This window comes from Dunckerocampus dactyliophorus, chromosome 16 (genome assembly GCF_027744805.1).
Source record: "Dunckerocampus dactyliophorus isolate RoL2022-P2 chromosome 16, RoL_Ddac_1.1, whole genome shotgun sequence".
In the NCBI taxonomy this organism is placed as follows: domain Eukaryota; kingdom Metazoa; phylum Chordata; class Actinopteri; order Syngnathiformes; family Syngnathidae; genus Dunckerocampus; species Dunckerocampus dactyliophorus.
The window spans coordinates 2568843-2631707 of record NC_072834.1 but is presented as its reverse complement, the minus strand read 5'-3'; the positions used below and the strand labels follow the sequence as shown (position 1 = coordinate 2631707).

Genomic DNA, 62865 nt, shown 5'->3' with positions numbered 1-62865 from the left:
CTCGTTCCACAGATGGCCCCTGCGCCACACTTTGGATACCAGAGCGTGTTTTGCCAGGAAGGCGAGTGCGTCCAAGCTCTGCCTTCTTGGCGATGTTGGTCAGGGGGCTGGATTGCATTATGGAGGGTTTTTTTTGTCTTGTTTTGTTTTTTTTATAGCTTTCAGATGTGCGTTGCACATTGCTACGGAGGCGGGGCTCACTCCCGCACGCCTGCTCGGCAGACACTTCACCTTTGTTGGTGGCGTGTAATTAATTACCGACTAAATGCAAGAAACACTTTTATATGTGACCATGTCATGTCTATGTATGAGATGGGTTATGAAACGAAACCGGTGATTGCGGGTGCTTGAAAGCTGGTGCCTAGCCAAACACAATCGATATTTGGTATCGAAAACAGTGACTGTGCACATGTACTGTATGTTTATATACGTTACAAACTAGTAACGTGAGTGCTTAGTAATCACAAACAATAATCATGAATGTGGTTACCCGTTACTGGAGAACGACAACGCTGTTAGCAGTGCCGTTATTTTTAACACCAGCGCTCCCTGCACTTTGTACATGTTCCTGTAAGCAGACAGGGTACATAGTCGTGTCCCGTCAACGCCGTTTGAGCTCATGGCGGCAGTCATCAGAGAACCAGGATGTGTCAAGAAGCCAATCAAGAGTCGGGACAATTGTTGCCTTAATCTGACTTAATCCTCGGCTGACAGACGATCCAAAGAGCTCAGACGTGTTTGCCGAAGATCACAGCGCATTGCGAACGTGCGCCAATACTCCAATACGGTCGATAAAATGCTGAATGTTACAGTTGTGTACTTGTACTTGTAACACTGGCCTGCGATCCTCGTGGACGTGTTGCATTGTGACCACTTCGAGTCAATGAACGTGTGGCTGTGATTCAAGTATTATCTGCCCACACAACTTGAATATATTTCCAAACAAACAGAGCGCATTTAAGACGTCTCACTAAATGTCATTCATGCCATTACGTGAAAAATTGAAAATGACTTTCTAAATATGAAACAACACCCTAGTAGTCACTTTTACACTCCTACTAGTCTTTGTTTACGTCACGTTTCTCAGGCGACGAGATCACTGCAGGGACATAACAGACGGCGAAAGAGCTAACTACTTAGCCTCTTCAATTTACTTACTCTAAACTTAAGAAAATGTTTCAAACGGAGTTGGGAAGAAGGACAAAAAAGGCAAAAACCACTTCCACAAGGAATGAGAGGAGAACCTCATGTCGGCTGGGCTCTGCTGGCTCAGTAGCCAGTCTCCATGCAGCGTGAAAGGTATCTAACATCACGTCTTACATCATTGATGCCTCGTGACCAGAACTTGTCTTTTGATATTTTTTGACTAATAAAAGGCCACAGCCAACCACGAAACAGCAACATTTATTACTTTTAGAAAAAACGTGATACAATGAGGACGAGGTACGGCCGTAAATAATCAGTAATTTTCATACACCACGGTTGAAGACTCGTGAGGGGGTCACAGCTGAAGGCCAACAGCTCCTGAGGTGGAGGACGTGTGGCGAAAAGGTGCTGAGAATGAGGTTAAAGAACAAACCATCCTCAAAAGCAAAAAAAAAAGTGAAGTGGGGGGAAAAGTGTAAAAAAACTAACGCTTTTTGGCCTTTGTGAGCGTCACACAATACACCGGTGCGTTCTTTCACCTTTTCATTGCCTGACTTTGATGTTCATCAAGTCAACAAGCGCAGTAAAGTCTGTTTCAATGCAGCAGTGCCAAAATCATTTTTATTTGATTACTTTTATTGGCCTATCGCAGGGGCCCACAAACTTTTTTCATTGAGGGACGCGTACATAAAAATTACAGTTGGTACACTTTGCACATTAAAAAATGCAAGTAGCAATCCAGCGTAGGCGACCCGAAGAAAACATCCACATCTTGGCAACACTGCTAGATTACAGTAGATGGCGTCTTGCGGATGGTGGCCTGGTGGGCTCACATGCATCAGGCTTAAGCCAAGTCTGGACGGTAGGAGTCCACACAGACGACTGTCGAAGTTTTACACGCTGACCTCAGGTTAAACTTGCGGCTCCTTCCTTTGTTTGAAGAACTTGAGCAATTAGAGGAAATCCAAAGGTTACTGGTGGTTCAGACTTGATAAGCATCTTGAAACGGAGAAGTTGACAGAGGAGAAAGGTTACTGGGAGTTTAAAGAGAGTGCACTCAGTCACGGGGAAGATTAAATACAAAAAAAAAAGAGGGAAGTCACTGCTGTTTTTCAGACAAGACGACGTTTGTTTGCTGACTGGATTTCATTTTCAAAGCATGAAGCTTGAACTTGTCTTCTCAAGGCCTCATGAAAGCTCGCTTTGTCGAGTGCAGCTGATTGGCCACTAAACAACAACACATGTATTTACTTTTTTTTTTTTTACAATTAGAGTTTGCTCTGGGGTCGAAATGACGTTTTATGAGGCACATCCATGGTACATCTGGTGACCTCCATGTGTCCTCCTTTTGTCTTTCCTGCCTTTGTTAACAATCAGCATTGGTGGGCAGCAGACAACACTCACTTGAATCAAAACAGTCTGTGGTGCTCAATGCAGATGTCCTTTTAGATAATAATCACTAAGTTTCACTACAGTGTACAGTAGTTCATTTATAATTGTTAAGTTGCACCACCATGTGTGCAAATAGTTGATTTCTAATCATCTTTACTGCAACACCAAGTTTCACTAATGTGCAATACAGTAATCCCTTGTTTATCGTGGTTAGTTTGTTCCAGACCCGACCGTGATGAGTGAATTTCCGTGATTCCTTATTTATAAATGGAATATTTTCACAGTTCGAGCAAAGAAAACCTGTTTACTACCTTCTAAATACAAGTTTTTTACGTTAGAGCCCTCGAGACATGAAATAACACACCTGTGGTCACCTTTACGCTCATATTTCCCAATATGGTAGACAAAATCAGAGAAAAATAAGCCATTTATGACATAGAAATACAGATAAAACACATGCTTGTGTGTTGCAGTACGTGTTGCGCATGTGAGGGGGTGCAGGAAGTGACGTCGGGGGTTCAGAGTTGAGTTTCAGCTTGGCTTTGGTTCCGGCCATAACAGTAACCCGTATTATGAATAGGGGTGCTCCCCATCAGGTTTTTATGCTGCGGAGCCAGAGATCTTTCATTGGGGTGGCATTACTCGCATGGGGTGGCAATGAGTTGGGGTGGCTGGAGAGTAACAAGGGGTGGCCACACCGTAGCTCCGCCACTGCTTTTGGAGCGTCTTTTAGAGCAATTAATAGCTGAGCAGTGTGCCAAGGACTTTTCAATGTATAGTTTCTGGATTTTGCTCCCCATCATGGCAGCCAAACCCGCGCAGGGCATAATACGGAAGTGGATGCCTATCGGCACTCGTGTCTTAACTCTAGACTCATGCCGCTACAGAGATATTCCATTATTAACAGATTTATGTGCTGAACCACGCTTCGGAATATAAGTCAAAGTCAACATTGGGAGAAAACTTGACCGGAACCGACCAAAGTAATCAAAACTTACCTACCGCTTGCAAGACGCTCTTTTATGGACAGCTCATGTTCTGCACCACAGAGCTGCGTTTGTCAAAATTGTCCCGCAGCCGTGGCGGTCACCATTCAAAAATCCTGTTGCTCCGGTGATCCAAGTCTGGCGCTTGTCTCAGCCAACATTTAACTTTACGGACACCGATGACCAGTGTAGAAGATTTCATTCACTATTTGAATGCGTCGTCTTAATGCCTTGTACAGTATTTGTTCATTTAACCAGTTTTATGATTGAACATGCTTAGTTTATGCAAAAAAGATTAAATGTGCCTTTAAAAAAAACAAACTAAGACCATATTCAACCAGGAAATTTATGAATTTTTGAAAAACTGCTACTAAATTCCAATCGTGGATGACTGTAGTTCATTTAAAATCTTTATTGCTCTTCAAGTGTTGCATAATTTGATTTGAATGCCTGTTCTTACGGCAAAAAAACGTCTCGCTTACGTAAAGCGAATAGTTCTTTGTCAAGGCGCCAACATCTGAGAGGCAACGTAGAAAAAGAGGAAGACATTCAACTAGGTCATGCATTTTACAACTTTATTTCAGAGATATCAGTGCAAATGAACACCAAAAAATGAAAACATATAAAATGAAATTATGCTTCTGGTCTTCACATGAAAAACAAAAACAAAAAAACATCTTTTAAATATTTGCTGCTACAAATTCTTAGATGCACAATGCAGATCTATGATTGTACGTCAATTTCCCACTATAGCCCTTTCACAGAGCTTTTGTTAACCAGTAACAGAAAAAATATTCAATGCACGTTTATATTCTTCACACATTTCCATCAACTGGTTCAACAGTCTGTGGTTATTTAAGGACCATTCAGATTCTCAAAGAACCTCTCGGTGTGATTTAAAAAAAAAAAACCTTTTTTTTTTAAGACTTAACATTTCCCCTGCATCATCACCAAGAGGGATACAAAGGTAGTTCCCATGCGTCTGCATGCAACAGGCAGCAGTGAGGAGAGTCGGACATTAGTACACAACACAGTGCAGGATAGATTATCATTTACCACATAGACACATGCAAAGAACAAACCATCCAAGCAAAAAAAAGGATATATCATCCTCTGCCTTTGTATGTACACGTGTACGCATAGAATTCATATTTACATATCAGGGCATTAAAAACTAGGGTCATATCTTTGCTTAAACATTACAAAATAGTCATCTTTCATACTGAAAGTACTATTTACACAAATACATTTAACCATTGTGAAAATGTATTCATAATATGCAGATGTAGTAAAAGATCACAATACTCGTTGGATAAAGCAGCAAGTGAAGTTTGAAATGAAAATACAGTACAATCCATGTTTTCGGAACAAAGATGTACCCGCGCTCTTCTCGTCATTATCATGCACTTCTTTTTTTCCGTTTTTTTTTTTAAATGAATCAAGAGACAGCCACAAACGTTTTCATAAACCACAACAGTTAAGAAATTGGGGAGGGAGGGGAAAAAATCACCAGCTGTCAAAATTGCCAACAGATAACACTGACATTTTTACCACATGCCATTGAATTATGGTGGGAAGGACAAGGAGGGGCTCGGCTTCTCCTTCGTATAAAATCAAGAGACAACGCCAATGTGCTTGATATTCAAACTTTGTGTGCACAAATGTAAGTGGTGCGCGTTCCCACTGGGGGGGTGGTAAGCTTAGTTTGACAGACTTTGCAGACCTTTTAACCGTCGCTCCAGAAAGCTCCTTCCAAAACAGCCCAAAGCACCACACGCGCACTCGATAGGAACTGCACGATCCGCAAACAACACCTCCCTGAATTTGCACTGTTCCACGTAGAAATTAAAGCAAAACTAAAAGATTGTGTCTCACTCCACTGCCGTTATTTTACACTTCAAAGCGTGAGAAAACAACAAGAACGTTCAAGGCCTTCCTTTTCAGTCGATTCAGGATGTATAGACACTTGTGACTACCCGACAATGACTTTTTAAAAGTTGATGGCACTGTTAGTTAACATGTTCTGATGGTGAAAATAAAATAATACATGTCCACTGAACAGAGTGTTACCATTTTTGGAGTCATCAATAATAAATGTCACTTGAAATGTTCTGTTTAAATGTTTTATGCTTGGCAACAATGAGGACGTTCCGAGTTTGATGCATTTAACCAATAGAAAGCCTCAGATAACAGTTGCGGTGAAAGATCAATTATACAGGGCATGCTTTATATATAATATAAAGCCGATGCTGATGCGTATCAGCCAGTGGATTCAACTGGACATGTAGCAAAGACACACCTGATTTGCAGTAATGACAGAAGACAGAAATCAAAGTGTGCATTCAAATGACATTTGTTTGCGTCTACTCATGACTCAACCTCTGGTTCTCCTGGCTGTGCTTGTCATGGCGGTCTGTTGGCGATTGTGGTGTGGAGCTCAGACTTTGTTCATAGGCATGCATGTCACTGACTGGCTCTTCTTTAACGTGGACTACAGTCTGAGTTCCTTCCGCCTGGTCCTTCACCTCCTTTCTGAGCTGCACGCTGCCCTTCTGCAGCATGTAATAAAGGATGGGATTGGAACGTGACAGGCGAGGAGAGTCCGGGTTTGAGTCGCAGCCCTCATCGTTCCCTTGACTACTCCATCGAACGGGACTCTCCGGCTCCTGTTTGACGAGATGAGGCGGGTCCCTTTTGTGTGGTGCTTGCCAGGGTGTTGGGTGATGACCTCGGGGGCTGTCGCTTGCAGGAGGGGCAGACAGTGTTCTGACATTACTTGGAAGCCCTGAGTTGAGCGAACCGTGGGGGTGCCAGCTGGGCAGGTGAAGGAAGTTGTGGTTATGGGCAGGTTGACTGAGGAGGCTGCCGTTAGCTCTGCCGTTGGCCTGCACGATGGAAGGTCCCCCACGGTGCTCCTGGGACAACTCCTTCAGGCAGTTGTCAGAGAGCAGCAACTGCTTGAGCACATTGAATCCCCGACTCTCTCGGGGAAAGGTTTCTCTTGGGGGGCTCCTGGTAGGAAGCTCCTCTTCCTTCAGATGCCTCTGCTTTTCAGGCTCATCCTGGGCGCCAGAAGAGGCAAACATGTTTGTGTTGCCCCTTTCTAAGGCTCTTGGAGAGCTGGTATTGTTCAAACCATCAGTCTGATCAGAGCACAGATGTCTTTTCTTCGGACTGGGGCTGGGATACTCTTTCTTTTCCTCTTTTACCTGCCTAGGTTGTGACTCTGTCTGCACAACAGCACTGCTGTAGTAGGTGGCAGTTTGCTGTTTAAGCAACTGGCTGAGTAGACCATATTTTGCAATAACTTCCACCGGTCGATGTTTTGCTTTTAAGTCTGACTGATCATCTGGCGGAGGGGTTTGTTTCTCAAAGCTGCTCTGTCTTTTTCTGCTAATCAAGATCTCAGACACGGCAGAGGACGGTGCCACCTCCTCCCTGAGCTCTGTTTTCACCCTTACATTAACAGTTGGCACGTCAGAGCTGTCACAGATGTTAGAGACGTTGGGGCTGCTGTCATTACTACCCCCTTCCAACTCTGCACTCCTGCCAATCCCAACAGGCCTGTCCTTGCGGTGGACTGAAGCAGTATTTGAGCCCGCCCCTAGTAGGAGCTGCAGCACGGTGCGTCTCTCCAAAAGGTTTTCTATCTGTGAAGAGGGAGGAAATGTTTCGTGCCGGTTTAAAGGTGTCCCGCTTCCTGCAGGTCCATCAGAAAGTGGGACGGGTGTGGTCCTGTTGACTGGAGCATTGAGTCTTTCTAATGAGGATAAGGGCCTGCCAGTATCAAGGTCCTGACCCAACCCTTTGCTGGATGGGATTGGTGGAGAGGATGAAGCAATCCCAGACTGAGCCAGATTTTGTAACAGTTTACTGGCACTGAAGGCTGGCTCTTTACCCTTCTCAGCGGGGAAGGCTTTAGACTTGCACAAATCCAATGGGCTGGACTGGACCTGAGGAGAGGGAGGGTACGGGGACAATGCACCACTTGGTACACGACTGAGCGCGAACGGTGGCTGTGCCGGGGCTACAGGCTTTTCTATTGGGCTTTTTGTCCTGGACTCCTCCCAGGGCACAAGTCCTTTAGGTTGACTTTGAGACATAGTGGCCATCGTTATATCAAGTGGCAATTCCTTATCTATCATCTTGTTACCCAAATCATTATTTCTGCGCTCAAGAAGAAGCTGCATTAATGTGACCTTAGACTTGGATTTTAGGTCTGCGTTAATTTCATGCTCTTTGCTCTTCACCATGTTTGTTCCTGACGGCTCGGGCTTCCACTTTTTAAGTAAAGATTCTGTTAGTTTTTCCAAGGAGGACGTAGATACAGACGAGGAGGAAGATGAAGAAGTAGCATTGGAGGCAGAAGAGACAACAGTGGACGGTGGTGAAAAGGCCGTATTAGTTGGTGGAGCATGAGTACAATGAGGAGCGAATGTCGTTGCATTTGAGGAAATATTTGTGGTGAAGGAAGAGTGCGATGAGGACGAAAATGAGGCAGAGGAAGAAGGAGGGGTGGAAGAATTTTGGCCTTTGTCTTGTCTGTTGGCCCGGTTTCTCATTGAGAGGTCCATGGGAGAGCAGCTTGAGTAGGAACTCTCTGCGTCACTGCTGTCCTTGGTCAGGGTCTTGTCATGAGTGGAGCATTCACTGTCTGATGTAACTGAGGAGGAACCGCTTGGTGGCAGCACGCCGTAGCTGTCCTCCAGATGTCCATTTTTTGTCAGTTGTTTCTGGTTGTTGTGATTGTTGAGTAGCAGCAACAGCAAACTACTGCATGTTTGTGGGGGGCGAGTTGGACGGGAGTCAAAGCCTCGTTTTTCCCTAGGGGGTTGGCCGTGAATGTGGCTTAGAGTGCGTGGGGGAGTGGGTGATGAGTTTTGGGTGTGCTCACACAGCAAAGGGGGGCTCTGTGGACTAGACATGGCTGTTCGAGGGAGTGTTGCTGTTAGTGGGTTTGTATTTGTCATTACGTTTTGGGCTGTTACAGAGCTTAGTGTCTCTGAAGTTCCCGGCAGAGTCCCCCCAGGCATTTTCTCGAGGCCATGTTGCTGGTTTGCCATGGCAGCTAGTCTCTCACTGGCAGACCTTCCTGAGAGCTGAGCTTTGAGTGCATGCTCTCGTGAGTATTGCTGGAGGTGAGCTTCACTGGACAACAGGAGGGCAAGCTGACTGCAGGCAACACTCGGCTTGGGTGAAGGGGCGGGGCTGGAACGTATTTTCACCATGTTGGCAACAGCCTTCAAGCGCTCTGCACAGGACACTGATTCAGAAGCTGTAGTTGCAGAGGGGGGTGTGGCGCTGTGTGCTGCCCGGGGTGATTCCGGCGGTCTGTCGTGACTGTTTCCACGACGACTGTAAGGGGTTTTGCTGTGATTTTGAAGTTTGCTTGTTCTCATTAAGCCCTTCAAGCGGCTTGAGGCTGTCCCATACACAGGAAGCGGCTCTTTGTCTGCCGGTGGCGCACTGGATGGAGAGGAGCACTCACTTGGTGGCTTGTTAGTGTGCTGGGACATTGCCACATTCTGAAGCCGCGAGCTGAACGACTGAAGCAGGGAAGCCAAAAGGGTACTCTCCCCACCATGAGGAGAACCCTCTCGTGACCCATTTTGTAGGCCTCCCCCTTGGCCATTAAGCTCCACTGGTGGTGAACTCAAACGCTGGTTCCCTGGATCATTCCAGGCCCCTGAGCGCAGGAGCCGGGCCTTCTTCAAGTGCTGTGAAGCACCTATGGCTGGTCCATTGCTTCCAGCCTTGGGAGCTGTTGGGCCAAGTGTAGGTAGTTGAAAGGGTGCACCTGTCTTGTCACCCTGATCCTGGTTGCTGTGGGCAGCCTCAGACCTCCTGCTTGCCGTGGCCCCAGGCCCGGCCACCACTGGATGCATCAGTAAACCTTCCAGATAAGTTAAAACAGCTGAATCCTTGTGTGTTTCAGGGCCAGGCTCCTCCCCATGAGTCATGTTCAATACTAGGATCCCCTCGTATGGCTCAGCAGTGCTACAGAGAAACAACTGTCCACTCGGTCATCTGGTTGACAGTGGCATGCACTTCCGAAAAAACAAAAAAAGTGATCCCTGACTGTGGTGGACACAGTCAACACGGCGGTGAAACCCCAACCATGGTTAGAGGGAATCCAGGTAATATTGCAAGTCTTCAAACACCATGAATGTTGGAGTCAGAGGGATATCCTTATAAAGATGTGTACAAATTCCATGACTGTGGATGTTTCGTCAGTGGCAAATCTCAGCTTTGCACATCTTCCATGGGGGACCTGTAGGGGAGGGAGAGGGGATTGGGTGGAGAAAGAGAAAAGAGCATACTGTGTTAGAAGCAGGGATTTGCACACCACTACATCACATTCATTTCACCACCTTGTCTGCCATTGCTGTTACTTAGCAACATTTCAGATTGACTGCACACGGGTCCTTCTCCTCTCTCCCCTTGCAGTCACCGAACAGACGACAAATGTAGACTAGGCCTGATTGGATCCAAATTGAAAATTCAAGCCCACTACTCTGAAAACATTCAGGTCTTGAGACATAGTGATTTATTTCATAAAAAGAAGGGCCTTGTGAGAGCTGTGAATAATTTCTTATGCAGCCTGTCATTTCAGTGGATTATCCCCCTCACCACCCTCTGCTCCTTATGCACTTGAGCAGCATCTCACACGATGCAATCCTCAAGTCTACACAAAGCAGAAACCATCCACCCACTCACCCACAAGCGTTACGCGTAAGACACATGCATGAATGTGTACAAGGACATGCAGTATGTACATACAGTTGACATGACAGTTATCTGGCCAACTGTACTGTATGCAGTATCTGCACATTTTCAAGACGTCTAAATGGAAAAAGTATAACAATATCATAGCAAAAGAAGATAAACTGTTGTAAATAGGTGTTTACCAACTTTAGATGCACACATTTGGTGAACATCAGGGTGCATTAATCTAAACGCGCAAACTGCTTAGATAAACAGAGTCTTGTGTTTTGCACCTGTGCACTGGAGCAAGCACCTACAAACATTTCAAAAACAAAGCAATAAAAAAGGCAAACAGCACCAACAAACGCAGCCATCATTAAACAGACATTTGCCCATATTGTCACTATTGTCGGAGGATGGATGATTGGCTGATGTTTTTTTAATGCCACGAGATTGATCCCCATTACGTTTGAGATAAAACAAACGACCAACTTTCCCAATGCTAACGGTGAGTTATTATGTCTTATTATTGCTTATCATGTCTTCTATATTAGGTAATACGAGTGGCTACAGGAGGTGTTATTTAATGTCTACAGGGCTCTAATAATGTTCTAATAATGTTCAAAACCGTTTTTAGTTTTCTATGTGAAAATATTCAATTTATTAATATTGAAGTAGTTCTTGAAATAGTTCTTAATAAGGCAGAGGTCACCAACCTTTTTGAGCCCAACATCCCTGGTCTCAGCCACGGACCAAGGCGCTCCACCCCACTGTGACATTTTATATACAGTCACTCGTTTATCGATTGGTTAATTGGTTCCAGACCCGACAGATGTAAGTCAACTTCTGCCAAGTAGGATTCGATATTAATAAAAATTATATTTGCATAGCTTTAGAAAATCTGTAAATACGGGTTTTAACATTATTTGAGCCCTGTGGACATGAAGTAACACCCCAATAGTCACTTATTTACACTCCTATTATTTTTTGTTTCCATCACATTGCGCAGGCTATGGAATCACTGCAGGGACATAAAAGATGGCTCCGCTAACTAATTGGCCTCTCCAATTTACTTATTTTGAACTTTAAGTGTGTCAAACAAAGTGGGGAAGAAGGACAAAGAAGCCAAAAAAATTACCACTTCCACACGGAATGAGAGAACCTTTTTTTCATTTGATCTCAGACATGGACAAATGTAATACCTCCATTTAAAAAATTCCTGACATTCCAAACAATTTCAGACTTTCCTAGGCTGTGAAAATTCTGCAAACCTTCCAACTATCGCTTTTGCGGACAAAAGGTGTTTCACATCATCAAACAGTAAAACAACATAATGTGACGCTACCTATTTTAAAAAGGCACAGCACAAAACCAAGACCAGCGGCGTCTACTCGACAACCAAGTACTTGTGTGTTTGTGAATTGTTTTGTGTGCGTACTTAAGGTTGGAGGTTGGTGGTGTTTTAAGGATCAGGTGTGTCTGCCATGCCACTGTCAGGAACCAGTGACACGGGGGGTGAACACACGCCAGCTACCATGGCTATGTCAGTGATGCTGCCCTGAGAGACCTTCAGACAGAACCCTGTCAGCGTGGTTTCCATGGATACACCTCTGACAGTCATGGCCGCCTCCCATAAAGGTTAATTAATACACAGTTTCCACCTCATCTCAGCTGCTGTCTGTGTCCTTTCCCGATGCAGTCCTCACCTCTGGTGTCCGCTGAGTGGACCAACATAGAACGTCATACAACAGGACAGCAGTCCTTGATTATGACTGAAGGTCATCTCAATCCATGAAGTCACCAGTCTAAATACCTACCGGAGAGTACTAGTAAGGGCCAAAAACAACAAGGCGGTGAACTTTTAATCAGGGTCAAATCCACCCCCGCAGCCAAAGGTTGTCATGACAGTAAGGTCAAGAAGGTTGTCCTTTTAAGTCCACCTTGAAAATGAGCTAGGATTAGAACCGGGATTTAAGGTGATCAGTCCATAATTAAGTCGGAGTAGCAATAAGGAAACAATCTTGTAAGCTATTTTTAGAACTGTCAAAAAAGGTACACTTGGTTTAAAAACAGTGTGTATCGATGTATAAATAACGTAACTTAAGACTTAGCCATCGGCATCAATTACCGTTAAAGGCCATCTTTAAGCTGCTGACCTAAATCTGATGACAACAAAAGCCAACCTGGTCACACTGGGCCATCTGACGTCTGCTGTCATGCTGCTTAGATGCTCGGGATTAGGGATATTTTCCCACTAGTGAGCTTACCACAATTTTAATAGAATGCCCGGCGACGCCACCACTTGATCCCAACAGTAAACCTGTACACAAGTTTATTTTCAATTCAGCATGGAGAGTCATTTAAACGCCACAATCCATGCCTTGTTTCAACAGGGGGAAATGCTACTCTTCCCTTTGCTGGAGATTAACCTTGGGAATTCCTGTTAACGTCGTCTATATTTTTGTCCTAAGAAAACTTCAAAAGCAAGAAGACTGGCGAGGGACACAGGGACACGGCACAAGCTTCTGCATCCACTCTCTCGCAAAATGTATAAATAACTCTAAACAGAGTAGGGGCCTTCGGGAGAGACATGTAATGACAGAGCCAGAGTCAGCAAGGACCAGAAAAATATGCTCTTTAGTGACAAAGCTCAGTTAACAAACACACGACCTTAATATATATAGTATATATAGGGAGCGCTGTCCTCTATACACGAAAGCATATTGCCTAATCATTTCCTCTCTCATATGATGTGTGTATTAGTATTACATCATCTCCCCTGGTGTATACTTTGAAAATGACCTTACACACCTGTTAACATGTCCACCATCCAAAAAGCCTGGCCTCCATCTCCATCGCCGCATCAACAAACTACTTTGGTTTCGGCGGTGATTAGCCATTTTTCTTGGCAATGTCAGCCAATGGCAGGCGAGGCAGCATTCTAAAAGTCATTTTACCCGCACAGTCTCCCACATACACGCGAAAGGACGAGCACTGTAACGGGGGCGGATGACTCGTCATCTATTTTTCCTGTCTGTCTATCGTCTCTCATATGGACAAGTGGAAACAATAAAGGCCACCGCACCCTTAGACATTCAATTCTCAAGAGACTGACATGAAGATATGCCAAGGCAGATGGCACGGATTACAGAGCTAAGAATGTGACCTTCGATCCCCCACCCCCAGATGACCTTCCTGCACCATAGACTGACATATTCATGAACATACTTGCCTGTGCAGTCTTTTTTAATGTCAAGCTCCTAAACGACCTTCATCATCTCAAGTCTTTAAAGTCAAGGTCATTTATGTCACCAAGGCTTTTTTTTGCACTTCATACAACAGCTGGTGTTCATACAAAGCTCTGGGCATTAATACGAAGTGACAATGCCCGAGCAGTGTGTACTTACGTCTGACACCGGCCTGGCAGATGTGTACTCCCAGTTTTTAAAGGGAGTCAAGGTTAAAGTCGTTTAAAAAAGGAGAGGCGATCCCTGAACACCATTATATCACATCATTTGCAGCCAATTTCTGCTGCGCAGACAACAAGGGTAGCTCACTTACACATGCAGTGTCACCGCTGTTTGTAAATTCAATATGATGCATTAGATGATACATCAGGCAAAACATAAGATGCTTGACCACATGCAGTTCTGACAAGACCCCTTAATTAGCTCAGGGGTGTCCAAGCATTATGGAAAAATGAAAGGATGCAAGGGCCACTTTGCTATTTTGTTACAGTGGTGCCTTGGTTAACATCTCTAAACTGTTCCAGAAGGTCTGACTCAAACCAAAACCGACTCTAACCAGAGAAAATTTGCCCTTAGAAAATAATGTCATTCCAATGAATCGTTTGAGACGCCCAAAATTTTTTATCACAAAACATTTTATAGACAATTAGTTGCAATTATGCAAAAATAATTACAAATGACAAATGAACGGACAGCTGAACATTAACATCACTTTTAACCCCCACCCCCGCCCTCCACCCCCACACACAAAACCATCAATTAACAAAATATTATGAGTTTATTCTAGTCAAATTCTGACTTTTTTTCTCGTTAGAAATGTGATGATAAAACGATTATCGATGCATCTTTTTTTGTGATCAATAGTTCGTCAGTTTTTTCATATATCATTTCTTTGTACTCACTGTGTACTACTAAAACGAGCATATTTGTAAAGTAACATGAAACAGATTATCTTTTAATAATTGGAAGGTCACATCTACCAACATATTTCGCGTTGCACAGAACCAGCAGGAAAAGTAAAGTTCACCAGCAGCAGCATGTAAAAAATTAACAAACTTCAGCATATTGTGAGTAACCAACATAACAAAAATCTGCCATTATTCACAAATAAATAATAGACCTCTGAATTCAACTAAAATCCTGAGCACAGAATCTCTGACAAAATAATATTTTTGCTGTATCGCAAGGTCAAAAACAGCTTTCATACAAAACAGATTTCTGCACCAGCGGCTCTCATACAAGAATAATGCTTGCAGACGTCAGTATATTATGAATGACCAAAAAAATCTAGGCTGCCCTTATTCACAGTTGCAGTGTCAGTGAAATAACATTGCGATGGGACGTATCTGGGTTCCAATGTGCGCAACAAAGCACGAAAGCCCTGCTTCTCAACAATGGAGTACGCCCGTCAAAGTTGTGATTGACTTTGTGATTCGCCTTGCCTTTTCCGAGTTGGGTGGAAAATTAGTTATCACCTGCTCTATGGTTCTCTGGTTGGCAGCAACTTCAGCTGGCTGTTTTTCCTCCTGGTTCGGGTGGAAACGTGCTATGTGGTCGTGTTGTCAAAATATTTGAAGCTTGTACGACAAAGCTTGCATATTGTCTGGCTCTTTGTCCAGCTCATTTTTACCTTCCACTGCGTGAAAGCCAAAGTGCTTCCAGACGCTGGCTTTAAATCCAGCGGGTGCAGGTCGGTGTATACGCTCAGGCATTTTGGTAGCGTCTTAGGTGCACCACCATAAACCATAACCATAACCAACCACCATATAAATAATTATTCCAAAAACGACAACTTCATTTGTTAATGTTTGTTTTTATGCCGTTACGACTTTACAAAAACAACGTCTTATTTCTGTAATACTAAATTACAGCTTTTACCGCTGCTACACACGTCCATCCTTTTCGTCTGATGCGCTGTTGTTAGGGGTGTCGTGAGACGCTCTGTTCACAAAACGCGTGATTGGGTCTACGAGAAGAGACGAGATTTTAACCTTACTTTTGAAAAAGTACAATGAAAAAATAAATGGCAATATATTGCAATCTACTAATTTCTAAGTTACACTCTTCTGTTCTGTATGTGTAAGCTACTGGCCCTGCCTCCACCCACCGAGACAGAGACTGTATGACTGACAAAAGGGCTCACTCCGTTAATGCCATTTTTTTAGATGGTAAATGTTCTTTCACTTGTATAGCGCTTTTCCACTTTTGGAAGACGACCACTCTACCACCTGAGCCATGCCGCCGCTCTATTGACCAAACGCACCAAGGTGCTGAAACCAATGCACAGAGTGAATCCTCTTTCTGCCTGTTTGGAGTCAGGAGACGAGAAAAACATACACGCATGCACGTGGCAATATATTGAGGCCGGCAAAATTATCAAGTTAATTTGAATTTAGGGTGGATGAATTTATTATCATCCCAGGCCTAGTGCCCACGAGACATGTTTTTTCTGAACGTGTTTTTTTGAACATGTTTTTTTTAAACTCGCAGGATCCACGGGATCCGCGAGTTTAAAACGCGGTTGGGGATACAAAAAAATTCAGTTTGTTAGCTTAGCCATAACTTCACTCCAAATGGCTCAATGACAGCTTACATTTACTTTGGGTATGACTTTTTTTTTAAAGACATTTTCATCAAAAAAAACTTCAAATGCTAGGCTAAGGCGTTAATGATAGCCAACACACTGCTTCCTAATATAAAGACTCAAAATGATCCAAAAGTCAAACCCACAGCACACGAGCTCACCTGCGACTACATTTGTGTGTGCGGTAAGGACGTGTCATGTAATTAATGTCATTTCTCCTCCTGTAAGTAACCCACAGCAGCCACCTTACAGAATAGAAACAATCACAATGACTAAAAAGTAAGACAAAAGCCATGAAAATTGTAGTAAAACAGTAGAATAGAAGTGATGGGACAAGTAAACGGTCGTAACACAAACGATCAGTGTGAGCACAGGCTATCAGCGGCCATTAGGAGGAGGGGAAACCGAACATAAGTCCATCACGGTATGATTGGTCTAGTGTCAGTACAACCGGAGAGGTTCCAGGCCCAGCTGACTGGATGCAGTCAGTGCCATGATATCACCACACACCAAATACTTTTTCTACCTACCTACACCTACCTACCATGTCCATTTTACAGGGATGTGCTTCCACAAATATTTGTATTCATAGTAAATATTTGTGTGCCATTTGGAAGACCCACCCAAGAGCCATTTCCTGAGTGGCTGCGAATTAGTGCATCAATTAAACACACACTCATTTCTTCTTAATGAGCCGTGTCTACCATCAATCTCTAGCCGATTCCTTCCTATTGGGCTCCAAGATAATGTTCTGCTTACATCGTCTACCCAAAATGGTGCTCATTTCCCTTCAGAAGCAACACACATTTTCCATTTGTAAACACCAGAGCTGGAAATGGGAACAGCCGCTTGCCCCATAGCCAGCACGCCAAAAGGCAGAGTGAGGCATTTTGATGTGGACTGCAGCAATGATGTCTGAGGGAAATGGGCCACTTTGCAATCGAGATCAAATGTCCCACTGCCAGGCTGCCCTGAAAGCTAGATAAAACCAGTTAAAATCATTGGCCTTTAATGAATCATTTTCATAATATCCTTGGCATCAGCCCTTAAGAGGCCTTTTTCAGTGAGTCAGCAAGATGTCCGTCTTTATGAGGACTGCATTTTTCTCCCTTTTTTGCTGGGATTAATTTGTGATGTGCTGGAGTGGTATGCGGTGCAACAGAGGTTTAAAGATAAGAACATATGTTGGCTAGGAGTTTGCCTTTTACAATGCTTTGATTGAACTGATTCTGTGTAAGGATGGAGAAGAAATGATGTAGCCTTCAGCCTACAGTTTGTTAGTAAACGTACACTCGTGTGAAAGACTGCAAATGTAGTTAAAGGTACGGTATTAGAATAATCAATTCATTCAATTGGATATATTTAACCCAATCATGCATGGAACAATTACGTGTAACCTTTAATGATTTAAACTCTCAAGCAGCTGGCCAAGGAGAGCTGAAACCATGCCAATGAACCGGAGACTTCAGTCAGATTAGCGCTGTGTCTGATCCCGATGCCTGACCCAGTACTCACACAGCAGTAGCTTTTGAAACCAAGAAAAAAGAAAACTGGCCCATATTCCTGACACTGGAACAGAATCTAAATTATTAACCAAGTGCAACTCCATGTTTCTGTGGAAGTTTGCAGCTTGGTAAGAAAAAAAAAGCGTGACATACATCTGTGAGCATTCTGGATTAATTAACTATGTTGTGTGCGTTTGGTTGAAAAATGAGGCAGTTTCACAATGAAAAATACTGACATTATCGTGGCCGACAAAATGAATAGATATGAGTTAACACTGATGAAGCAAACAAAGTCCAGTCTCTAACCCGCTGGTGCACATCTTGGAGGGAACCCAACAGTTTTAGATAGGGGTCTCCCGATCCGATAGATGTAAGATATTGGTCCGGTATCAGCAAAAAAATTGGATTATAACAGACCCGCATAGAAAATCTCCGATATAAGCATTCCAATACAAGCAGCCCATTCCAGACTCTGCTCCAGCAGCACCCGGATAGAGCCCATTTCATCACAACAGTGGGTGCTAACGTGCTAACAAAGTGGCAAGGAGCAGCAGTGATGTCGGCCGTGTGGCGGTATTTTCCGTTAAACTTGTCATGCACAAGTTTCCCATGGTGGCACAGAACCGGGAGAAGTTTAATATGACCAACCTAATCACGCGTTTGAAGCAGCATGATGAAAACAAACCTTTGGGTCCTTCAAACAACCAAGACTGTTCGAAACACTTGGCAAGTTAAAGAAACTCCCACCTGACGGCAAAAAGGTAATTAGCTATAACAGAAACCAGACCTATTATTGTGCTCAATAATGGTTAATATTTCTAAGATCCTTTTCTAACATTCCACACTACAAAAATAAGTAATGTATGATTCGTGCTGATATTGGAATTGGCTGACACTCAAGGTTGCCATATCGGTATCGTGTGGCAAGTGAAAAGGTTTCGTTTCGGTTTCGGACACCCCTACTTAAGTTACGTTTATGATAAATGCCGTACTTGAGTCAGTTGAGCTTACATTTTTTTTTTGCTTTGCCAGTTATTAAGCTTACACACCAACAAGTAATTAAGAGTTGATTGGAACATTAGTGTGTGGGGGGAAAAAAATCTATGGCTACTGGAACCCTTTTTAAATCCCTATATAAAAAGTAGTTATTACTAATGTACTAATACACAGCATCAAAGTTTATTTCAATACGTTTTTTCGGTATCCATTCTGAGTTCTAGCAGCAGGTTATCAGTGGAGAGGGTGGCTGACAGCAGCTCCTGTTTGAATGTTCACTGCGTATGTGCTCTGCTTGTTAAAACAGTGATTCAAGTGCATCGTGAGTCTCTCCTTAATCACAAACAATGGTTATACAGTAGTATTTTACACTGGTCACTAGGTGTCGGTAATGTTACATTGAGACAATATCCACCAGGAAGGACACGGTCATGCTAACGTGTGAGTGTCTTATTTATGGCTAAGATGGCTTCTTTTCTCTGTCTACTATAATGGGTAATACAAGTGTAAAGGTTACTACAGGGGTGTTATTTCATGTCTACAATTCTCTTATAATGGTAAAAAAAAAAAAAAACTTATTTGGAAGGTCATAATAAGTTTTTATATGCTGTAACTATGAAAATATTCCATCATTCCAAATCTTCCAATTTTGAATCCTACTTTGCAGAAATTCAGTTATTGCGATACAGTCTGGAACCAATTACCTGTATTCTCATTTAGCTATATCACAACAATAAGATGCACTAATATTGAAAAACAAGTCATATGTAGTATTCAGCAGGGACACTGGACTTGAAACAGTACTGCCGATTCGGCATCCACTTCCATAGCATGCCCCGCACAGGTTTGGCCGCCGTGGTGGTGAGCAGAATCCAGAAACATTGCAATGTAAACACGTCCTCGGCACACTGCTCAGCCACTAATTGTGTTCAGTAAATAACGTAGAATTTCCGGGAAGTAGCATTCAATGTGAATACAGGTAATATTTTTGTAGTTAGAGCAAAGAAAACCTGTTTAAGATTTTCTAAATACGGGTTTTATTATTATTAGAGCCCTGTAGACATAAATAACACCCTAATAATCACCTTTACCTACTATTCTTTGTATACATCACATTCAGCAGGCTACAGGATCACTGCAGGGACAAAAGAGACGTTAGCCTCTCCAATTTCCTTATAAGAAAGTCTTTCAAATGAAGTGGAGAAGGAGGACAAAGACGACAAAAAATTACCACTTCCACAAAGAATGAGAGGAGAACTTTTTTTTTTTTAATTTAATCACAGCCATGGCAGGTCCAATAACGGGGGGATTAATTTGGAGGGGAAAACTTGCAGTTTGTAGCTTGGATTTGAAATATATCTTTTGTGACACCAGTACTGGAACTTTTCTGAACTTCTGTATTTTTAATCACAAAAAGCCCTCGTTAACAGACTGCTGGCATGCTAACAAAATGGAGACTGGAACCAGAAGTCAGCTCTGTTGCCCATCTATGATGTCATTAGCAGTTGACTGTGTAGTTGTTGAGCACTTTTTTTGTTTTTTTGTTTTTTTTACAAGTTGTCAATATTAATTTTTCTAGCACACTGTATTCATTTCACTCGGTTTGCAAACCTTTATTTGAAATGTTAGTCACAATGATATTTTGCGAGATGGCCAGTTTACCTTACCAAATGCCTACTCTCACGTTGTGTTTCTTTTTAATACATTGAGATACATTTTGTGTTGAGCTGTTAAAAAAAAACCCAGAATGTTCAATAAACAAAAAATTGCATAAAGCAAACATATTATCCAGTCTCATGTTGATAGGTGTATTAAAAAAACTTTAAAATGATCTTTCACACTGTCGATCTGCGATTAATTACAAGTTAACTACGGAATGAATCGTGATTAAATATTCTAAATCGATTGACGGCCTCAATACCTATATTGGATAGTAAGGAGCCGTTTGTTCAAAAGCATTAGAATTCCGCATTACAAGCCAGGGGAAAAACTTCCATATTTACAAAACTCATCCAGTCAATAATGATTTTGGAAAGAATCCAGTCAGTCTTGATTTGTTTTCTTGGTCCTAAGCCAAGCTGAATTGACCCTCCTAAAAAAATCCAAGGACTGCAATTGAGTGTCTTTTCTGTATTATCAATCACTGACCATTAAATTGGACAAAACGAGAGACAAGGCCAGCTCCCAACTGCAAACGAAGTATTACCATTATTTTGTGTACTGAAGGCGATTACTTGAGTAACGAAAAAAAAAATGCGCTCAAAGAAGCCACACTAAGCCCAATGCTAACATTCCTGTTGGTTGGGCGGCGAACGAAGACACACATCATGCTCCTGTACCTTGTCATCCTTAGCTGTGGAGGCTGATACAGGTAAAGTGCAGTAATCAATTTGCTCGACTGGCAGGAGTGCTCCTTTAGAATACTAATCAGCCCCCGCTGCCTTGTTCTGGCTATGTATTCAACGCAGCCCCCACCACCTTTCTCCTTCCCCATTCACCTTTCTCATGACTTGACACCCCCCCCCCCAATGCCCCAGACCTGACCAAATGCTAAAGGAGGGCGGGCTGTCTTCTGCACAGATAACTGCTGCCACTAATCAGGCCTACGTGCAGCGGAGCATAGGATTAAAAGAGCTTGCACAGCTTGACTCGGGCACTGAATGGTGTTCCACACATATACGCAACCACAGCGGGTCACAAATTAAAAAAAACATACAGGAAAGCCAGCAGTCTTGTCCTAGAATCACGCACAGGGCACAGTATGAGCAACACACAATACAACCCCCCCAACAAGCAGACAACACGACAAGGTCAAGTTTAAAACCTGATGTTATTTGAGCATTCTGGGGTTTTAAAAGAACACGCACAGGAAGATTACATCTAAATTTACAGCGCTAGTCAAAATGCGCCTCTGTGGGAGCCACATATATCTATCTATCTGGTGGGACACGTCACATGGGAGCTGCAGTAGAGTGCGTGTCACAAGCAAGGAAAAAAAAATCCCTGGATTGACAGGGCCTTTACAGCATATCAAACACACGGCAACGTTGCCTCGAGGCGGTAACATTGTATTCCCAGTACAACAGTGCTCACTTACATATAACAGGTAAACCAATAGGAATATGAAACTGATGTTAGCGTTGCACTCAAAAAAAAAAAAGAAAAAATTGCTATTTCGATTCTCACAATTTTCTAGACGACAACCATTTTCTTGCTTTTATTTAACGAGCAGCCGACACTTCCTTTTCCCTCTCCCATTGACCCAGCAAGCCTCGTCAGCCAGGGGAAGTTGGCACCACTGCCCTGGTTCTGCCCGCTGTTTGCAACTTGTTTGTTTATGGGACCTTGGCACATTGGTTTGGTTTGGTTTGGTTTAGTTTATTGTATTCATTGTAGAAATAAACAGCAAAAATGGAAAATACAAAAAAAAGGCATAATGTACCGAGAACAAGCTTTCTTGTTCGGGGAAAAAAAAACTTGTCTCATGGGCACTAGGCCTGGGATAAAAAATTAATCACACAATAACTGAAAAAAACTTGACAATTTTGCCAGCCTCAAAATACAAACAGATCCTTATTAGAGCGCTCTAGATATAAAATAACACCCCTACATGTACAGTCACCTTTACTTGTATGTACTTTATTTATCCCACAGCGGGGAAATTTACTTGTTACAGCAGCAAGACAAGTAACACTTACACTTTACACTTGTATTACCCAATATAGAAGACATAACACAAAGACATATTTAGACATGAATAAGACATTAACACAGACAACTTTGGAGCATTTGGAGAGTTCTTTGTTGTTTTTTTTCTGTATTGTTGCATCAATGTATTGCAAAGGCGGCTTTAAATGGCTTTACATTCAATTACCCAATATAGTAGACACAATAAGAGTAAATAAGCCATTTAAGACGTAAATACAAGTCATGTTTGTGTGTGTCACAGTAAATATGTTTCCCCACGGGACCTAAATGGCGGGTGGGCAGAGGTCAGGAAGCGACGTCGGAGGTTCAGAGTTGAGTTTTAGCTCGTCAAGGGTTATGGCCCCAATAGTAGGCCACGTTATTGTTACTATTGTGCCTGTTGTGAGGTCATTTCAACCTGCAATAAATGCCTGTTGTGGAATGGAGTATACTCCATTCACAACTTGAACGCTTCTTCTGCCTTAAATTTGTATTTAGTTCATTTTGCAATTTTTATGCTTGAAAAAGCTTAATTTTAAAACATGTACCAAGGGACAACTAATGTATTAATTTATTTTGAAAAACTGCCAGAATGAAGCTGCGAAATTCAAACCTCCAAGTGGTGAGTGACAACTGTCATGACCTATTATGAAAATTAGACAATGACAGGCATCTAGACCCCGCCCCCTCCACCTTGCAACCCACCTCTGCAACTAGATTGCAGTCCTGTGTGAAACGCTGTAGTCTAACAACAACAATCATTTAAGAAGAGATTTCTTTGAAGCGTAAGCACACGACGGACGTGGTGTTGTACGTGCTTCAGAGCATCGTGATCTCACTTCCAGGCAAGAAAACCACGACTGACATTTTTTCAGACGGGTGCATCCCACGAGCCTGAGGAAGCACGGTGTGGGACATTTCATTATGTACATAACGACTGCCATTAATCGCTCCTAACAAGAGGACACAACCTCACCTTGACAGTATCACAGAAGGTGGGGGCATGGAAATTGAAATTCACCCCACTAAAGGATCTACCGCCTCCTTTTGACCGACCATGTCGGGGCTCAGGGGGGGTGTATGTATGGAGGCCAGCCAGAAGTAATATAGAAGCTGCTTATACACATAAAAAAGTAAAAAAGAAGGGCAGGGAAGAGGGAAGGGTAGAAGTACATTTATAAATAAAAGGGGGGGGGGGGGGGAATGCCGCAGTGGCGTTTGCCAGCAGGGGCTCATGCCCTTGACATACTGACATGGGCAGAGGGAGGGAGAGGCGGATCCTGTCATGTGACACTTGTCATTTGTCTGATCACCCACCTAGCCCAGCCACCTGGCAACCCCCCTCTCCGCCCATCCCTTAATATTGTCCCCCACCTTTGTGCGACTGTCCTCTGCTGACCTGACGCCGCTTAGACCCCCGCCCCCTCCCCCCACCTGTGAGCACAGCTCCCGCCCCCACACGCTCCACCCCTCTGCAGTCCCCCCACCCGTTGTGCTCTGTCAGCCCTCCCATTTGACGCCCCCCCCACCCCCCCACCCCTCCAGCGGCTGTGCAGCAAGGTCAGGCAGGTCACTGTGTCCTCATCTGTAATCCGCTGCCATTCGTCAGCAGCCCAGGCTGGAGGAGAGAGAGGAGGCAGGCGCTCCGACGAGGGGAGAATGCCCAATTAGGCAGCTGTCACACACACACAAACACACACACACACACACACACACACACACACACACACACACACACAGCAGAGCTTTAGAGGAAGTGAGTGAGGGTGGAAGGCTGCAAGAACCGAGCGTCCAGAAAGGGGGGGGTGGCCACTTTCATCTGTGTGTGTTTTGCAGTGAATGTGTTGAGGGGTCAGCTATAGTTTAACGCACAGTTTATCGTTTTAACATGTAGCTAACATACACACGTCGTACATCTAATATTCACTGTATCGATGGGCAGATGCGTTATCATGCGCTCACAAGTCAGCTGGGGCCCGTGCGTGTGTAACGGATGCCAGCCTAGCTTAGCTGTGCGATTGTACGTTAAATAAGCCTCACTCCCCGACTCTTAGGAGCCGTGCTGGTCAGTGGGTTGGGAGCCTGGGCTTCCTCTCAGTCACTGGGGATGTGTGCTACACATACGAGGGGTGTTAGAAGATTTACAATGCCATCTACTGTAACATAAAGCTATACACACGGTCCCATTATAAGGTGTTTGTGAGCGACGACAAGCAGGGAGCTCCAAGTCTTAAAAACAAGTGTTGTTTTTGTGTTGTTATTCATTCAGAACCTTTCAGGTTATTTTGCAAACAAACAGATTAAACGCCGACAAAAAGATAAGCATTGTGCTGAACTTGGTGGAGGCAATAAAGAAATAAAAAAGACAAATTTATGTCAACAGGTATTGGAAATTGGATGAGGAAAAAACAGAAGGGATACAATTACTCTCTGTGTACAAAGTACACCTTGTTTGTTGGTGCACAACATCAAGTTAATTCATGCTAGCACACTGCCTTTTACCACACACATCAAACAGCGACATGATAATCTTCCGCCAGAGATTTGTGGGAACACAAGCCGGTCCGTGAGTCAAAAAAGGTTACCACTGTGCTATACCACCCACTAATACTTCCCTTCATTCTCGTCTTGACAACAAAAACTCTCACCTGACTTGTCAGATTTTAGTCATCAAAAAGCCACGTTTAGCTTTGCGTCTTTTTTTCGTCATGAAAAAAAAGGTTCATCAATGAAATAATCTCATCATATTCGTTGACAAAAACAACACTGAAAATCACAACAAAAAGGTAGTGGCAAATCCATCTGTGGCGGTCAAAATTTATTCGTGGCAGCCGGGAAGCACTGCCACCTTATCTGAGGCCTGCTCACAACAGGGGAGCAAGCCTGGACATTCCGGGGTAAGGCAAGGAGATTACTATGTGGTCAAAAGGAAAGAAGTCTTTAGTGTTTACCTGCAACAACAAGCTTGAAGAGATCATCTGGCCTCCACGGCTGGGTGCTGTTTGGATCCAAGCCACTCAACGAGGCTTTCTGATCCAGTCGGCCGTTAAAACAAACCCAAAGGTCAACATGTACGCAACGAGAGCTGACAGCAATGCTTTACAATCTCCAAACTTGCAGCAGATACCAAATGACTCGCATCCTACAACTGGATCATCTATCACCTGTACACACATCTGTTTTGAATAATGGGGAAACTAATCAGCAAAAATGATAGAGGGACAATTCCACACAGGGCAACATTGGGATTTATGTTACACAAATTCATGGCTCAAGCCTGTACTTATTGATTGTACAGTGAAATGTTTTTTAATCAAAAGGAAAGCGTCAACAGAAACCTTGCCAGCTGGAAATCTGATGTAGACCTTAGGACAGGGAGGCATTATGGGCTGCATTTGGTACTGGAGTGTTTTCTTAATGTTTGTGGTTGACGGTCACGAAGATTACGTCAGAAGTGCGAGGGACACTTATCCAGTAAATCCTGTCTGAGCAGAGAATACAGCGCCAAGGGCCTTTAACTAGATGTCAGTGGATATTCATACTCTGACAATATTGCCCAATGATTGGGCATGTGTGAAAGTGAAAAATTATTTATGTGAAAAAGTGACAAATTATTTCAAGTACTCATTTTAAAAACCATACATGCTGGAGAATGCCAGTGCAGAAATCCCTGGTAGATCTGACAAGTGTATTTCCGCAAAGTAGTATTCCTTCTTTACAAATTCACTATTTGTAAGAGCATTAGAAACCTGTTTACAGCCCTCTGAGCAAGAAATAACCCTATAGGCACCTTTACCCAATATAGTAGACCTAATAACAGAAAATACGCCATTTTAGACATCCGTAAGACATTACAGACTTACAAGTTAGCGTTAGAAGAATTCCTTGTTATTTTTTTCTGGACAGCGTACTTCCTGGCTATTGTGGCTATTGTCTCATCAATGTAACATTACTGACACCTAGTGGTCAGTGTAAAATACTACATATCACGTCTTTGAATGCAATCCTTTACTATATATATTGCGTTTTTTCAGAAATGATTGAAACATATTGAAATACACGTGATATACAGTATTCTGGTCACTAGGTAGCTGTAATGACACCACATACATTAGACATTACATTACCTCAACACTGCATGAAGTCAGCCGTGGCATGTCGGAGATGATCAAGTGGAAAAAAAAGCTCTCCTCCCATTCCGTGTGGAAGTGGTTAGTTTAGAAGAAATATATTTGATGCTAACTGGTTAGCTCACAAGCTTGCTAGGTAGAGGCCATCTCGAGTCCCTGCAGCATAGGAGTTGCAAGGGCTAATAATGTTAAAACCCATATTTAGAAAGTCATACTGTGCTCTATGAAAGTATTCTGTTTATTAACATTGAATCCGATATTGCAGAAATTAATTTATCACAGACCAAATAACCGCTATAAACGAGGGATGGCTGCATTAGTATTGTCTTTTATTTAGCCATTTTTATGCTTGAAAATGCTTAGTTTAGGCCAACAATACGTACAATTCTATTAAAGATGCATTTACTGGACTAACAATAGGCCGTAGTCAACCACAAACACAAAACAGCCATCATTTATTTTTTCAATTTGAAAAGTCGTGATAAGAGTGAAGCCGTGAAATTTGAAGCGTGAAGTGGCGAGGGACAACTGTCAATGCAAAATGTCGTCATCTTGAATGTTCTCTCTAAAACTCCCAAACCAAGGCCCTTTGGAAACAATCAAGCACTTTCTAGTTCTACTTGTTTGCTCTCCTGAGGATGGTTCTCTAAAGGGCATTGTAAACCGAAACCCGACTGATCAATAAACACATGCCAACATTGTCAGGTAGACCTACCACAGTGTGTGTGTGTGTGTGTGTGTGTGTGTGTGCTTCCATCCATGTTTGCAGTGATTTGAAAATATAGACTGGAGTGTGACTACTGACATATTCAGTCGGAAAAATCCGTATATGATCCCCTGCAGATTTACTAAGTTTACCGTTTTATAAAGATATGAACAGTACATCATTTTTATGGTACATTTAGTTTAACAGACGCTTTTGATCTCGATACAAAAAGTGACTTAGTACTCGGTCAAGAAACGTCAGAGGAAAGGTCAGACGTTTCTTGTAGTTGGTCACCAGGGTTGCACACATCTCAGGAGGGATTCCGGTCACAGAAACATCCCCAAAGCAGAATGGTTCCACCTCCATGTCTGACAGAAGGGATGCTGTTGCGCTCATATTCACCATTTCTCTGTCTCCAAACATTCAAATACACAAATACTTATTTCACTCAAATACAAACTAATGTATACTTTTTTTGTCCATTTTCCTGCACTCTTGTAAAACAAACCTACCATCGAAATGATGGACTGGTCCGATATGTGTGAGGGCGTAAACTTCCAAAATCAACAGGGGATCAAATACACTGTATGCTGTCAGTCGCAAGAGCCCGAGCTTGGTTTTATTTTGTTCTGTGTAAACAAGCAAGGGGACACACTGATGGCCTAAGTCGTTTCAGACACGTTTGTGACAAAATTCTAGTCATCCCTGAACTATTGCTCCCAAAAATGTGTTTGTCCGAGGTCAGAGTAACCTTGATCTTTGATGGCATGTAGTCAGTTCATACTTCAGTCCCAAATTTTAACAAAACTCCCTTGAGGCAAGACAAATATATCACACTGAGGTATGGTTACAATGTTTTGTGCAGGAGTCACAGTGACCTTGACCCTCGGATCATCTGACAAGTTATGTGATACACTGATCCTTCGGTACGGTACGGAGGTGTACCGATTTACCACACGGTGCACATTAAGAGAGGAACAAGAAGTGGTTATGGCGTCACGCGTCGATAAACAAACATCGGGAACAGTTGGCCTTCCCGGTAAAACACGTAAATGGACAAAGCCAAGTGGATAAGACAAAGCAGTTTGCTGCCATTGTTCAGTAGCGGCACGGGGCCACAGGCAGGACTGCACTTCAGCAAATAAGGAACTTTCATTTACTACTAAAAATCATTCACACTCTTCAAATTGTTACTGTTGCACTTTTCTGCATCATTGCACTTTCACAAAAATACAATCACGGGTGTCCAAAGTGCAGGTCAGGGGGCCATCCTCAGCCTGCAGCTAATGTTTTATTGGCACTCGGCATATTGTAAACATAAAATCAAATACTATATACCTATAACACAAAACTAAGATGTGGATGTTTTGTTCAACTAGCTTAGTATGCATTGACCGACATCAAATTTATTTTCACATTTTTAACTCATTCAATCCTAGCCATTTTTCAAAAGACAACTCGTTCAGTAGCGGCCATTTTAGACCATTTTGACTGATCTTTCAAGGTACACAGAATATTGTGTTCTATGGCTGTATAAACATGGAACCTACCAAAACAAAAGATTAGACCCTTATCAGAAAAAAAAGTTTGTTTCTACCTTTTTCCGTTCTTTAGTAATCAGCAGTAGAACATAGGTAAGTTTCAGGAAAATATCAGTTCCCGACTAAAAGAAGGGAAACAATACATTTCAAGCATAACTTTCACTTTGACACAAATATTTTTTGCATTTGTGACAGCTGAAATATGTAACTATACCAACATATACAACAGCACAAAAAGGGGTTGTTTTACAGTAAAATAATTTATTTACAAATATGAAACCCCATGAACTATTTACAACTTTCCCATTTGGAACTGAACTATGTGTGCACGTTAAAATTTCCCTACAATGCGTAACCTTCTGCAAGCTACACTCCTCTATGCTCTCACTTCCTCCTTCCTGCCATGTGTGATTCTTCATTGAGATGATCCCATCCAAGCTCTCATCAAACGCACTTCTGCCACCTTGTGGACGTTTTTATGGCTTAAAAGTGCGCTGAAATGTTAGTGCTTGAGTGCAAAGTTGCATCATCACCTCTTTTTGTCTCTCGTGCAAAAAAAACGTAAAAGACGTATAAATACATCTTTGGGATCGGGCGTTCGGGATCATAAAAACTTATAAATACGTCTTTGGTACTGAAGGAGTTAATGTACAAAATGTATCCAAATGGCCACCGCATCCGTCAGTTTTTCTTCATGCTGTCGGCCCGATAGCATTTCTAGTTTTTATTTGAGCATCGCAGTTTTTTTTAAGTTGTTTACACGAAAGCTAAGTAGTTTTAGTTTTGCATTTTGTACCCTTGCTGTGCCCAAAATGAACCATGATCTTAAAGCCGAGTTATGTACCGAAGCGTTACTATGGTAATAATGTACAAATAGAATCATTATGTGTTGCGTTAAGATAATTTACCCACCTTAAAGCTTGCATGTATGTGTTTGTCTGAATGTGCGTGTCTGTGGTTGATGGTGTTATGTCCCCCTCCCTCCTCCCCGGTCCTCTTTCCTGTTCCTCTTTAATGTCACAGGGCTGGCTCATATGACCTTGAGCACCAGCATTGGCACATAAGAGCGAGAGCTGCCTCGCCTGTGGGCGCCCTTGAACTGGATCTGCAACACAAAAAAAAGAAAAAAAGATGCCTGATAGACATCTCAGTCTTCCTCTTACTTCCCCCCGCCCCCCCTTACCCACCCACCCCACCGCCCACCCCCAATTCTCGACAGCTCTTTCATTCTCAATCTAAGACAGTCCTTATCTGTTTCCCCTGGGAGGACCTTTATCAGGATGCTGCATCTTTAACCTCTCTATTGGACACGAACAGAATTCCAACATTTCTGACCAGCTGCACAAATAAAAATGATCAACTCTATGCAGCATCCCTGAGCCATTGAGAAGAGGCTTTATGGACTACAGTCAAACCTCAGTTTTCGAAAGCCCCAGTTTTCTTACGATTTGGTTTTTGATGAAACCACCTCTGTTATCGTACCACGCTGCGCCTAACGCACTAATCCTTTCGCCCTGTACTGTATAATTCGACGGAACAGAGTACCCAAACAAAGCATCCCACACATCGATGGAAAGAACTGCTTTGGTTTTCATACAATTCGTTTGTCTAATCTTTCGGAACGGAGTACTAAAACCGAGGTACCACTGTACATAGATGACCATCCACGACCGAGAGGTAGGTGTTCATGCTCGTGTATCAGGCACCCTTTCCTCCGTCTTCTGCTCTGTAGACCAGTGTTTTGATGAAGTGCTGGATCCCATGAAGACCTTTGATTTTACAGAGTAAACACAGGGGTACAAAGTCTGTCTCTGTGCTGTCAAAATGGGCTCTTACAACAAGAGCTAAGTTCACTGTAAAAACATAAAGCGGGCTTGTTATCAGCAGGAAAATATTTTCTACAACTGTAAGTCAGGTCACTAAGATTCAAGCAACCTGAAAGAGTCCCGTTGCCATGTGAGAAGAAACGCTTTCAGTGGCGACTGTTTGCTAATCAATAAAACCTTTTTTAAAGCATAAAGCCTATGCATGGACATAACAGCGTGCAGGACAAGAGAGTTTGGAACTCAAAAGAGACTGGCCCCGCCCTCCTACTGCCTCGCTCCATGCCTGACCTTTCCAAACTGTAATGTTATCACATGTCATACGCAGACGCGCTGGAAACCATCTGCTTAAGGCGGTGCTGAGGTGACACCCGAATGCAATCAAAAAAAAGAAAGCTCTAAACACCGGCTGAAGTGACATAGTGCTGGTTCCGACTGGTTTCTTGTGTATCCGCATGCAGAAAGACCACACATATGCTGTTGATGAGTGACAGGAGCCATGAGCAGTCTCCTCAATTAGCTGCGTTAAAGGGCTTTCACACAGAGGCATGAAGTTCTGGGGCTAAGAATAACATTGGACAGTTTTGTTTACCAGCAGTGGCAGGGCTTGTGAGCTGTTGAGTGTGTGTACTACCCGGAGTCTTGCTAATCCAATCCCCACAACACCTTTAGCCCTTCACTAGGACATTACGTTGTTTGTTAGTGTGACACCTTGCCTAATAGGACTGTCCTTGCAAAACCAGTGTGATTAGCGTTATGCCAGGGCTCAGACATGACACAAATGCTTAAGAACCTTATATTCATTTGCTTTATCTTGCCCACCAAACAAAAAATGGAATTGTGTTTTTACTTTATGCTGATAAATGATCCTTCAATGTTGAAGAACCCAAAAAGCAGACACCAGTGGAGGCACCCGTGTCCTGGGAGATTCATTATGGGGTGATTTGTTCCACACAGTGAAACATGAGTGAGCGCTACTGCCTGAAAATTGCATTGTTCCAAACGCAAGAATAAGCCTCAGTACGAGGATCTCAGCGCAGTACAACAACCAAGGCAATTATTGGTGGGGAGGGGGGAATCAAACCTGTGTTTACCCCTTCTCTTGGAAGGTCCCAAAAAGACAAAAATGACAGGAAATCAATATTCCAACTATATGTTGTCATTACAGTTGTCCCTCGTTTATCGCAGTTAATTGGTTTCAATAGGTGAATTTCCACAAAGTAGGATTCAATATTAATAAATTGAATATTTTCGGAGTTGGAGCATAGAAAACCTGTTTATGCCCTTCTGGAAAACGGTTCCTAACATTGTTAGACCTGTAGCCACTTTTATACTCGTATTTCCTAATATAGTTGACATGATAAGCAATAATAAGACCTAATAACTCATCATTGGCATTGGGAAAGTTCCTTCTTGTTTATCGCTTTAAAAAAACAAAAACTGACATCAGCCCATCATCCATCCTCACAATGACTCGATTGCTATACAGGACCCATTAATCCGCCATTGTACACTATGACAATACTGCTAGCTTTGTTTACACCGCTTATGCACAGGCTACGGGATCTCTGAAGTGACAACAGACGGCCCCTGGTTTAGCAGCAGCAATCTACCGAGCTAACTAGTTAGCCTCCAACTTGTTTATTCTAAACTTAAGAATAGGTTTGAAACTGAGTGGGGAAGAAGGACAATGTAAGAAGCCAAAAATGTACCACTTCCACACAAGGACTTTTTTTCACTATGTCATGTGGGACTGGTCAATGTAACATTACTGACGCCTAATGAACAGAATACTACATGACTTGTCTTCAAATCTTTTTTGACTAATAATAGGCCATTGTCAACCAAGAAACAGCAATCATTTGCCAATACATTTTTGAAAAACCGCGAGGAAGCGATGTTCGAACCACGGTGTAACGAGGGACGACTACATTTCCTTCACCCAGTACAGCCTTGCTTGAACCCACAATCCAGTCTAGTTTATCAGTGATATCAAGTTGGCTTTGGAGGGAAGAGTTTATCAGAAGTCGTCTATCAAGGAAAACAAACGATTATCTCGTGAGAACTCATGTAAGCAAATTATGTATCACGTTTGGCTCTGGCACAAATGATATGCAAAGAGGTCGTCGCAGATTAACCACCCCTACTGCTCGCATCTAAGTACATAACCTGACCTGACTAAAGTCGAGCAAATCTGGGAGGAAGGAGGCTAAATTTAGCCAACAGCAACCCATGTGTCAGAGAAATTGAAATGTGAAAAGATCCTTTGCATCAAAGTGTGTGCGGCTGGAGGCTTGGAGCTTGTCAGGTCTGACTGCAGTAATCAAACGCTATTACAGGAGACTAAGAGGGGCAGAGAGGAACTAAGAAGGCTGAGGCAGTACTTCAGAGACTCCCGCACTGTACTGTTTTTCGAGCGCACAAGGATATCTCAACGCTCAGCTTGGGGCATATAATCTATGGTTCATTTTCAGTTTTTCTCCCCACTATGACAAGCCATTTACAAGACGTAGCTTGTGTTGCTGACCCAGTTCTGAGTGGCTGCGTCTAGTGACAAGGCCCTGCCTCCCCATCAGGCCCTGCTCCTTGTCTAACTGACGACAACACCACCACCCTCTGCCTCCGTGAACTGTGAGGAAAAAAAAAAAAAATAGGTCACCCTGACCCACTTTCCTTCTTTTTTTCTTCCCTCCCTAAGATCGTGCTAGGAGTTCTACAGAGCATGATCGAGGGAGACAGTACAAGTGAGAGAAAGAGGCAGACAAAGAAAGAACAGGAGTTTCAAAGGCAGACACTGGGATGTTTTGGTGAGGTTTTCTTGCCCGACTTTACAATAAAGATGAGGATTTATCAGTCGGCCTGCTGTATGTTTGGCTAAATCCCCCCATGACTTCGAACAGCAACTGCAACTGAGGCTAAAGAGGGTTGCCTATATATATATATATATATATATATATATATATATATATATATATATATATATATTTTTTTTTTTTTAAACACATGCCTTCAAAGTAACTAGTTTGGAGGTATGGACTGGAAAACACAATGGGGCCACAGTTTGAGTCCCACTTCAAATTTGATATTAATACTTAAAACCCAAAGATTGTTCCATTTGTAGGGCCCTTTGATCTCCGCGGACGGATTCGCGGAATTGGCCAATAAAAATGGAATCTGCTGTTAAACACAGAATCACGCGGAAATTGATATGTGAATGACATCGTGCGGGGAAGGAATATTTGTGTGGGGAAGTTATTTCCCCGGCGGACCACTCAATCTCATCACAAACATTAGCCGGCACCGGCCCCGAACTTAACATGTCGAGACGGTGACCTGAAACACCGGCACAAGTTGCAGAAAAAAAACAACTTCAAAACTAATCTTTTACGAAGCACGAATGGAAGCTAGCGAGGTTCGCTTAGTTTAGCAGAGCACGCTAGCGCGGCTGTGTTTGAGTGACGGACGCTGAATGAGTTTTTTATAGTGTGTGTTTTTCGCTGCTTGTTAATGCAAACAAGCATTTTTCGAAGCCCGCTGACGTCGTGGGGACACACTTTCCACACAGAAAGCCCGGTATTAAAACAACTCGAAAAAGCTCCAACAAGGTTTTATGGTCTTCTATCCATGCTGTGACCATGCAGTAACAGGCACTTTCATGATGACATGCAATACTTACACTATTTTGCCATATTTTGGTCATTTTAAGCATTAGCGGAACTTCCTTCCTTCCTGGGCGCATTGATTTCACATAGCAACATGGAAAGGAATGCTAACTTTAACCAAACTCAAAAACAAAAACAGCAGCAGTGGCGGCAGCACCGATATCTAGCGTTACCTTTCGGTAGTGGCCTGAGGCATTGTGAGCACGGCTGTGACGCGCTGCGAGCGAGTGTATGGTGAAGCTAGTTGCTAGCCGGCTAGTAGCAAGCCGGTTTCGTGTGGCGAGGTGTCACTACGCCAATGACGCAGTTCTTTGGCGTAACAATGTTAACAATATAATATGCAGGTCACATTATTTAAATGAAGTGATTATTTAAATGAAAGAAAAGAGAAAGGCGTGTGTTCATGTCTCGCATAAGGATTGTGGATGATGGGCAAAATATAAAAAAAAAAGTGCAGTTTTGCCTTTAACCATCAGACATTCTCAAAATAAGAGCACTGAAAACAAGAGGAGAGTGTGGGGGATTTTGCGTGTGCAGAGGCTGACATCCCATTAGAAAAGTCATTGTTGCATTTCAAATTAAAACTGAAAAAAATGAATTTGGAAAATAAATGTAAGAAATAAAATAAGCCCCTACGATGTAGAGACCATTGGTCACACTTGGCCGGCAATAATTCCATGCCAACAAAGCTCCATTGCTTCCTGACCCTGTAGCTCGTCTATGAAGACCGTTTTTTTCACGATTGTCAAAAAAAAAAAAAAAAAAGTCAAACATTTTTTTTTTATTTTCCATCCGACAACTAATCCGTTCTCACAACCGCTGGCTTTTCAATGCATCAAGTCATCATTAAGATCCAATGTGATTTGCCTGAGCTACATACATTAGCAAAGGGGCTGGGACTTTTTTTACGCACAAAAGTTGGTGAACCCTTATTTATCAGGTCAACCCTTATGGAAAAGATATATATAAACCTTTGAAACTTGAAGGATATGAGGCTGGCTGGCTTGGTGTGGACTATTTGCATTTGCTGGAACATAAGAGGACCACCGTCTTATCTGCTGTTGGAACACTGCGAGGCTTCGTAGATGAGTTGCATTCCTGTTCATGTCTGCGGCTAGTCAAACGTTTGTGTTTACCAAGCCTGCAGTAATAACTGTGCATAACTGTGTCGAATCTCAACAAACTAAGCTTGTCGGAGCAGCAAGGGGTTAAACACCAACCCACCTCCTCATCTTCTAGGTAGCTTTTTATCATCTGCTACTCAGAATGCCGAAAGGGATCCTCCGCTTATTTAAATACGGCTTTTTTCCGTCATTTAACACCCATGGAGGTATGACATGTCATCCCAGAGAGGGAAAAAACCATGACCTTCTTGACTACACATGCATTATGGGGAAAGCTGAGCCAGGGTCTGTCCTGGTGGCATGACACTGGCCCCATTTAGGGTTGGGGCCGCTCATGATATATTACAAGTACAAATCACGCTAGCTCTCTCATGCAAAGCCAACAGTTACACTTGTTCGTGAAAGGCCTTTATAATCCCTCCATACATTAGCACGGCTCTCCTCAACTCCCCCATTCTTCTGGCACAGCTTTGGAACAACATGAGATAACTTTCAAAACTGAAAGCGTGGGAAACACTGAATAATCTGCAAATGGGACTTCTGAAACATCATAATCTGCATTTTTACCCATTCTTTAAAAAAAAAAAACGCAAAGTCAAATACTGATGTGTCAAGGCAAAAACGGGGCCTCGGTGTTAATCAAGGCTGGTTCATGCTCGCCTCGCTCCTTCTCCAAATGTATCCTTGATTCACGGCCGTGTGGACCGTAATGGCTGTGACTGGTCGGCTTTCCGGACGCCTGTGAGGACACCTTGTCTGATTTCGAATCAACAGTTGCAATAAATTGGGAGTTGTAACAATGATCTCTCCTCTGTCGTCATTATTCACTCTCGGTCGAGGACGGCAGCAAGCTAAATAGTTGACAAACGTCATGGTTTGTCAACTCAGCTCGATTGAGTGTGTTTGTGCTTGTTAATGTAAGCGAGCGTTTTACCATGCCCGCAGACGTGCAGGTTTTCAATGAAATAAGGACGAGTGGCACGTTTCTTTTTGCACCACATCCTGTCTAATTGTGCAAACAAAATAAGGGTGTCATAAAATATAACTTACATTACAATCACAATTGCATTGGTGACTATGTCTTCCTTAACCACAAGCACGGGCAAATGTTTGCAATGGCTGACATCCCATTGGAAAAGTTAGCCAAGCTACAGCCGCTTCTGAATTACTGGGCTAAATTGTCCAATGATGTATTACATCAACGAAGTGTATATGCAAATGAGCTGACGTCTGCATTGACACACAATGTCAACTTCAGAGTATTTCCGGGTTATATTTTTTTCGGCAATATTCAGACAATAACAAGGATGACATTGATTCAAAATCATTTTCATCTTTATTATGTTGTGTCCCTTGCTACATAACAGTCCAAACATCGCTCCCTCACTCTGTTCTTTCAAAAATGCATTAATGACTGCTGTTTTGTGGTTTACTATGGACTATTGTTAGTCAAATATACTGAAAAACAAGTTATATTTAGTATTCTGGCCACGAGGTGTCAGTAATGTTGCATAGATGAGACATTAACGTTCCCTTAGCTTACATTACCGTAACACTGCATGTACTGTAGGCTTCTTACTTTGTCCTTCTTCACCACTAGTTAGCTTGGTAGCTTGCTATGCTAGCGGCAGCTGTCTCCTGTTCCTGCAGTGATGCTGTAGCGTGCGCATGACAGTAGTGTAAAGGTGACCATAGGGGTGTTATTTCATGTCTACAGGGCTCTAATAATAGTCAAATTCCTATTTAGAAAACATATTTTCTATGCTGTATTCCATTTATTAATATTGAAAAACAAGCTCTTGATCGCTCATATACAAACAAAAATCATCAGCTTGCCTTATGTGAGCCCTGCGGGGTCTGTTTGAGCACCTTTGTCCCACCAGATGCTAGCGACTACATGTGTTTCTGTTTGTACTCATTTGCATCAGCAACAGTGTGACACTACTTTGAAAACCAGGGGAAGGTTGACCTGCTGCTAAAATCTCACCAGCCCCGTGCTAAGCCCTGCGTGCTAATGGTGACCCGGTACACACAGACGTTAGTGCCTCGGAGACGAGTGATGAAGCCCGCTGTTCTACTTTCCTCTGCTGCCAAAGATGCTGAACAACTCTGCGGCATCATACTTGGAAAAAGGTCTGGCAGAAAAGGCCACATAGAAAAAAATGTCTGTAGAAAAAAAGGACGCCAAGTCTGTTTAGTCACGAGAGGCTGGTTGAGGGTCTAGTTCCAGTTAAGGGGGTGGATGTAGGTCAAGCCCTGCCTCTTTATAAACACCAAGGTCAATGCTGAATGGGAGAGAGGGTGGCTTAGAATGAAAGAGGCTCTGGATAAACCACATTCGTCTGGCCACTATGCCAGCGCAGGACGTGTAAACACAGTTATAAAAGCGTGGCAGCTCCTCTCTGCCTGTACGTGTGTAGGTGTGTGTGCAAGGAGGAGATCACACACACATTATACAAGCTTTCCCGGGTTGTATTTCCTTTTATAACCTAAACTGAGCGACACTAGTACTGGTCTCTGTGGATTCTGTGCTGTTATACAAGACTGGCTTGAACGGAGGATGAAAATCAGCATACAAATGTTCCAAGTTTAAAGTCTGTCAATGCAGCTACAGTTTTTAGCGATGAGTATTGTTGTTGAATCGCATCTGAAAGAAATCGTAGTCCAGTAGTAAGACCAACATGATGTCAGCTAGTACAGTGGTTCTCCACTGGTTTGGCTGCAGGACCCACCATCACCCCTCAAATATCGGATTTTTACCGTAAAGGGACTGTTTGCAACACAACATGAGCTGCTTGTCTCGCTTCATGGCGTGCCCTCCTCCAGCAGATATCTGTAACTGTGTGTCGGACGAGAATGCACGTCAAGTCCCCACTCAATGTCGTTCCCCTCCAGCAAGGTGCATTCACGCTGACTTTTTTTTTTGGCCCAAGCAAAGACCCCCGATCTACTGAAAACGGCTCCGTGACCCACTTTTGGGTCAGGACCCACTGGTTGAGAGTCCCTGAGGTAGGGCCTATAAATGTTGCTATGGCACAACGTCTCCAGGCGACAATACGCCACTCAAAATGACACCTCCTTCAAAACAGGAGTTCAGAACATTCAGAGAGGTGTGTGCAACCTTGCAGCCTGATTGATTGAAAGCCCCCCACTGTCACGCAGGCCAGCAAAGTTAGACTTTATTTACATTTGCTGGATTTTATGACATGCAGATTGATACTTTTATTTAAAAATCATAAAAATGATTGTGTGTTTGTATGCAATACTCGCAGATGCAAGCAAATGTATTTGAAAATGAATCACTAAGTGTAGCCTACAGCAAGAGAACCTCTGCATAATGGCCGTACATACTGTAAGATAAAGATGAATCAAATTCTTTAATATTAAAGACAAACAAGATGACAATCTAGTATTCCCATTTTTCGGTAAGGAGCCTGTGGTTCAGTACAGAACCCAACCGTGACCTCAAAACAGAGGTACGTACCAAACCGTAATAATGTCAAATCAAAATGGGGTCAACAGCAGCGATGCATGCATTCCAATGTCTGGCAGGAATAACACCACCACACCTGTCATCATAAAGTTCATCAACAAAACAAAACTAGATCGCTGAAGCAGAGAAGCAAGCTGAAAAGGTGTAAACGTCTACATCAGCGACCACCTGGCAAAACGCAAAGGGGGCATCGCCAAGAAGGCACACAACTTAAGGAAGCAAGGGAAAAATCAAGGCAACTTGAAGCACAAACTGCTTAATCTACTTCAAGTTAAATGGGAGACCACAGAAAGCCAAAGTACTTGATGTCAAAGACATGAAGACACTGGACCAATATCGATATCATCATATATTATGCCTAGAGCCCTATCATATCCACATTAACAGAATTGGCCAATAAAAACGGATACTACAGTTAAATGTGGAATTGACACAACGTGTCGTCATTGTGAGAAGGAACGTTTGTGTGGGGAAATATTTCCCTGTCGGACCACTCATTCATAGCGTCATGTCCTCACAAAAACTAACGAGCCCTCGCCCCAACTAAACATGTCGACGTGGCCACCTGAAACACCGTCTAAGCATGCGGAAAAACGTCTTACGACGCGTGAGTGTAAACTCACGTACAGCGATGGCCAGTGGAAGCTCAAAGCAGATTAGCGTAGTTTAGCGTACCGTGCTGTGTATGGGTTGTGTTTTACTGCTTGTTAATCTAACAGAGTGTTTCAGGAGGCCCGCTGACTTCGTGCAAGTTGTGTGTTAAATAAGGACGAGAGCCACGCCACGGTTACAGGAGGCACCCGGCCCGTTTCACTTAGCAACAGTAAATGTGATTGCAATTGCATCGGCATCTGCGTCTTTCCTTAACCAAAAGCACTATAGTGCTTTTGGTTAAGGAAAGACATAGTTTGTTGAGGCTTTTTTAGCAATGTGTGCAGAGGTTGACATCCCATTAGAAAAGTTAGCCAAGCTACAACCGTTTCTGAAATACCAACAAAGTATTGCACCAATAAATGTAAGAATTTGTGCAACGGATATTTTATTCACCGACACAAAAAGCACACAATTTCATAGGGCCCCATATACCCAATACAACGTTAAGAAACGCATGTGATTATCATCAATAAACCATTGCTACATTTATATCAAGAAATTATAGATATCAAGTTTTTACATGGTCATTATTTTGACAGGGCTGCAACTAACTAATCTAATTTAAAAACCAAATTAATCGGTTGCTGATTTTTTTCTGATGAATCTTTTTTTGGTTGTTTTGTTTTAAAACCACACATTTTTAATTTCCGCCTCTTAGCAGCAATCCCTTTAAGAATGCATGAATGGACTTTTCCCTCCCCAAAATCATAGCAAAGAGGGCGTGGATGAGGAATTTCTCCGAGAAGTACAATCAACTGGCAAAACGTCACAAACACTTTCCTGCAAATCAACGAGTCACTGGCACAGACTACTACATGTGCATCGCCAATAAATAAATAAATAAACTTGAAGGGCAGGCTTTGCGTTTGGCATTGGCTCGTCTGCTTGTTTGTATTTGTAGTTGTACTTTATTTATCTCACAGCGGGGAAATTTACTTGTTACAGCAGCAAGCAAGATAAGCAAGTAAAGAGTACAGTGTAAAGAAATGCATATTGACTACAACATGGTTCAGGTGGTGCAGGTGTTATACAGCCTGACAGCGGTCGGTATGAAGGACCTGCGGAACCTCTCCTTCTTACACCGTGGGCGAAACAGTCTGCTGCTGAAGGAGCTGCCCAGGGTCAAACTGATGGTCAAATTGTGAAGCACATAGCAAGAGGATATGGCCTGCGCTGGACAGGCACAGCCATATTTGTAGTTTCACTGTTAGGTAAGGTCTTCTTTCATGGATGACTAAGGAAACGAAAATATAAGTCACATGAGAGGCTAAAATCAGGTTATTTACAGTTGTCAATTAATCGTTGCAGCTGTACTTTTAACACCCTCCCTTCCTCCACAAGAAGAGAACATGTAAGCAAGTGAAATATTTCAAGTGTCAACATGTGAAAGTCGTGTTGTGAATGACTTCTCAGTAATAGACACGAGGATTAAATAAGCTCTGCTCCTTCTTACTCCTTTTCGGACATGTTAAATTGTGCAAATGTAACCACGTGATGTAACATAACTTGTTAAAGGGATAGTTGGGATTTTTTGACATGAAGTTGTATGACATCAGCACTGTAGTCCAATAACAGCGACTTACCCCCCACCTGCTCTCCTAAGTCCATTTCTGGTCAGATTTCTGTGATGAAGAACGTAGTTCCACTTCCTGGGGACAATTAAGTAAATAATTTGGCTTCTCAAAACAACATGCGTTCAAAAGATTAAAACATTTGCATCACAAAAATGCCTTCTCAAAAAACTCAAACCTCCCAAAGCGCTCGGCATTATGTCCGTCTCCCGCCGTACCCCTGTGCACTGCCACCTGTGCGTTCATGTGTATGTGACGAAGACACTCGCATCTTCTTCCGCTGTGGAACACATACGTAAACAAGATGGCCGCAACGGTCTTCGTCACATATACATGAACGCACAGGCAAAAGTGTGCAGGGATACGGCGGGAGACAGATATATAATGCCGTTTTGTGAGGTCTGATTTTTTGGAGAAGGCGGCACCTTTTGAACACATTGTTTTGAGAAGCCGACCTCTTTACTTAATTGTCCCTAGTAACTAAGTATAACTACGTTCTTCATCACGGAAATCTGACCAGAACTGGACTTAGGAGACCAGGTGGGGGTAAGTTGCTGTTATTGGACTACAATGCTGATGGGGATGTCATACAACTTCATGTCAAAAAACCCGAACAATCCCTTTAAGCCTGTCTGAAACAAATAAACCATGCCATGCCATGCGGCGGACAGTTTTATGTATAGTGTATATAGTTGAGCCGCTCCACATACATTTCCGGTGTGCATACAGTTCTTCTATCAATACGGTCAACTTAGCCACATTGTACCAAGCAGCCGGGTCAAAGCCGTGTATGCCGCTTTCCTGTTTCAATAAGGTCAACTTGTGGTTCGACATTTTCTGTGGTGGCATCACACAAAAACACAACCTGTACAGAACTGCCGGAACATTCAACTTAGGGGGTTCAAGTGCATTCTGAAGGGCATTTATGTAATCATAACGAGATTTATCCTGATTTAGCCAGCCATTCGGTAAACACAAAGGTGTCAGACGTTAAAAATACTGACGCTCAGACAGTAGCACGCCCCGCGAGGAGACAGAAGGCCACTCGGGTTTAAACACTGGGGCAGCTGCTGGGAAAACGTGCACAAACAGTCAGCTAAAACAGTCAGCTAAAAGAGCCAGCTCACCCTGGGCATGAATTACTGTGGACACGAGACAAGCTTTTGCTGACAGTGACTGACAATGGAGACGAGGACTAAAACTGTGCAGTTGTAGTCAAATCAGGGCGAACGTTTGGTGCCTGGCATCCACCAAATAGACAGCAGGGCAAGGATTGTACAAGTCTGACACGGCTTCCACCATTTTTGACCTTCAGACTGATTACACAATTGAATGGCAGCGCTTACGGCTTCAAGCCTGCCGATATATCCATCTCCACCCCCTCATGCTTCTCGACATACAAGGTCGCAGAAAAAGGATAGGGGTGAAGGGTGTCACATGACTATCTCTTTCTGGAGAGTTACTTAAAAAGCCTCCTCAGCAATCAGGTCAAGGTTACGAACTAGCCCTTTTGCCAAAGGAAGTTGATGTGTGTGTGTGTAGTCTTTACATGTTCAACAATCTTACCTCCTAATAATTTGATTAGCCGTTTTAATCTTCCTGCTTAGTGGGCACTTTCATTCAAAGTCACTTACACGGTGGTTACTCTTGCACATCTCTTTCTCTTTCTGCAGCAAGATATTTACTTGATGAATCCAGGTTAATTGCCTTTGCTCAAGGGCAGAGGGTGATCCGAGCATGAGCCAGCATTCTTCTGGTCACCGGTCCATTTTGCCTAAGTAATAGGTCATATGGCTGCCTCAAGTCATCATCCTCTGCGCTCATCCTCTCAAATGGCCTCTTTGCTAACCTGCTTTTCGGTCTGTTTACTCTGCCTCTGGAATACTGGACATACTGAATACCGTCACCTCGCTAATGGATGGGCTGGTGGTTTACAAAAGGAGAGAATTGTGAGGGCACTCTTAAGAATTATTAGTAAAAACATACTGAAATACAAGTGATATGCAGTATTCTGGTCACTAGGGCGGCAGTAATGACACAATTATGAGGCGTTACCTTACATTACCTTAAAACTGCATGAAGTCAACCATGGCATGTCCGACAAAAAAAAAGTTTAATCATGACAGGGCGAGTGTAACAGATGCGCAAGTGTATGTCGGCCTGCGCTGAACGTTGGGTTGACAGTCCGGGCTTTTGGCCTGATAGTCAGCGCTCTCGTCACCCATTCCGAAGGTCGTATTGGAGACCCAGAGCGGGCAGCGCGAAGCAGGCGGGTTACACTCGTGCAGTTGGGATAGACTGCAGGTCACCCTGTACCCTAATGAGGAAGCAGTATGGATGGATAGATGCCATCTAATTTGCTTATGTACAAGACTAAACTCTCAAGTACAAAGATTTTTTTATGCCTAATTGTACTTTTTTGGCAATGGAAAACAAATCCCGGTGGCACATCCACACCCATGCTGCATATGCATCCCTGCTCCGTCCTTATCCCCTCCCTGCCCTACTGTGTATCATAGCCATCATTCATAAATTCTGAAAACTCTTTAGTTAATTGCTTGGGTGAAATTTAATTTCAAACGAAAGCTTTTAAAAGAGAAAGATATAATGAAGTTGCAGGGATTTCTGTCCCCCTGCTTGTCTGTCGCGGTGGGGGGGGGACATGAGCTGTTCTGTTCTACTGTACACCGCACTGCTCTGTGTCAGGGAAGACGTGCGCCCATGTTTAAAGCAAAATGTTACATAAAGCCGCCTCCTCTGCACAGGCTTACTGCACCAGACGCTGTACCCTTGCCTCGGCTGCTCAAGGTTCCCAAAAGGAGGCTGTTAAGAAGTTGGGAAGGACAGGGCCCTGTGATAGCCTGCAAAGCAAGGGAGGGGAGGGCGCAGTTTCCTGTGACAGCCTTGGACTTTGAATTCAGCACCAGACAGCCGTAATGCATCAATCCCTCAACTTACAAAGACAAGCCACTAACCTTGACGAAGCCAGGGACTCTTCAGGAATGAGTGGCATTTTCACTTACCCAACAACTCCCCTTCACTCCTGCCACATGAACTGGTTAAAATAAGACAGTTTAATAACAGTCTGCCTCAGTCCTTGGACTGTGTGACCCATTGGTGCAGCCTTCGAACCCAAAACCTGCTTTGTCCGCAGCCCATCACCACACTTGGGATTATCGCAGAGCTGCTCGGATGCAGTGGATACGACAAAGACAAGCATCATTTTGCTAAGTACATCCTTTACAAAAAGCAAAGGAAGACGCGACACAGGCCAATGGTGCCTCCTCCTACCTCTGTGTCTGTCCTCATTCCCCATGCAAGCCACCCACTCTGTCAGGCCTGTGACATTAGCCTGCTTGTGGTAACGTAGAGACCTTCCCCTTGTCTGACTGCAGCCGACTCACCACACTGGCAGATAACCCGTCCTTCGACAGCCCGAGGGCAGCAGCTACAGGAGAAGCAATGGAGGTAGTCAGTTCCACTCCACTCCCTTGCTGTGTCCACACCAGCCCCACCAGGAGGAAGCTGGGTCAGCTCGTCTCATATCACAGAGGAAGTCCGCAGCTTCTTTCTAACTTCCTTTAGTCATAACAGAGTGTCTCGGAAAGTAGAGTTCAGATGCAAGTACGAGGCCCGCTTCCCTTGTCTGATGCTGATGCTTCGTTAACAAGTCACTTACTTGACCCGCACGCTCTTGCTCTTTCATCAAATTAGTGAGCCATTATCCAGCAAAGTCTAAATAATTCAAGACAATTTCAATCAGCAGCGATCAATGGCTGGGGATAATAGAGGGGCCTGTCATTGCGGCAAGGCCAAGGTGAAGCATGCAAGCAGCGGGGTTGAGAGTTGGAGGTGAGAGTGAAGGGAGTGATGGGAAGCCATTCAACAGATGAGCCCTGGCTTGTATCGCTCTCATGGGTTGCAGCGGAAGCGTCTATATTCCTCACGTTTCCTTCTCCAAGCCCGCATTCAGGAGCGATGGCTGTAAAAACGCATTTAGTCGTTCCTGCCTTGTCATCAAAATGAGTTCCATCGACTTTGGTCGCCTTCTGTTCGCGACAGGAGACAGGACCATCGTCTGTGAATGTGATGCCCCCATAGCTGAGGACCTTACAACAACACCATCTTCACAGCAACAAGAGGTCGGTCTCTAAAACAGCACACAAAACAATATTATTTCACTTCAATTTACCTCTGAAGTGATATTTGCATGGATTTTGTCCCTTGTGCATTCAGAGAGAATAATACAATCGTCCCTCGTTTATGGCGGTTAATTGGTTACAGACCTGATGGCGATAAACAAATTTCCACAAAGTAGGATTATTTATTTATAAAAGGAGTATTTTTGTAGTTAAGAGAAAACCTTCTAAGTATGGTTTTAGCATTATTAGCGCCATCTAGACATGGAATAACAAGGTTAGGGATATTACAGATACATTTCAAGGTGAACCTAAAATGTACTACTGTATGAACTTCAACGTGAACTTAATTTGAGCTTCTCAAATTGTGAATGCACATGTCCAACATGTTCAATACTCAACGAAGAACTTGCTGTTCTCTAACATAAAAGTTGTGCACATCCCTAACTTTTTGTGAGTATAAGCCCTATGTCTTAGACATAAATAAGACAAATAGAGACAATAAGATAAATAGACTCACACATTAGTATTGACAGCATCGGTGGCAATTGTCTCATCAATGTAACGCTCCTGACACCTAGTGGCCAGTGTAGAAGAATACTACTGCAATGGCGCAGTGAACATTCACACAGGAGCTGCTGCCAGCCACAACTCACGCCAGTCACCGGCACTCTCCACACTGCTAACCATGCTAACTAGGGGTGTCACGAGTTCCCATGGGATTAAAACGTGACAAGATTTCTCCTTCAGAAAAAAAATGTCTCACAGGCACAAGGCCTGGGATGATAACAAATAAATTAATCAAACAATTAATCAAACAATAAATGAAATTAACTTTGCCGGAGAAATTTTGTCAATATTTGAATCTGACGAGATCTTGTGACATCCCTAGTAATGACATAACAAAGCAATTGCCCACACTTGCCCATGAAATGGCTTTTGAGTCCATTGTCCAGTTACTTCTGGTGTCTTTTAAAATTGGGTGGCACATGTTAAGGAGCTGAAGATCCTAAACCCTTCATCCAATTAGAATGTGGCTAGTCTCAAATCAAGGGTGAGAGTCTACACTTTATGTTCATGCCCGTTGTATAGCTGTAATTTCAATGTTTCATTAAACAGGTTAAAAAAAAGCAAATGGACCTATCTGAGACCACATTTTCCAAAAAATGTTTTGGTCGATTTCCAATTGGTACAATCTTTGGGTGTTCAAATTTCAAAAGGACACTCATTCAGTATCTAAATCTCAGAACAGTAACAATAAATGAACATACTTACGGCTTACAAATAATGTTATTCAGCCCCAAATAACTTGTGAAATGAGCTGTAGGTCAAAGGGCCTTTGGTTTGATTCCCCAGAGGGATTTAGGAAGAGGAGAATACGCTTCTGTTCCTTAACATCCAACTGTAAGTGTCCTTGAACAATGTATAGTGGCCAAAAAACACTGTTGGGCAGCTCCCAGGTCGGTAATAAATCAAAAACTGCAGTAAATGCCTTGACACGTGTTCTGGTAGATTGCACATTAATACATACACACACACACACACACAGAAAGCCTCTGTAATCAAATAGCATGATGCCACCCCCCATTTCCTGGTGTCCATCAGTTGGCATGATGCTGAATAAAAAAAAACACTATGGTAAAGGAAGGAAAATAAACCATTTTAAACAAGGGTGATTTTCCATTGCTAGAATACATGTCATGTTTTCAATCTATTCAGTAAAACTTCAAATACATCAAAAATACATGAATACTACTACAATGCAATGCAACAGGTGCAGTAAGTGTATTATGTGTATCACCTGGCAGGAACATTTGATAACATTAATGCGGCAACACCTTCTACTGTGTAGGTGTGGCGCAACCTGTTCACCCTGGGTCATAAACACATTATAATGGGACTGTGAACGCAGCTTGTTGTTGTTCCAACTCCGTTCAGTATGGCGGCATCCTAACTATGATTACTCAGATACGCGCCTAGTCTGCCGGAGAATTAGAAGACGTAGTAGCACGAGGGATCAGTGTTGCCAACGTAGCAACTTTGCTATATTTGATGAGTATTCAGACCCCTCTAGATTCTAGCCACAAATCACGTGACTTTTTCTGGCATTATTGGATGCTTTTGGAGACTAAAATGAAAGCATGTATCGCTCTTGCCTTCACCTCCATCTAAAAGCAATCACTGGCGGCTCCGTCTTGCTTGGGACATACAAGTTACATTGGAATACATCACATAGTACAATTCACAGCTCCACATGTCCAAAGAGGAGTAGGAAGAAGCAAAGCTTATTTAGTCCTACCCCCCGTGTTTCACATCAATTACAATACATTTGTTCACTTCCTGTATTCCTTGTCAATTTTAAATACGCAGGAAAGTGGACGGGCTGCAACTAACGATTCATTTTCTTAGTTGATTAATCTGAAGCGTGTTGTTTCGATTAATCGAGTCATCAAATAAGCCCTAGTCTGACCAAATCAATATGAATGAGGTAAAAATGTTGCATTACTGTTTTTCAAAGTCAAAGCTGAATATCTCGTTTTTTCTGAAACACAAAGATGATAGGTCTGCTTTCATGGATGACCAAGGGGAAAAAAAAAAATCACATTTGAGAGGCTGAAATCTGAGGATGTTTACATTTTAAAATCTAAAACTGATTAATCGCATTCCAAAATAGCTGTTGATTCATTGGATAATCCATTCATCATCAATTCATTAATTAAGCCTAGTCACAACCGGTCGTACGGGCTCCTTTAAGTGCAAAACAATGCAAGAAACGCATGGACGTGCTGATTTCGTGCCGCGGACCGGCCGCAGAGGTTCTTTGTCATGTCAAACTCGACGGGCGTTTCTGTGTTTTTCCAGGTTGCAAGACAAACTTGCACACTTTGCACGTGTACATTTTGCTCATGTCAGATTTGGGCAAAATTTGTACGTCGCACTTGCAGACTCCTATGTGTGTCGTGCGCCATATGTGCACCCCACATACGTAATTACTGTTTGGATATTTCGTACGTCCTCCATGCGTGTCGAGATCTCACTCCTTCGTGGTCAACTACAACAACTACATTCTCCACAAACACCTAGACTTCAATTATTGCCGCTCTAATGTCATCTACCCCTGGAATAGTAATTAAAGACAATGTTGGGTTTGACAGCTCACCCAAATTGCTGTTGTTTTGGTTCAAACACAGCCGTGTTTCATTGCAAATGTATGATGTATGAATGAATTAAGTGTTGACCATTGAGCAGTTCTAGAAACATTTTCCTAATTGTTTCACAACCGACTAACCACACAACTTCTTAACGTCGACATATTAGTGTACATCCCTCTCTCTGCTCAACGTGGATAGAAACACGGCAAACAGGGCAAACTGACCAATGACAGTACCCCCGCTTCAATTTTCTGCAACATTCCTTGTGAAAACGTGCACAGCAAATCGGCTTTGTGACTATTCAGCAACCTTCCAACATTTAAATGCTCTGTGGTTGCGTCGCAGGCCACTGAACATCACTCAGAGGAAACTTGGGTTTAGTCAAATCAGGCTATCGCCAACACACAAGCCTCTACGACACAGCCGCAAGAGCCCATCCCGACTTTGTTTGTCTGTGGAACTTTCACACGCAATTTCGCAATCAGAATGACCCACATGATGACATGAGCCTGGTGTGGCATAAGAAAATACCTGCGGGACAAGTGACACACAATGTCGGTTGTGAAAACTTCACACCCCAGGCCTGGCATTGCAAATACTCTTTTATTACCCAGGCACTGTCTTGCCTCTTGCTACAGCTCTGATACCACCTCCAAGGCTGGAATTGTCAACTTTGGTGAGACTACAGACCACTCAAGAAGACGAAAACCTGCAGAGGGCAGACTGAACAACCTTGACCATCTTGTTTAAGTTCAGGTCAAATAATTAAGCAGCTTAAATGCTGACAAAAAGAAGAGGCTAAATGGAAGATACAGTTCCCCCCACCCCACGGTATTTAAACTCGACTGCGCCGACGTTGGCTTTCATGAAATGAACACACCGTTCTCTTTGTAGTGTTTTATTCCAACATCCTGCTGCTGCTTTGAAAGGTGCCCTTTTCAAACCTGAGCCAAAGATGTACTTTGCCTTTTTTTTTTTCTCCCTGTAACCGCTTGCAAACCTCAGCCGTGTGACCTTTTTCCTGTGAGCCAAAGTGGAATGAAGCAACAGGGCATGGAAGAAAAAGCAACACCCACGCAAAGGCCATTCAAAGCCATGTTACTTTAAACCATGCAAACCTTTTAATGCACTCATACATGTCACCATGACATGACAGTATGTGTCAAAACAAATACATCAACTGTTATCAGTTACGGGGCTTTTTTTTTATTCAATGTATATTGGACGTTCTAAATACAACATACATGATAAATACTGCTGAAAGTGTATTTACAGTCACTCCTACTGCTGGACTTTGGGGTAAAAACATGAAACGGACTCCAACCAATCTAAGCCAAAATATAAATGTAACATATGAATGTCAAATAGTATAAAGTGTATTTTGCTCATTTAGCACATGACAAATGCTTATTTAAATTTAACACTGGTCCATTGGTGACACTGACGTTCCACCACAAACACACAGCCCGCTGCTTTATTGATACGGACACAACAATTACACTGATGCACACGCAATTTCAATTTTAAAAAAAAGATGATTTTACACACAAAACACGTCTCGTGAGGGCCTACTTTATTGTCTATACACATAGCGGCTTTATAGTCAACTACATGCTACATCCTTGACATCCTTAGGATGAAAGACCGTGTAAAAAGACAAAGCACCCCCCCAGGCCACGTCCTTTGTGTGTAAACGTATGCATTAATAATTACATTAAGAGTGTTTTATTTCATAATAATAACGTTGTAGGACATGAGTCTCCTACCTGCGGTGTCATTCGGAGACGCGCATTAATATTCGACACAGGCAGCAAAATCCATTGAGTGTCTTGTCACTTCTCCAACGAAACAAACATGTTGGAAATATCAAAATATGAAAACAATAATGAAAATATAGTCCACAAACGCCTCCTCTGTGCTTCGTGTTTCAGTCACGCTGCGTCTGTCTTGTGTGAGGATTGCTTACTGGCGGAGTCGTCTTCTTGGAGGACTGGGAGGACTATTTAACACTCCGCCCTCCGCCTGTGTGACAACACCCTTAAAGGGGCACTCACTTCACTTTAAATCCTATGAGTCTTTTTTAAGAACATTATTTTAACATATCCTCACTTAAAACATCATTTTATGACGTTTTTTATTAAGATGTCACGTTGTCATGACGTTTGACACACAACACAGCAACAGCGCGCATGAAACAACCGTGACGTCATCGTCTCATCATCGTCATCATCAATAACAGTTGTTTTAAATGCTCAGGTTCATGTAGCTGATTGGAAAATGCATCTGTTGGGTTAACTTTACATGAAAACACATCTAACATGCACTGCACATGGTAAAATGGCATACCGTACATTATCTTAAATAATATAACAATCAAAATAATAGAAGTCCAGCCTTCAGCCTGCATGAATGCACATCATTAACAATCACAAACCCCTTATTCTTTCAAACTCATTTTATTTTTTAAATTCTATACATATGTTTTTGTATTTTCTACTTATATTTATGTCCACATAATAACACAGAATTATAATTGTGTTTGTTTTAATCATTCTTTAAAAAAAAAAATTCGATACAGTACATATGAAAACCTGCATAATGTACATTGTAATATTATATATATTACATATTTTAATCATTTTTTTAAATATAGTAATATACATACGAACATATGAATGTATACTGTAATATTATATATTTTAATCATTTTTTTCATAATATTGATGTACATAGGAATAATGTACTTTATATATATCTTATAATTATAATATTAATATGATAAAATGATCATTATTTTATAATGTACATTACAATATGATATCTTTTAATCATTCTTTGGTATGATCTTCATGTAGCCTACATACTGTACGAACAGCTGAATGATGGAAGTTATATTATGCTTTTTAATAATTCTTTTTTCAATTGCATGCTTCTACAAATAAATGTATATTGTAATATTATATATACTAATAATTATTTTAAAAGATATATTCATATGAAGAATGTACTTTATAATATTGGACCTTTTAATCATTCTTTTAAAGAAAATTCATATAAATATGAAAACCAAACACTGAATAATGTGCATTGCATGTCCATCCATCCGTTTTCTATGCCACTTACTTACCCTTGTTAGGTTTGCAGGGGTATGCTGGAGCCTATCCCAGCTGACTTTGGGCGAGAGGCAGGGTACACCCTGGACTAGTTGCCAGCCAATCGCAGGGAACATACAGACAAACAATCAGTCACGCTCACATTCATACCAATGGACTATTTAGAGTCGCCAATGCATGTTTTTGGAATACTGGAGGAAAGCGGAGCACCGGGAGAATTGTCACCTGGTCATTTATAGTCGACAGACAAAAGTTTTAATACCAGACAGTCGAATTACGACAGTGAGACAGCGTTTCACTAAAACACAGCGCGTAGCGAAGTGGTATTTATCATACGCTGCATGAAAATGACCAAGAAAGACGAACAAATGGTCCTCAAGGCGCTGAGGCGTGAATGCGTGTCACTTAAGTGTGAAGTCACTGACAAACAGCAGATGTGTCCACGGATTCTTCGTCACCTCGGATTGTTTCAGAGTAATCCCGCCGCTATGCTGCAAATGCTTTCAAATTGTGTCATGTCAACATGGCCTTGAAAGGAACACAACTACATCGCCTATTTATTTTTATACACGCTTTTCAAATGGGAGTGTGCGCGTGGGGGTGTCAAAACAGTGTTTCATTGTGTTGTTTTGTTGTTGTTTTTTTTACAATTTGGGTGCGTTTCCAGCACAACGACAAAGTGTGTTCCAAGTCCTGACTCGAGCGGTGTACATAAAAAGTCGCTGATGCTGCACTTTCTTGTTGCACCAAAGTGTTGAAGACTTTGTTTTGCTGATTAATAAGATCGGCCTCAAGTTAGACGAGCATGACTGGTTCAGCAATTTGGACGCTCTCTCACCTTGTAACCTTTGCACTGGACTGACCTTTCATCTTTGAACCCTGAGCAGAATGCCACATGAAGGAGATACAATGTCCGCCCTTTCATTCCGCCCCCCCCACCCGCCCACCTCGACATGCTGACTGCTTTGCCCTTCAGTCTTTTTCCAAGAAATGACACATTGTGTTTACGAAAGAACATTTTGTGACCTTATTCATTGAATGTGGCGGATTGTGCAAAGATGTTAACAGGAAGCTTTTAAAGCGAATCTTATGAACTGTTTGCACAATAAGATTTTTTTTAGTGAAGTAGATGATGCGACAGTCTATGTGTTTATTTGCTTGATATATAGTGTATACACCTGTAACCATGGCCTCAATGTTAATGTTCATATATTGCCACAGTGGTCCTCAACTGGTGGGTCGGGACCCAAAAGTGTGTCACGGAACCCTTCTGGGGTAGAAATAAATTAACTATATAGAAGACTGGAAGCTACGTTTCCGTCAGACTACCCCAGCGCAGCTGCGGCTACAGATGTAGATTACCACCACCAGTGTGTGACTGACGAGTGACTGAATATTGGGTTCGCTTTGGGTGCCTTGAAAAACTCTATGAAAACCTAATAATAATATTTATTATTATTATTATTAATAACAATCCCTCGTTGATTGCGGTTAATTGGTTCCACAAAGTAGGATTCCTTATTTATGAATGGAATAGCTTCGCAGTTAGACCTGTTTGCGACCTTCTAAATATGGGTTTTAACATGATTAGAGCCCTCTAGACATGAAATAACACCCCTATAGTCAACTTTACACTCGTATTACCTAATATAGGGTATATAATGCTATAAAATAAGACATAATATACTGTAGACTCACGCATGTTAGCATTGGGGGAGTTCTCGTTGTTGTTCTTTTCACTTCCGGTTTCTGCACAGTACTTCCTGCGGTGGCTATTATCTCATCAATGTAACATTACTGACACCTAGTGACCAGTGTAGAATACTATATATCACAACGTGTCTGTGTTTGCCTTATATTTGTTTTTTTTGCTCACCCAGTCATTTTACTGCTTGGAAATGCTTAATTTAGAGCAAAAATATGTACAATTTGCTTAAACGAGCATATTTTTGACTAACAATAGGCCGTCATCAACAAACAAAACAGCAGGAGTTTAATTAATTTGAAAACTGTGATTAATCTTATGGAAAAAAAAAACATTTGACAGCCCCAGTATTTAATTATATTCATATATTTATTATTATTTGATATGAATATATATCTATTTTGACTTAATATACTTTATTTGTGTTTTACACATGCATTTGTCAAGAGTACAGGGTGAAAGGGTGCTCTGGCACCGCGGCGCAAACAGAAGATAGTTTACATTGAGACGCCGGATTGTCTCACATTAACCTTGCACCTTTGACCTTTCCCTCCCGGGGTTTCAGTCACAGTGACTCCTAGGATGTCAAGCCAAGCAAGGGCGTCTTGGGGAGGAGGCAGGTGCGAGTTGCGGAGGAGGAACCTTTGCAAGTCACACCACACTGTAACCTTTGAACTGCAATCAGTGTAGGACAGTTGTCACATTCCACACCGACTGCGGCTTAGCTTCACATCGGTGACACACGGGAGCAAACCAATATCTGCAAAGACACACACGACACGCAATGAAACAAATGACACACCCGTGCGTTATTGTTAAAGAAACACTGACATTGGCTTGTCTTTCAGACCCAGCAATGTGATGAGTAGATTATTCATTAACAAGCGAAACTGTCTTTATTGGTCCAAGTGAAAAAAAACAACCAACACATATTTGACCTCTATACAAAATAAATAGACAAGAGTGATTAGGACTGGATTATGGCGGACATGCGAAACAGCCATCTCCGTCATCTGGGTAAATATTCTACTTTTGCCCTTGAAGTGTGTCAGAGAGATTAAACTGTGCCTGATAGACAATTCTTGCAATGCGCTGTGGCGTCGCTCTCAATTCACATTATTTATCTGTCTGCAGAGTCATCAGCACAATCACCAGCGTCATCTGTGACTGATTTCCTGAAACAAGTATCTCGCCCGGCGGTGTTTTTACCTGAAATTGTGAATCGGACTTCACTCTGTTGTTATTCCACCGCCTGCTCGATCCAAACACACATAACAAATGATGATATCATGACATAACACTTTCAATGTGCTAAATTGTAAACTATACAGCTTTGTGTTTGAGTTGGAATCATGAAGTCCTTAACGAAATGTTAAGAGCGTAGGAAACATTTTGGAGTTGCTATCATGTGACTATACCAGGATATGGTTTCCCCAAAATACGTGGGTAAGCTAGCTCATTGACAAAAGCTTTTTTTTGCCATTAAAGCTCATTATAAAGCCATTTAACATTTGCAATGCTTTAATAGGGTGTCAGATATTTTTAACTCAACTGTTCGTACTATATTTCTTGAAATCTATCAATATAAAACAGGCTACAAAACATTTTGGACTAGGTGTCATGTGACTATCCCAAAATAGGGTTTCCCCAAAATGGCGGCGTCTCAGGTAAGCTAGCTCATTTCCAACAGCTCATTTCAAAGCCATTTAATAATTGTAATGCTTTAACGGGATGTCAGATATTACAACTCAACTCAACTGTTCTAACTTTCTTCAATTAATTCATATAAAAAAAGGCTACAAAACATTTTGGAGTAGTTGTCATGTGACTATCCCAGGATATGGTTTCCCAAAATGGCGTTGTGTCAGGTAAACTAGCTTATTTCCAAAAGCTTATTTTTTGCCATTAAAGCTAATTTTAAAGCCATTTAACATTTGTAATGCTTTAATAGGGTGTCAGATATTACATCTCAACTGTCGTACTATCTTTCTTAAATTAATTCATATAAAACATTTTAGCTGTAGCTGTCATGTAACTATCTCAGGATATGATTTGCCCAAAATGGTGGTGTGTCAGGTAAGCGACCTCATTCCCAACATCTTTTTTTTTTAATTCACAGAAAACCTACTGCAAAACATTTTGGAGTAGTTGTCATGTGACTATCCCAGCGTATGGCTTGCCCAAAATGTCGGCATGTCAGGTAAGCTAGCTCATTTCCAAAACTTATTTTTTTTGTACATTAAAAGGTCATTTTAAACACATTTAACAATTTAAAAATATTACAGTTCAACAGTTTCAACATATTTCTTCAATGAATTGACATGCTGTAGCTGTCATCAAGGGCGGACTTACCATTAGGCAAACACAGGCAATTACTTGGATTTAAAGTACAGTTTTAGTCTGAATTCACATGCTTAAAGCTACATGAAAATGTCTAATCTACCATGATCATTTCAACCAAGGACGCTAAACAAACCGCCTGGCCCTTTTCAGAAGAATTGCATTGTGGGAAGTTGAGTGTCTGTTTATCTTTCTCTCTTTCCTCTCTCTGTCTGCACCGCCCATTGTTTTCTGTGTCCCAATTCGCTGTGGACTACTGTCAATCAATCTCCTTCATGCCGCCCTGCCGTGTTTCCTGTGTCATCGCTAGCTTGCTAGCTTGTAAATGAATCTTCGGTTGGAAGGAGGACTGCAGCAATACAGTATGTTTTAACAAGGATACAAAAACGCCACAGTACAACGGAACGGCGCCAGGACTAAAAGGCACGGTCACAGGAGTGAAATACACATGAGTGATTTAATAATTTCTTGTGTCCCACCTTTAGTTTGATCATTAAAATTCAAACGAAGGTTTAAGCAAGGGAGAATGTGAGAAAATGTTATTGCCTGTCTGAGAAAATTGTGTAAAGGGTACAGTGAGGGGTTTTACAGCCTTAAAATACACAGTAAATATTTATTAAAATATTTATTTACTACGGGCTATTTTGGGAACCTATACCCGCCGATAAACGAGGGAACGCTGCATGGAACAGAGTGAGCACAGAAGTCAAACAATGTTCTAATGTGGGCCAATTTAAGAAAAAGTGAATGCTGAACCACAGTGTTTGATCTCATTTATCCTGAATGTCATCACTAAATAAGACATTTACCATCGATTACATTTGTATCTCTTTATCATACAAGCTTCTTCCAAGTATACTCATGATACAATGCTTCAATCATCTTCATTCCTTTATAACGATTTAAGGGATTATACATGCTGTACTCATTTATCATCAAACAATGCTTCTGTTAACGCCTTCATTTCACTATTTGTATTGATATAGGTATTATTTAGTGCCAAATTGGGGCCCTAAGCAGCATTTTATTTGGAAAATCAAGAGAAATGCTGTATTTTTTTTGGTATAAGTGTGAAAGTATGTGAAAACAGGTCACGGCATATGCGTGCTTGTCCGTCTGTGTTTGAGCGTGTGAGAAAGTGGACATGCGTGAAGAGAAAAGCAGACCAGGACTGTGTCATGTCCTACTGCACATGCACTGGCCCTGCATCTTGTTGACCCAGTTGGTGCTCTTTGACTAATCCCTGGTGATTCTGCGGGTGGTCCGGGAGGAGCTCTCCTCCAGTTTCCTGCACATTTAAATATCAGATGGCAAAGGCGGGGCTACAGAACTTCCAAGGGATTTGAGTGATTGGCCTGCCAACTCAGCATGGAACATTTTCCATCCACTTGGCGCACATAACAGCAAGAGCCCGACCGATATGGGATTTTATGGGCCGATGCCAATGTTGGTATCGTTGGTAAATATCCAATACATCGGCCGATATCTGATATATTTCTGTTTATTTAGACCACACGTACAGGCTTAATAAAGACTTGTTGTGATGTTTGGAGTGTCCGAGAAGGCATCTTGCGGTCGTGACAATGAGGAAGTGGAAGTGTTTGTGGAGATGTGTTTGTGAGTTGGAGATCCATATATGGTGTTGGAACTGCACTGCTGTTGACGTGTTCAGGTCAGAATGAAGTTACAAAAGAGCGCCAGAGCCTGTGTGACTGTGTGGGGACGCTGCACTGTGCTTCCGTCTGCCGTCATAACAGAGAGGTGTGGCCTGACATCATGCGCATGCGTAAATTATGCTAAAAAATGTAATGTAACTAATTAAATAAATTAGTTACCGCCGTTAACATTATTTTTGACAGCCCTAATTTTGATATGTTTTGACGAATAGACCATAGTCTGCCACGAAACAGGAATCATGAATGAATTTATTAAATTCTGAAAAAACACGATACAGCGAGGGAGCGATAATCGAACCGCCATATTGCCAGGGACGACTGTATGAACTTTGGCCTTTTTTGCTGTTTGTTTGTTTTTGCATTTTCTAAATGACTACTATGACTTTGTTTTTCCCCAACTTAATTTTCCAAAAACTCTTTGTTTTGTTTGTTTCTCATAATATTCCGACCTTAAAAAAATAACACATTTAATCCAGTATTTCGACTCTATGTTACTAAAATGACATTATTTTTCCTCATTATATATGATATATGATGATATATGATGAGTTTATTCAAAAAATTGAATACATTTGAATACAACCTTTTTTCTCCATATTTTGACCTTAATTATAAAATTACAGCTGTTCTTTCCATTTCTGCTGTTCCCCCCCCCAACTATTTCAAGGTTCTTCATGTAAATTTTCTTCTCATAATTATGACTTATTATGATTATGATTTATTTTTACTTTGACATTTTGACTTTTTCCTCAACGTAGTTCTCTAAAATTTGCAACTTTATTCACTGTTTTGTTTTTCCTAAGTTTGTAAACACGCAGGACTTGATGGAAATGTCCTTGGTGCCAATAGATGGGAATCACACGAGGCGTGGATGTTGACAGCGGCGTGGGAACTTTATCTCAGCCTTGGGAAGGATGTCAATTTTGGGACACATCATCAGTAGTTGTAATGATATTACAACTTAAAAAATAACATCTTTTTTCTTTGAGATTTCAAATTTATTCTACTTATGTTTTTTTTTTTTCATACTACGACGTTATTCTCGTTAATTTGGGGGGTTCTCTCATTAGATTGCAACTTTTTTCTCTTACTATTTTAACTTTATTCTTGTAATCTTGATTGATTGATTTTTCTATTTTGTTGTTGTTTTTAGTTTTTCTGTTAAGTTATATTTTTAGGATGTGCCACGGGCCAATACAAAAGGGATTAGCTGGCCCCCGGTCCTCACTTTGGACACCCCTGGTCTATACAGTTTGCGTTTTGTGACTGGCTGGCGACCAGTCAAGGGCGTACCCCGCCTTTCGCCCTAAGTCAGCTGGGATGAACCCCAGCTCATCCGTGACCTTAATGAGGATAAGCAGTACAGAAAACGGATGGATGTTTGGATCCAATTTCTCCTTGTGGTTTATGGCTCTTGTAACCTGCTTGCTCAAGCTGACACGCCACCGGATATCATCAAATGCTCACGCCGGTGTAAAAGTATGTCAGTGGAGCTGTTTTTTAACACACGACGGTCCAAACACAATATGCATTTTCATTTTACATGCGTGGAAAATGAGAGCAGGACTAATCCAAAGTTGCTGTAGTTGATGTTTTACACTGGACAAGCTGCTTTGTTTGACTAAGGCTTGACAGGGAGGACACAGCGGGGGTTGAGCCAAAGCGTCAAATATCAGGGACAGGATTACTTTTCTGTCAAATGTCTCTGGTACATGCATGGCGGTGAGATAGACAACTCAAAACACAGATCCGTGTCCCTGGGCCCTCGTCCTTCCTCCACCCATCCACCACCAGCCGTTCCCACAAGGCCGTTAACATCCTATTGACCTGCTCACTCATTATCAGGTCAGCATGGGACACGCACGCACACACACACATATCAGTATTTTGGTCTGCTTCTGAACTGCAAACCATCCCCTCCAAGCCACAATAGGACAGTGTGTTGTTGTCTTTCCACTGAATCATTCACTAGGAGCGCGGCGCCCATCGGTGCGTCTCGTCCACAGATGCTGCCCGCTCCCTGGGGATGGCCTCGGCTTCCCAGCGTCCCCCGCTGACTGTCAGTAAACGTGTTGACATAGATGTAGTGTGGCTACTAATGAGCTGCCAAGCAACAACAACTGTCAGCTCCTTAAGTCTTGTCAGTATTTGACAAAGGAACATTTGAGCTCATTATACGTTTACTCTTTTAAGAAGTGTAACAATAGATTCAAATGAAGCACAATATTTTATTCCTTTGAAGGCCGAATGATCGTCCCTGAATACATCGGGCAGACGTTAAAATGCAGTGTGGACATTTGCGGTAATTGAAATTCATGACAAGTGTGAAGCTGTGTGATCTTCGTGTAGGCAGAAAAGCACGCCTGATGTTTATTGCTATCGAAGCCCGTGATTATTTCAACGCCGTGGTTTTGACATCGGCGTACGTGTGCGTGCATGCAGCCTGTGTTTGTTTGTGTCACACAAAAAACAGATTAGCGAAAACACGGAGGTAAAATAAGCAGCCTGACCTTGCTTTGAAACTGAAAGGCAATCCTCGGAATGATCCGCGGGTCAGTGGCTTTGTCCTTCAGACAGTTAAAGTCTATCCTTCTCATCCCCCACCTGTCTACTATTTATTCCTCCAGCCCTCACGCTGTCTTTCTGCACCACTTACATTCATGTCATACCTAATGTAACTCTTATTCTCCCCCACCCTACGCTGCTTACTGTATGTAACACTGTGTACTCACACTAGGACAATCGTGCTGTGCTTGGGCCCACTTCACAACTAACGTCTGGCACGTTTGGCCAGCGTGAGTGCTTTTATCCACGCTTGAGTTCAGTACACTTCCCTTCCTCTAGAGGGCAGTGCTGGCCCTGAGCTATTTGCTGCCCTAGACAGGACTGTAGCTGGTGCCCCCTGGTATTGCAATCACTTTTCATGCACTGGCATAGAAACTGCATAATAACACATACATGACAACTAAAGAAAGTGACATAACAATAACAATCACCGCAAAAACAGCCATACTTCAAATGAGCCCAAATGACCTTATTTCAAGCACAAAATTCTGCTAGAATTCGGACTAGAATCTTTTTTTTTTTAATAAATAAGAAATCATGTCTAAGTTTAAGGTAATTGTTCTTCATCACATTTCTAGATTTAAGTCAAATGAATGAATTAGTAAGATCAGTAGATAAGATAAAAGATCAGGTAGTGGTGAGCGTGTTGGCCACACAGTCAGGAGGTCTGGAAGATCTGGGTTCGAATTACCTTCATCTTTATTACAATGCATTACATGGAAAATGCAATGGGACAAAACCTTCTAAATACTTTTTTTTTTTCCGTTATTAGAGCCCCGTAGATATGAAATAACACCCCTATAGTCATCTTTACACTCCTATTATTATTTTTTTAGACCACATTGTACAATTCTTATGCGCAGGCTCTGTGATGACACAAGAGACGGCCGCCGCTTTAAACACAGCATGCTACCGAGCTACCGAACTGGTTAGCTTCCAATTTGTTTCAGAAAGGGGTTCAAACGGAGTGGGGAGGAAGAACAAAGTAAGAAGCCAAAAATGTACCACTTGCACACGGAATAGGAGAAGAACGCTTTTTCACTATGTCATGTCGGACATGCCGACACATGACATGTCCATCAACATACATCCCACATAACTTGCATGCACTACATGCAGCGTCAAGGTAACGTAATGTAAGCTAATGTCTCATCAATGTAACACTGACGCCTAGTGACCAGAATGTTACATATAACTTGTCTTTCAATATTTTTTTTATTAATAATAGTCCATACTCAACCACGAAACAGCGATCATTGATTCATTCATAATAAAAAAAAACGTGATAGAGTGAGGGAGCAATGTTCAAAAAGCGATGTAGCGTATTTAATACTGTCGGCATGTTACCATATTTTTTCCCATGTCCACGTTTATCCTCATATAAGCTTTGCAACAAGCATGAAACATATTCAGATTATACGGACGAGCCCTTCTTATTAGGGTAGTGTCAATGTGCAGAGGTGGTGCTGTGGTCCTGGGTGCATGGTGGACACATGAGAAAATAATGTGGCCACGAGTTGTTATAAAAAATGGCTACATTTAAGGTGACTGAACTCTACATCACGTCACTTAACTCTAGCTATTGATTAAATCATTGAATAAACAATGCTTATGATCCGAAGTGAGCTACCTACCAAGTTAACGCTCCAGCAACGTAACTACGATGCATTACACCGTAAAAAAAATGTCATAATAAATTGAATTCACTTCATCACATTGATGTTTCTTTACCTCTGTCTTTTTCGTCATCTTCTTCCTTTACCTTCCCTGGGTGTGGGATTGCTTTAATCTTTTAAACATTGTCTCAACAAATCTCTCTAAGCGAATGTAGAAAGAATATTTTCATTATTTAACAGGATTTGCTGTGATGTTATATTCCTGTAAGCTTATGTGGTATTTCCAAATTAGTCAAAGAAATGGTAAAAGAAAAAAACCCTGTTTGTGGTGCCCTTAGCGTTTGCCTATACTGCCTATGCTCAAGGAGAGAGGTGGAAAAAAGACACAAAAAAACAACATTAAATAAAGTTTATAAATGAATTTTTATTTGATTGAGGGGAATAAGTATTTGATCACCCACAGACCCCACAGACTGGCCATGTGTCCATGAAGAAGGCAAATGAGTCCTGTCCCTTTATGAAAGTATAGTTAGTTAGTTAACACTAACCCTAACCCTAACCTTAACCCTAACCCTAACCCTAACCCCAACATTCCAAAGAGGTTGAAGACCACTTTTGAATTCAAGAGAGAAGTCATCGCAGAGTTGGAAGATGTTGTCAGCGTTGCCGATCTCGCCAGGATGTACCGGAAGCCCTCATCAACAATACAAGTACCATCCTGAAGAATAACAACTTAATCAAGTGAACTAATGTTGCGAAAGGAGCAATGGTGTTAACAAAACAGACATACCAAACCATCGATGATATTGAAAAGCTGGAGACGGTTTCATAGGCGAGGTTCAGCGTGCGGACCTAACAAAGAAAACACCCGCAACGAGTGAGTCTTTTGATGAATTCAAGGTAAACGAACAGCCATACACGGCTTCGTTAGGCATGGCGAGGCTGCAGGTGCAGACAAACAACTCCTCCATCCCTTTCCTTTGTGGTTGTTGTTTGCCAAGCCCACCTCCTTTGCGCTTTCCACAGGCTCTTGTGTTCCTGTCCGCTCTGACTGGCCTGAAGTCAGCTAGCTCCATGTTAGCATCTGGGATACTAGCTGTTCGCCATTCAGTGAAGCACAAATAAGCTGCACTCCCTGAAGGTCTTGACGTTCTTGCCAGCTCGTCGATCTTGCTTGGGAGTGAATTCACGTTTCCCATGACAGTAGAAGGTACCGGAGGCTTGAATCTCCACTTCTTTGCTAACCACTTCACTTTCATCTTAGCCCTGGCTCTGCCGCCTCGATATCAGTGGGTAGACAGGGAATCACACCGATGCGAGACGTCGCTGTCATGGCACATAAACATGTGCTTGATAATACATAACTAATAATAATACATAGTAATAATAATACATAACAAGGTAAAAAGTCCAGTCCTGTCCTGTCCAGGCCTTTCACCACAGAAGATATGTGATGTTACACATATCGGTATCAGTATCAGTTGATATCGGAATCGGAAATTGAGAGTTGGACAATATCGGCATATCGGTTATCGGCAAAAAAGCCAATATTGGACATCCCTAATTATTTTCTATGGGAAAATTTGCCTTGGTTAGAGTCCATTTT

The 62865-nt window shown here is 42.3% G+C and overlaps 1 protein-coding gene across 1 annotated transcript; it reads right to left on the bottom strand.

The window, feature by feature from the left end:
* Positions 1–4085: 4085 nt before the first annotated feature.
* nrip1b (nuclear receptor interacting protein 1b) lies at positions 4086–50243 on the bottom strand. The gene is made up of 2 exons (XM_054756142.1): positions 50011–50243; positions 4086–9795 (listed from the first exon to the last, which is right to left on the bottom strand). Exon 2 carries the CDS (start codon positions 9482–9484, stop codon positions 5888–5890), a length of 3597 nt encoding a protein of 1198 aa, XP_054612117.1. The 5' UTR covers positions 9485–9795; positions 50011–50243; the 3' UTR covers positions 4086–5887.
* Positions 50244–62865: the final 12622 nt, after the last annotated feature.

Bases quoted from the DNA above. Each gene is read 5' to 3' on its own strand.
- nrip1b (XM_054756142.1), bottom strand. From the start codon at position 9,484: ATGACTCATGGGGAGGAGCCTGGCCCTGAAACACACAAGGATTCAGCT.